Source organism: Eublepharis macularius, chromosome 8, assembly GCF_028583425.1.
Source record: "Eublepharis macularius isolate TG4126 chromosome 8, MPM_Emac_v1.0, whole genome shotgun sequence".
Taxonomy (NCBI): Eukaryota; Metazoa; Chordata; class Lepidosauria; order Squamata; family Eublepharidae; genus Eublepharis; species Eublepharis macularius.
The window spans coordinates 128,504,832-128,575,887 of NC_072797.1; the positions used below are offsets into that span (position 1 = coordinate 128,504,832).

Here is a 71,056-nt window from a genome sequence, read left to right on the forward strand (position 1 = left end):
CTTCATCATCACCATCGATTTAGATACCACCCGTCAGGACAACTTAGAATCATAGAATCATAGAATCATAGAGTTGGAAGGGGCCATACAGACCATCTAGTCCAACCCACTGCCCAGTGCAGGATCAGCCTAAAGCATCTCTGTCAAGTATTCGCCCACTCAGAGCAGTGCACAAAGAGTGGGGCTGAGAGAGCTCCTAGAAGCTGTGACTGAGCCAAGGTCACCCAGCTGGCTTTAAGTGGAAGAGTGCAGATTCAGACCCGGTCCTCCAGATTAGAGCCCCACCACTGTTAACCAGTACCCCAAACTGTCTTAAAAGGAAAGGCAGAACACACGGGCTCTCTAAGTATGTAATTGAAGCCACTCTTATCTCAATTCAATTCAATGTATGTAATAAACAAAAGTATGCAATAACTATGTGTGGAGAATAAATCGATTACATCATATCTATTATTGATTCCGTTTTTGACTGAATGGAAACGGTGAATAGATTTTTTGCATGAAATAGATAATCGGGACTTGATGATATCTGGATTTATGGATTACGAATCATGAACAATAGAAAAAACTTAGAAAACTTATGCTTAACTTAAAATAAGTAAGACTTTGAAAACAATTCATATTTATTGCAGAGAAAATTACAACTCAAATTGTAGCTTAGTTTTAGTTTTTTCTTTCTTTTCCTTGTTTATGTATTGTTAGTGTGTCTTTTTTTTAGAAGGAGGTGTTTTTTTAATCTTCTATGTTTATTGTCTATAGCTTTTATGTTATTGTTTATAGCCTCAATAAGGAAAACTGCTTCTTCAACGACTAACACATACATTTCAAGATGAGCTTTTGTAAGTCAGGGCGGACTTCTGCAGATATCATCATTTCTTTATTATGGAAATCAACCTGAGAATCATTCTTACGTTTTCTTTTCCCCACGTAATGAATCTGCCCCTGAAAGACTCAGGACAGAATCCATCCTTGATCTTAATCCCCGCCCTGCCCGACCTGTCCCATACGGAGGGTTCTCAGTTGGATTTCCACGTCCGAAGAAGTGAGCAGTGACTCACCGAAGCTCACGCTGAAATAAACGTGAGTCTTGAAGGCACCTGTAGACTAGTTATTTTCTGCATGCAACTCCAATAAGTCCACTGGCCAGTCTGCTGGGGCAAATAAACAAGAACTGCGCAGTGTTGCAGCTCAGAGGGACAGGACATGCAAAGACAGGGTTGGAAACTGATTTTTCCTGGAAGTCTTTATGGACCTCCTGTAAGGAGAGCTGCGTGAGGTGGCTCACAAGCGAAATACGACTTCAACTTTAAGACGTCAGGATGACAGGAGGAGACATTTCTAGAATGCTTCGATCTGTCATTATTAGGATGCCTTAAAACTGAGCCCGTCGGCAGGTTGCAAGCCTGTTAATGTGAACAGGCTCAAAACTGAAACCTCTGGAGCTGGCCGGTAACCCCTGGTTTTGGGCAAAGCAAAAGAGGAGATTTTGAAGCACCAAAAGAGTTTCCGTTTGGTAGCCCTCCTGGTCTGCAGTAGAACAGCAGGAGTGAAATCCAGCAGCACCTTAGAGACCCACAAGATTTTCAGGGAGGGAGAACCAGATGGTATCTGAAGATGTGTGCTGTGACTCACGAAAGCTCAGACCCTACCACTGATTTTGTAACTCTTATGGGTGCCACGAGATTTTCCGGGTATCAGCCTTTAAGACACTGGAAAGCTCATATCCTGAAAATCTTGTTGGTCTCTAAGGTGCCCCTGGATTCAAACCCTGCAAAATCTTTAAGGCTTCCTGCTTAATCCTGCACCGATGGATTCCCCCGTGAGCAAGGATGCCTCCCCTCGGCTTCCACAGCAGGAGAGAAGGCAAGTCAGGGCCAGCTGCCCTTGGAAGCTCACTTTAGCTTCAGATACAGATTTGGGGTGGGGTGGGGGTCGAAGAATGGCTGTGATCCTGTGATCCTACAGAGAAGAAGTAGTCTTTGAAAAAGAAAAGGAGAGAGCCAAGCTGGAGCCAGCCCCCAAGCGGCCATGCTGAAATCAACCCCCAACTGCATGATCCTAAGCAGAGTTACTCCAGTCTACCTCCAGTGATTCCACTTAGATGGAGACGCTCAGCTTGCCGAGACAGGGCAGCCAGATCCGATTCGTGGCCGAGTCGGCATTCCAGGCTGTAAAAGTCACTTTGGAGGAGGCCTCATCAACGACAAAGCTCAGTTATCTTCCTTCAGCACCCCATGGGCCTTCTCCTCCTCCTCCTCCTCTGCCCATCGGTGGGCATGGGCGCGATGAGCGCTTAGCCCAGCCCTCCGCCCTCCTCCCTCTGCTCGACATCCTTCTTGCGGGACTCCTTCTGTGCTGAGGCCAAACGACGCCTTCCCCGTGGCGGCAGCTGAGGTGCTCCCTCCTCGCCTCGCCTCCCCTCCCCACGACTGAGGGAATCCCAGCGGTTTCATGCTGCACTGGTCAGGCCGGGCTCCATCGCTCGGCTCCTCTCCGTTCCTCAGCCAGAAAGCCAGTTGGAGGAGCTCTCTAGCCCCGCCTGGAGGCCAAGCCAGCCACAGCAGGTGGAGGTTCCCTCCCTATTGGGCCTGCCCGCAGGTGCCGGCAGAGGCGGAGGCCGGGGCCACCTGGGAGTTCCTACCTGGGAGCTTCAGCCGAGAAGCTGTGAGCAGAGGAGTCAGAAGCTGTGAGCAATTGCTCAGTTGCTCACATTAGCGCTAACACTGGTGCCAAAAGTATTTAAAACCAGGTCTCCTCTGCTGGCATGTTAGCAACAACAGTATCTGCTGTATAATGTTATCAGCAGTAAATGCTCAGTTCATTCCGTGTCATTTTTATAAGCATCCCAAATGATAGACATCATTTCTGTATTAGGCATATCATGTTTGAACTAGCAACAAAGCCCGTTTGGGGGGGCGGGATACAACGGGCTCTAGAAAGGAGAAGGCGGGCAGGCAGGCTTTCGCTCCTCCTCCGTCACTGATCCCAGTGAAGGAGAGCGGTGGGCATTGTCATCTGCTCCACGCCTGATCGGCCTGATCTCGGCCACGTGGAGGGGTGGTGTGCTTTGCTACCTGCTGCATGCCTGCTCCATGCCGGGTAAAGGCAGAGGCATTGTCTCCTGTCCTGTGCCTGACTACGGCTGGGTGAAGGGGGCAGGCATTGCTGCCTGCTCCGAGCCTGATCCCAGCTGGGCATTGCCGCCTGCTCAGTGGCTCATTCTGGTAGCAGGCATTGGCACCTGCTCTGCTCCTTATCCCGGCTGGGTGAAGGGAAGAAGGACATTGCCTCCTGCTCTGCGCCTGATCCCAGCCAGGTGAAGGCACGAGGTGGGCACTGCCACCTGCTCCACCACTAATACCACCTGGATTAAGGCAGGGGAGGACATTGCCACCTGCTCTGCTTCTAATACCAATAATAAACCTACAGCGAATCAGTCTAAGGACCAACAATATTACACCCAGCACCACCAATTTACACAATTTATACAAGTTTATAGTGAAGTAATTTATACAGGTTTATACAAGTTTATAGTAAAATTGAAGGCATTGAGATGGGGGAAGGCACAGGCTTCCTCACTATGGACGTTTCTTCCCTGTATACGATTATTCCACATGAAACGGCAAGAGTGGTAGTGGAGGAGGCTCTGGAGTTTTATACAGATACCCTACCAAGAAATCTTTTACTCCAGTTTTTAGATCTCATACTGGAAAAAAATTATTTCCGAATGGGGACTGAATACTTTTTTCAACTTAGGGGCGTAGCAATGGGCAGCTCTGCTGCCCCTTGCATCGCCAACTTGTTTATGAGCAGATGGGAGAACCAGTTCATTCTGGATCGGTCCAACCCCTTTAGGATGCATATTGTACGATACTATAGATTTATTGACGACTTATACTTCCTATATAAAGATATGGAAGGAGTGGAAAATTTCTGTACATGGGCTAACAGTAGGGACCCGAACGTGAAATTTACATGGAAAATCAACAAACAGGAAATCAATTTTTTAGATGTTATCACCAATAAAAATGTTGAGAGTAAGGTCGGGATTAAGACCTACCATAAGGAAACTGACCGTAACTCATACTTGAACTATCGGTCTTTCCACCCCCAGCCCTTGAAGTCTAATATACCTTTCAGCCAGCTGTTAAGGATTAGAAGGAATTCCACACTACTTGAAGATTTTGTGAGGGACGGTAAAAAGCTTTGTGAACAATTTAGACAAAGGAATTATCCAGTAGGAGTAATTGAAAGGGCATGGAATAGAGCAACTAAAATAGATCGGAAATCATTATTTGCGAAATATACAACTACACAGGAAAATAGGATCACCTTAGCTCTGGATTATACTCCGAAAGCAAATCAGATTAAAAAGATCATTTACCGTCACTGGGGACTTGTAGAAAATATTAAGGGTTGTGAGATGAGACCTAGAATTGCTTTCCGGAGGACAAACAACTTAGGAAACAGCCTGATCAGGGCAGATATCCACCAGGAAAAAATGACACAACAACTACCGATGGGTAATTTTAAGTGTGGTCATTGCCAAATCTGTAAGTTTTTTCAAGAAGAGAAGGTCTTCACCTACAAAGACATAAAACATACCATTCGACATTTTGCTAATTGTAACACTAAAGGGACAATCTATGCCATAGAATGCCCCTGTGGATTATTGTACATAGGGTGTACATTGAGACCTACTAAGGTACGCATTCTGGAACACGTCTCACGTGTTCGGAACAATGTAGTGGAGGCTCCTCTTACTTCCCATTTCAATGAAATGGGACATTCAGAAAATGACATTAAGGTCTCTATCTTGGAAGTCTGTAGGGAACGTAACCAGGATTTAACACAAACTCGGCTGTTACAAAGAGAAGCGTTTTGGATATTCAGGCTCAATTCCATCACACCTTATGGCCTTAACAATGAATTGTTGATGAATTGTTATCTATGAGATATATGTAATGGATTTTTGGACTGTGCTGTAACTTTAAGACACAAAGAAAAGGAGGGGACTGCTGGTTTTTTAAGAGGATGGTTTGAAGGAAAGGACGTGCGTGTAAAGGACACTGCCGCCCACACCGGGATGAATAAATGTATGGCTGATGCTTACTTTTACTTGGTGGTTAAGTGAGTATAACTTCCTCTGTTTAACAAACTTGAAGAATGTTGCTCGCTGCATAGCTGATAAGCCCTATGTTTGGTTTAGAAACAGAAGCTCCTGAAGAAGCAGGCGTGAAATCTGTTCGCAGCCGGCCTCAGATTGAGTGATTGAGAGCGTTCCAGGGGAGAGCGTTCTATGGTGTGTTATCCCAGGAGGAAGCACTCCCCAGCGTTTGTTTCCTCACTGGCAATTACCTCTGCACCGTGCTGGAATGAAATAACAACTAAGATATTTCCACCTTAAGTCATAATAACATAGAAGGATAAACTGACTTCAAACAAAGACTTAAGCCTATGCGGGCTATTATCTCCCGGAAAATATTTCATGAATTGGTTTTTCAAATGGTATCATCTCTTATTCATCCTACCTTGTAAGATTGCTTATGTAATATGTACTGAATCTTGTATGGAGTGTTATGAGCACGTTGCATTTTTGAAACTTTGAAGACACTGTATGAAGCGTTATGAGCACATTGCACTTTTGAAATTTTGAAAATATTATATAAAGAATCAATTTTTGTATCCTGTAGGGTTCTGCCCCCCTTTTTTCCTTCCACCACTAATACCACCTGGCTTAAGGCAGGGGAGGACATTGCCACCTGCTCTGCTTCTAATACCAATAATAAACCTACAGCGAATCAGTCTAAGGACCAACAATATTACACCCAGCACCACCAATTTACACAATTTATACAAGTTTATAGTGTATTAAAGTGCCAAGTGCTCAAGAATGGAATAAGTACAAAAAAGGCAGACGTCCAGCAGACGAGAACGTCTAAAGTCTAAATAGGTAATCCTTCTTGCTCCTCCCGGTGCCGTCTCCGTCCGAAGTACTGGAGACCTCTCCGCTGACGGGAGAACGTAGTGAAGCTGCGGGACTTGCCGCAAGAAGTCGCAGCCCGACGCTCAACAGGGCAGCTTAACTCCTGTTTCGGGTCTTTGGCAAGAGCGTCGTCAGACAGCAAACGTTCCTAATGAAAAAATCAGATGTACAATGCAATCGAAATACAGTCCAAAGGTTACATACCACGGCAAATACAAGTCTTAATTACAGAAGCAAGAGAAACTTGCTCTGCTCAGGCCGGGCGACTCTTCCCAACGGCGGTTGGGCAGGGCGGAGCAGCCTCCCGAGGCCCGTGTCTCCGTCATCCCAGCCCAACCCTGGAGTGGAAGGAAGGGCTATTGCTGCCTCCCTCCTTCCAGGGCGGCAACTAAAGCCCCCCAGCTTTAGCAGCATAGCTGCATGCCGGGAAGGGGCCATATTCCCAAGCAAAGGTTCACCCACCACGGAAGCATATCAAGACACAATTTAAACCACTTGCATTGCCCACCCAAAGCCCCGCTCTTTCCTGATCCGACCCAGATCAAGGAAGTGGAGAGAGGGGGCCCTTTGGTGGGCAATGCAAATGGTTTAAATTACAAAAACAGGATTCAAACGCACCACTGTCCAAAATCCTCCTCCCTTCTGCAGCTTTTCTGAGGACCAGATGTCTACTTTTCCCATCAAGGTATAAATCTGATCTTCTACCTTCTCCCCTCTGTCTTTCCAAGCTCAGAAAGAAAATATTCTTTCAGAATTCTGCCCCTTTTCCTGTGATGTGACCAGAATCTGGCAAAACCCTGTCCTGCGATGTCGTTTGTATGCCTTGCTTCTGTTGTTCGGATGCCTTGCCTCTGTTGTTGCATCACACCATACACACGTAGCTGCAGGATTATGTCAAGTCTTGTCTTCTCCTTTTGGTATTTGCTGCTTAGATGCTCTGTCCTCCTGGATCCTCACAAATCCAATCGCTGTATTCTTCTTGCTTTCTCTGCTTTCTTCTTCTGTTTTCTTCTAGCTTTCTCTGCTTTCTTTGGCCTCTTGTCTCCCGTCCCTTCTTGAGTGAAACAGCTGCAGTCTGCAGATAGCTGAAATAGCTGGCTGTTTGGGAGGCCTTTAAATATTTTGTAGCGTTGTAAAAGCTTGAGGCTACAATTGCTTGAATTTTGCTTATTCTCCGTGATGTCTGGGTTTCACCCCATCTGGATCCGTGCTCCTTCTAAACTTGTAGCAGTGTCTTGGCGCTCAGTCCACGTTCCCTGACTGCTTTTAGGTAGACCACTGCTTAAGGTTACCCATCCATGTTGTGTTACGTGCCATCAAGTCACCTCTGACCTATGGCAACCCTATGAATGAAAGACCTCCAGAACAGAACTTGCTCAGATCCTGCAAATCGGAGGACGTCGGTTTTTTGATGGAGTCAAGCCATCGCGTTTTGGGTCTTACTCTTTTCCTACAGCCCTCCACTCTTCCTGGCCTTATTGATTTTATCAGAGAATTGTGTCTTCTCATGATGTCACCAAAGTACAATAGCCTCAGTTTTGTCATTTTTGCTTCTAGGGAAAATTCAGGCTTGATTTGATCCAGTACCCACTTATTGGTCTTTTTGGCCATCCACGGTATCCACAAAACTCTCCTCCAGCACCCATTTCAAATGAAACATCCGTACATAATGGGATATTGTGGTATCCTTGAGCTATAGCAATCATGAGACCACTTGCAAATGATCGCTCTAGTGCAACAACAGTGCATTATTCAACCACACGTGGCTGTAGTCTAGAATTAATATATAAAAACCTGAGCCACTGGCTCCTTAGGCATTGAGCAAGTAATGGCAGAAGGAAAGTATCTCCCTTGTTCAGACTCTTGTAGTGCACATTGGGCCTTGAATTAAAAAGTGGGGCCCTGTGAGTCTGGTATGCTGGTCTTCCAGCCATGAACAATAAATAACCCCTTGGTGAAACATTGTCTTCTCAGTACACATCTCATCACGCCCATGATTCCTCCTTGCTCAGCTCCATTGTTCTGCAGACGCCTTTTACATGCTACCTCCTTCCAGACTTCCCTCATTATGTTTTTGAATGTTGCATCACAGATGCATGGTCCAAGATATGTGGGGTCCAAAATACAGATGTAAGCTATTATCTTAACTTAGTAGTAGAGAGTGCACTCAAGTCATAGCTGACTTATGGCAACCCCTCGTGGGGTTTTCATGGCAAGAGACTAACAGAGGTGTTTTGCTGTTGCCTGCCTCTCCAATGGTCTTCATTGAAGGTCTCCCATCCATTTACTAACCAAGGTCAGCCCTACTTAGCTTCTGAGATCTGTCGAGATCAGGCTCAGCTGGGCTATCCAGGTCAAGGTATTATCTCAACTTACGTACTGCAAAAATGCACGCAGGCAGGTGTTTGGTGAGGAACAGACTCCTCCTATATTCATCTAGTGTTGATGGTCCCTCCATATCACCCTCTTAAGGACTTCTATCTTCCATATGGGATTCAGTTAATTCTGCACTGTCCCGAGATAGATAGCATCAGTGGTCCTTTAGCACAGGTTAACAAGGTCAAGTACCCTTGTCAAGTACACCCTGGCTTACCAGCTGGGAGCCATAAGAACAAGTGCAGTTGGCTGTTTTCAAATGGGTGCTCCTTGTAGACACAAAAAAGATGCTCCCGGGCTCTTCTGTAACACGTCCTACTCCAATGAAACAGAGGAATGCCAGAAACGGCTTTTTTCTTGGAAGGATGCTTTGGATAAGAAACAAGTGAGTGCCAAGAACTATACTGGCAAGCGTCCGCTGTCTATGGTCACCAAGTTAGGGATCACTAGCCTAGTGAAATGCAATTCCCACTTTGGAAACAAAAAGGCTTAAGTTGCTGCTGCTAAGCATGCTTCACCATACTTGCTCATGCTTAATAATGTTACCAGTGAATTATGGCAAGTGAACATCTCTACGGCTGTATGGGCAGGGCCGGCGCCTCCATTGAGGCAACCCCCGCGATTGCCTCCAGCACCAAAGCGCTGGAGGGGGCACCGGGGGCAGGGGGCATGCCGAGGAGCTGGCGGCAGCAGCTTGCAGATGGCTGACCGGGAAGGATGGGAAGCTGCCCGCGTGCCACCCTGGCCGCCTGCTACGCCTGGCACACAGCTACTGCAGCCTCCCAGCTCTCCTGCACTGCTGCTGCCTCCAACACGCACCCCCAGCTGGGAGCTGCAGCCATGCATGGCATGGCATGGCAGGTGTCCAGGGTGGAGCGTGGAGCAATGGAGCAAGAGGGCTAGGAGGACACACGTGCGCCTTCCCAGCCACCCTCCATGCCTGGCTGGGGTGGCAGCTTCTCAGCCCTCCCACCCAGCCACCTGCCACCCCATAGTCCAGGTGCGCACGTGCTCTCTGTGTGCACTCGCACAAAGGGGCAGTAGCAGTTCTAAAGCTGCCCCTCTGGCCTCAGGCGCCAGAAACTCTGGCACCGGCCCTGTGTATGGGGAAGCCTAAAAGAGGGGCAGCTCCACCAACCATACCTAAGTCCAAGCTGGAGAGCTCCACCTGGGCTGACCCAGAGCTCGGAGATGGAGGCTCGCAGCAGCCAGCCAAAGAAGCCTCTGCTGGGATGGAGGCTGGAGCAGCGGTGGCTCCGTTCTTTTCACACCGTGGGTGTTGGGCCAGAAATCCCCCCCAACCCCAGACCCTCAGGGCTTTGGGAATCTTTTTTTTAAAAAAATCATTTTCATAGTGATATATTCACCTCCTGTTGTAACAATACATGCAGCAGAGTCTCTGCATTCCCAGCTTTCATTTCAATATATATATACTCTCTAGCCTGTTCCATCGATGACAGGATTATGGCTTTTTTCCTTACGTCTCTGCAAGGGATACAATAAAGAGGGACTAGATAAAAAAACAAAACCAGGAAGAGGAGAAAGGAAGATGGGCGAGAGGTTCAATGATGATGAATGTCCAATAGTCGAAAAGTGGGTGGAGGTGGGTGGGACAAACAAAATGAAAAGAGACCTTGCGCACAGGGGAAATAATCAAGTTAAAATTGGCTTCCAGAAAAAGATTGGGGTAAAACAGGGGGGACCAAAGTGAAAACTAAGGGCAAAAAAAGGCTGTGGAAATCTAGGGGATAAATTGAAGCAGTCCTTTTGGTGTGTGGATCAGTTGGCTTCAAAGGAGTTTGCCCTCAGGAAAATACAGTCCATTGACAACCTACCAGATGACACCATCCTAGCAACCATGGACGTGGGGGCTTTATACACCAATAGGAAATACCATCCCGGACAAAACCACAGCACGCCTCGCCACTGAACTTTGTCACTTCGTACTCACTCACAATTACTTCGAATTTGGTGACAACTTATATCTACAGATTAATGGCACAGCCATGGGCACACGCATGGCACCACAATATGCTAACATATTCATGGCGGACTTGGAGCAACGCTTCCTCAGCTCCCATCCACTGGAACCACTACTATACTTAAGATTCCTGGATGACATCTTCATCATTTGGACCCATGGGAAGGAAGCTCTTGAGAGATTTCATCAGGACTTCAATAACTTTCACCCTACTATCAACCTAAGCCTGGACCACTCTACACAACAGGTACACTTCCTGGACACCACTGTACAACTACATAATGCACGAATAAATACCACCTTATACCGGAAACCAACAGACCGATACTCATATCTACATGCCTCCAGCTACCACCCTAAACATCCCACTCGGTCTATTGTCTACAGCCAAGCCTTACGTTACAACCGTATCTGCTCCAATGCTCTCGACCGAGACTCACACTTAAGAGATTTACAACAAGCATTTTTGAGACTACAGTACCCACCAAATGAAGTGAAGAAACAAATCAACAGGGCCAGACTAGTACCCAGAAACAGTCTGCTCCAGGACAAACCTAAAGGAACTAACAACAGAACACCACTGGTTGTCACCTATAGCTCCCAGCTCAAACCCATCCAACGTATCATCAGTGAGCTACAACCCATCCTGGAAAATGATACCTCTCTCTCAGAAGCCCTGGGTGGAAGACCTTTCCTTGCCTACAGACAGCCCCCCCCCAACCTTAAACGACTTCACACTCACAACCATGAATCGGCCAACAGAGTCACCAGCACAGGTACCAGGCCCTGCAACAGACCCAGATGCCAGCTCTGCCCTTATATCTACCCAGGGAATACAATTACAGGACCCAATGGCATCAACTGTCTCTGGTTCTTACAGCTGCTCATCCTCCAATCTGATATATGCCCTCATGTGCCAACAATGTCCTTCTGCTCTGTACATTGGACAAACCAGCCAACCTCTACGCAAAAGAATAAATGGACACAAATCTGACATTAGCAATGGAAACGTCCAGAAACCAGTGGGAGAACACTTCAATCTACCAGGACATTCCATCAAAGACTTAAAGGTCGCTGTGGTTCAACAGAAACCTTTCAAAAACAAAATCCAACGGGAGGCTGCTGAACTGGAATTCATACGCAAATTTGACTCTGTCAAGCTGGGACTGAATAGGGGCTATGAATGGTTATCACATTATCACAGGTAACAGATTTCCTTTACAGAGGCGGGGTCTGGGGGAGCTCAGTGGGACCTGGCGTGGGCTTTCGGGGACCACAGATCTCTTTGTCAGATGCATCTGGCAAGGAGAGCTGTGGTTATCGAAGGCTCATACTGCATTGGAATTGGATGGTCTAGCTGTTTGGCTGCTACAAACTAACAGGGCAAGCTCCTTTGAAGCCAACTGATCCACACACCAAAAGGAGATGTTTACATATACTAGCAAAGGAATGTTTTGGTTGCACCCTCCCCTTTCCCCCCCTAATTGCCTCTTCTCTCTCCTCCCCTTCTCTCCCTCCTCTTCTATATTTGACCAGTCTCTGTATCATGCATCTGACGAAGAGAACTTGATTCTCGAAAGCTTATGCTACAATAAAATTGGTTAGTCTTAAAGGTGCTACTGGACTCTTTTTGATTTTGCTACCACAGACTAACACGGCTAACTCCTCTGCATCTACAGTAAATGTTGTTAGCCTTCAGAGTGTTATTGGTCTCCTGCTCTTTTCTCTTGTTCTAAACAGGTTTGTGTATCAAACATCCATCTACCAAAGTTAGAGACACTTTTCCTGCCTTGCAGATTTCTCTCCAACTCTGTGAATATTTCTGATCCGGTATATTGGCTACAGCATATCTGTGAGGCGGGAAGGAGAGCCACAGGACGGGATTGATTAACGAACTCCAACCCCAAACTCATCCCCTGACTCTGTAGGATGAGCGCGCCCCGATTCAATGCAACACCCCTTCCGTGCCCCTTTCAATGCCTCTGGGGGCCTCCCCTTTCTTTGTCATCAGCACGTGAACCAAACAGAACAATAATGCTGAGGACCTTTCCTTTCAATTGAGGGCTCTGTGTTACAGAATCGGCGGTGGGAGGAAGTGAGCCCAGAATGCGAGCCAAGACTCTCCAGGCAGTCGGGTGTGTTGTATGTGCACACATGCATGTGTGCGTTAGAGAGACAGAAAGAAATTCACCAGGAGAGGAAATAAAAGCCGGCTCTAGAAACACCCTGGTTATTTCAGTGTTGAAAGGGAGAAGGTTTTCTCCCTCATCTCTGCAGGTTTCAGCAGGTTTGCAGGGCTCATCCCCAGCCCTTTCCCCCTCGTGCCCAAGCAGCCGGCACAGGACCCACTCCCAAACTCTGTGTAATAGAACGGGGTTAGGAAAGCACGAAGGGAACATTAAACTGAATAGGGGGGCAGCAAAAGAAGGAGGAGGCTTGAGAACAAGGGGGGGGCTGTCATCAGGGGAAACTTCAGATGACTTTGGGAGGAGACTCCATCCCCTCCCAAACCTCTCATTTATGTTCCTGGGGATTCGGATTTTCCCTCTGTGACCGCGATATTTATTCATGGGGAATCTATTCAACACTCTGTCTCTATTGACTCCTGTGGTAAAAGAGGGATTCCGGAGGATCTTCATATGATGGCCGATCCAAAGTGCATGGCTGTTGCTTGCACGAAGGAACTTGTGTTGTAAATAAGGTCCGGCTCGCAAACTCCATTCCATGAAGTAGAACAAGTCTTTCCTTTTGTCTGGAGGCACAAAACAGCGTAAACAGCAAAGCTTCAGCCAGGAGCTCTGAGGTGCTCTTATGGGCCCCGGAAGGCCCTGGGCGCCACGGAACCTCCCAGAGGCTTTGTGACGGGACAGAAGAAGGCGTCCGAGGGTATTCTGCACTTGGAAAGTTCCTACTGAAAGAGGAATATACATTTAATACGCAAATAGCTGTGGGGTGCTTCATATTTTGACCGGAACCTGTCTCCTCTAAGTGCTGGCTTTTAATGCGCAAAACCTCTCCTGAAGGCCAAGCAACGTCTGATGTCATCAATGCCATTATCCCCCTGGGAATGACAGGGCAGGCCCAGAGGCGGTTGCTAAGAGACGGGCTCCAGCCTCCTCTCTGGTAGCCCCCCTCCCCGGCAGTGGTTCATGTGACCGCACCCAGAGAGGTAGGGAAACCTCCCAGCTGAGGGACCCCCGTCAGAGGGAGGGGCCTGTGTGGAGTAGCAAAAAGGGTCGCTGGCCTTCTTCCAGGCCCCGTGCCAAGTGCTGGCTTATGAAGTCCTCCATTCTAAGCAGAGCCCGGAGACACGGGGGAGCCCCTGGGATCTGTCCTGGGCCCTGTCTTGCTTAACACCTCTTTAAATGGCTTGGGGGAGGGAATGGAGGGAGCGATCCGTAAAATGTGCAGACAAAACTAGATCGGGAGGGGGAGCTAATCCAGCAGGAGATTCAGGAAGATCTGGACAGGCGGGAAAGCTGGGCTAAGACTAACCAAATGAATTTCAACCAAGAGAAATGTCCAGTTGTGCATGTAGGTAGAAAGAATTAAATGCAGCATTCTTGAAGGGACGAGCCTTGTCTCGGCAGCAGAGCATGAGAAAAGGACCGAGGGGCCTTAGCAGACCATCCCCTGAAAGCAAGTCAGCAGAGAGAGGAGGCAGCTCAGGAGGAGATGCAGTTGGGGGGGGGGGCAGCATCACACCCCTGCGGTCCAGATCACGGTGGAGTCACAGTTTCCCTTCACGCGGCTCTGCTTAGTCTTGAGTGTTGTGTTATGTTTGGGGCCCCACCGTTGCAGAAGGCTGTTGAGAAGCCAGCAGGGGTCCGAAGGAAGCGAACAAGATGGCCGGGGAGTTCTGGAGCTCAAGTCCTATCGGGGAAGGTTGAAGGAGCTGGGTCTGTTTCTCCTGGGGAGGAGAGGACCGGAGGTGAAACGACAGCCCTCTTCAAGTATTTAAAGGGCTGTCACACAGGGAACGGAGCCAAGTTCTTTTCTCTTGAACCAGAGGATTGGACCGGAACCAGTGGGCGAAAATGAAAGCAAAACAGTGTCTGGCTAACCATTAGGAAGCACTTCCAGAGAGCTGGAGTAGTTCCTCAGTGGAACAGGCTCCCTCGGGAAGTGGCGAGCTCTCCTCCGCCAGAGGGTTTCAAACAGGGACTAGGTGGCCCTCCGTCAGCCATGCTGATTCTGTTCCTTCTCTTTCGGGTTCTGTATGCCTTCTGGGCTGCAGTTTAGCGACTGCGGCTCACTAGCCATTCTTCTCCGCTTGGGACTAATAGCCTTTCTTGCTCTTTGGTCTTCTTCCAGATGGCTTATTCCAGGAGTAAGCACCTCTTGATGTAAGTGAGATTTCCTCTCATTTCATCTGTTTGCCTCTCCCCTCCTCCCTTCCTCCTCCCTCCCTCCCTTCCTTTCTCCCCCAGCCAGGGAGGGCTCTCAGCAAAGGGATGCTCAGGCCCCCACGAGGCTACCTGGGACTCCTCGCCAGACATTGTGCCCTGGAAGGGGCTTCTCCTCCTCCCGCCTGTCCACAAGGGGCCCCCAGCTCTCCATCCCAGGCAACCCCCAGGTTTTCTAGGCAGGGAAGAAAAGCTGTGCTTGTGATGCTCCTCTGCACACACAGAGGCCCCATTGCCGTCAGGCAAGCCATGAGACATGGGGGGCTCATCTGCCTTCGTTGCACACCTGCCTTCATTCCTGGCAGTCGGCCATTGGAAAGCTGGATTTGTTTCAGAGTTTTCAGTGCCCCATCAGACCGTGAGCTGCAGAAAGCAGTTGCTGCAGCAGAAAGGCTGATGTGACGTGGGAGAGGGAGGGCTGAAATCCCTCTTCAGACACCAATTCCCCTTCGGCATGCCCCTTCTCAGCAATCGCGGGAGGACTCACACCGGCCTACCTTTCAGGGCTGTTGTTAGGGACTCTGACTGGGAAGCACTTAGGGTTGAATGCTCACCAGCCTCTCACATCGGCTGGGTACCATTGGACCAGTCATATACTCGCACCCTAAGCTACCTCACAAAGTTGTGAGCACAAATTGGAGAAGATGTATGCCACTTTGGATCCCCAGCCCCCGGGTAGAAAAGTGGGGTATAAACCAAGTCAATCGATCAATAAGGATTGTATCGAACCACGATCAAGAATGCCTCACGGCCTCTGCATCAAATTGGTATGGAGGAAGAGGCAGAAGAGAGGAGGCGAGGCAGCAGGCGACAGCAGGACACGCTGCAAGCAGGCCTGGGCGGTGAGGGGGGGAGAACAGCAGAGCAGAAGTAGACACCGGGCTTCCCCCTCCCCAGCCAAGCAGAGGGGAGAGCTGCCCTCCCCGTTCAGAGAAAGGTCACCCAGAAACCCCCAGGAAAGCCCAGAGTTGAGGGTTCCCTGAGGTGCCCATCACACAATCCTTCCAGGGGACCACCAGTGCCTGCCAGGACCAGAGTTTCCAGCACCTCTAAACCACAGCAAGCGCCCAAAGAGAGCGAGGAGGCTGCCAGGCCCACTTCTCACCTTCTTGCTCTCTCCTAGGCTTCGCCGACGAGTGGCGCGATGGTGTGGGGGGGGGAGTAAAATCTTCCCCCTGCCCACCAATGAGGAGCCGCCGCAGCCTCAGGCAGCGCCTGGTGAGGAGATGCTGCGGGCCCTGGGGAGTGTGTCGGGGGACGAGGCTGATCCGTCAGTCCTGGCCGGGGGGGGCGTTGCTTCCCTGTGGCCTCCCCACCTGCTCTAGAAAGCTCAGGCTCCCACCCTGCCCAGCACCAGCCCCCCCCCCCTCCGGGACCCTTCCAGCTCTCCTGGGTGTACATTGCAGAGCCCTGGCGGTGCTGGGGGCTACACCAGGCAGAGAGAGAGAGAGAGAGAGAGAGAGAGATCAGAGTGGGCCCTCCCTGGAGCTCTTAGGAGCCTCGCTCAGCTGGCTGATGCTGCAGGATGTGGGGCCAATGCTGAAGCCAGATAGAAACCTCCCTGCTGCAGAGGCTCCCGGCCCAGGCCATAGCATGCAATCCTCGGGCTGACGGACCCGTTCGAGGAGAAGGAAGAGGCCAAAGGCAGCAGAAAGAGGGCACCGGGCCCCAAAATTCCAGATCCACCGGAAGTCTTCTTCCCCAGACTTTGCCTGGCTTCTGGGGAAGGGGAGGTCTCCCTTGCCTAAGCAGGCCCAAGAAAGCCCGGAGGGGCTGTCACCCCCACCCCACCCCCAGCCCGTGTCCCCCTGCTGTGTCGAGAGGGGCAAAGGGGAGTGAAATCCCTGGACTCACCCCCAAGGGTAGCCTGCTCTACTGTCCTCAAAACAGCAGGGGGAGCCCGTGAGGTCAGCAAAGAGGATCCCACCCCCCACCCCCGCTGATCGATCCGGACCCCTGAGGAGACTGTGTGACTGCTCTAAGCTGTGTGGAAGCCCATGGAGAGGGGTGACGGGGAAGACAGCTTGGAAGGTGGAAGGAAGCACCACTCTTCCCGGTCTCACTGTCTCCTCCATCTCTTTCTTCCCAACTTCTAAAAGCCTGTACATCAGGAAGGCAAAGGGCCCTCAAGAAGGCCATCCGGGACCACATGAGAGGGCGTGGCCAGGTAACCCCCCCCCCCCCGGCATCCGTATCCCTCCAGAAGGCCCAGGGCAATTTCCATTCCCTGGCTGAGCCTCCAGGGACCCCCAATACCACCCCTCTGCTCCCACTCCCTTTGGTGTCCTGCAACCCCTCCGTCAAAGAGCAGAAGACCCCAAACCCCACGGAAAGGCCGCTTGGCAGCCAGGTCAGGCCAGACGCACAGGGGCCCTGTCTGCCCATCTGGCTGCTGGGTGCAGGGTACTGGCAGAAGAAGAGGGCGTTTTGGAGCCCCAAATCCTGCTCCCTTTGGTGAAGAAAGCTTCTTTGCTGGCTTCCGGAGTGCTTCTGCCTCCGAAGGGTGCGGTCTGCTCCCCGTGTCCCCCTAGGTAATACACAGAGGCCTCCAAGGTGGCCAGAAGGGATATTTGGCCAGGGAGCAAACCCGGCTGGCTCAGCCTGCTGTTCTTCCCTGGGCCAGGAAGGCAAGGAGTGGTAGGAGGCACGCCCCCCCACCCCCCCGCTTCTTCAGAGGCCTGTTTGGGATGGGGGATCAACCACTCTCAAGCGAGAGGGACTCCTTCAGAGAATCTCGATGGAAACGTGAGGACACCCTGGGCCCATCACCTCAGCGTGGGCCCCGGGATGGTCCCTGCCCTGCTAACAGCCTGACTCTTGCTACTTCCAGGGAGTGAGCAGTGAGTTCTTGGCCAATATCATCTGCCTGGCGGAGCAGGGGAAGCGGCAGGGGAAATACCATCTCCCCTGCCCGAAGGAAGAGGTGGTGGAGAAGATCAAAGTGAGTGGAATCCAAGAGCCGCTTCCAGTGGGAACAGGGCGGTGGGAGATCGGAGGGGAGGAGGGGACAGATGGGGGCAAGGCCGGCTTGTGGCTGGAGCAGAGAGAAGCGGGAGGGAAGACGTTGTGACTCTTCCTGGGGGCTGACTAGGAGGCCAAAGGAGCCCAGGAAAAGGGCCTGGCCACCCTCCCGTGGAAGGAGCGAGAGAGAGAGCGGGGCGAGGGCCACTGGCACAGGTGGGGCGGGGCTGCTGTCTCCCCAGAGTGGCAACCTGCCTCTCAGATGGAGAAGGCAACCGACATGTGGTGGAGGCTCGTGCCCACCTCTCCCAGAGTCTTGCTGCACACGGGGCAGGTGGGGGTGCGTGCTTTTCCCACCAGGCCTTTATCCGCCTGGTGGACTTCCAAGTGAGCTTCTCAGCTCCCGTGGACAGCCTGCTGAGATGGGAAGCTGCCTGATGGTGAGGCGGCTATGTGGAGGGCCTCCTTCTCAGGGACGGGAGGCCCGAGAGTCCAGGAGAGAGACTGTGGGGTGGGGGGGCAGGCCGCCTCTCTGGGACGGACTCTCCTCTCCCGGACATCCTTGCCTGCCGGCCATTGGCTGGGATTCAGCATTCCGTCCGCTGTTTTCTGGCTTTTTGTATTCTGAGTGATCTTGGGGTTGTGATTTGAGCGGGAGGCATTTGAGTCCCGCAATGCATTCCCTTCCAAGAGACTAATTCCTGCTCTGAGGATTTGTGCGCAGTGCTAAGGAAGGCCCAAGAGCCAAGACCCACTCCTGTGGGGTGGAGAGAGCGGGAGACAGGAGTGCTCGTGGGGCTGCTAGGGGCTACGGGCAGCTGTGTTTGCCTCTTCGTCTCTCCTAGGACATCATGATGTCAGACTTCTTCACCACCTCGCCCCTGCTCCTCCAGTGCCTTAAGGCCATCACCAGCCTCAGGTATGCCTCTCTTGGGGGAATGATTCTTCCTGGCCAGCAAGGGCTCAGGAGACATTTGAGCACCCTGAGGAAGGCCGGCCCTTGGATCCAAATGCCGCCTTTGGCTTCTCTGCCAGACTGGCCTCTTGTGGGTGGGCTTTGCTGCCGGTCCCCCTCAGTCAGCGTGTGGACCTGGGGCTTTGGCTAGGCGTTGGGTTGGATGGGGGGGGCAGGCCCAGAGAGTTCGTTCCCTCCCATGCACGGCAGAGTCCAATCATTTCTCCTCTTCCTTGCCAGCCACTTCCTGCCCGCCCTCTCGTGGGACCTGGAAAGGTCCATAGTGGCCTGGGCTTTCCGGGTCATCATCGGAGAAAGCCCAGGCCACCAGGATGCAGCCAGCCAGGTATGTTCCTGCCGGAGTGGCTTTCTTGGAGGAGGGGTTGTCCTCTGTTGGGGAACCCAGGGCTGCCGCAACCAGAATCCCCAACCAGCAGGAGCCCTCCAGGGACCGCCCAAGGGGCAAGCGAGCGATCCAGGTCTGGTAGCGACTGTCCCCAGCCTCTCTGCTCACCCCCAGGACTTCGAGATGAAGAGCCAAGCCTCCAGCCTCAGGGCATTAAACAGACAGCTCCAGAGGCAGGCCACTTCTTGTCTGTTGGGAGCCTTGGATCCAAAAGGCCTGCCAAGGAATTCTTTTGCTTCTCAGATCTGAAAGGGGGTGGTGGTGGTTGGGAAAGAGGCCTCAGCTGCAGTGCCTCCACCCGCCATGAGCCCAATTCCAACGGAGGGTTGTTTGGACAGGGAAGCAAGCAAGTGACTTTGCTGCCCCCCTCTTTCCTTTCAGACCCTCCATCGCGAGGCAGAGGAGGCCCTGCTGGAAATGCTGCAGGGACTGTACAGGGGGCTGCCCTCTGTTCTGCATCTGGTGGGACTACTTGACGTAAGTGTGTAAGAGAAGAGGGGACGGAGCAAGCGGGGAAGAGACGATCCCCGGGGGCCAGGAGAGGCCGTCCCCTCCACTTCCCCACTGGCCACGCTGGAACTCCCCACCTCATGAGGTCCCCCGGCCGTTGCCCCGGAGAGGTTCCTGGGAGCGTCTCCTGTTGTGCCTGGAATCTAAGCACGGTGAAGCCACGTGTGGACTGGGCCTGTGTGGGGTGTAGCTGGGAGAATGGACCTTTGGCGCTGACCCATCCTCCAGTTTCTCTGGGCAAGGCACAGGAACTTGTCCGGGAAGAAGTGGTGCCTTCCTTTCTTCCCCCTGTCCTGAGGTCACAATCCCAGAATGGATGCAGGCAGATAACTCACAGGAGGAGATTTCTCTGCAGAGGAGCAAAGTCCTGGGTGGGCACAGCGGTGGGCACAGAGCTGGGGGCCTGATTCCGAAGCGTTGCTTCTTTCCACAGCATCTGTCCTACTGGATGCAGAACAGGCGGGCAGGGGTGAGATCAACAGCCCTCTCCCTGTACAGCTCCCTGCTGTCCTATGCCTGCCGCCTCCTGGCTTTTCATGTAAGTGTCTGTCTGGGGTTTGGGGGGAGCGGGGGGAGGGGGAAGGCTTGGTCTCACTTGCCAAGGTCCTTGTCTCTGTGGGGGCTCCCTTGGCCTGGCTCTCAGCCCATGCCCCAGCCGAGCGCTTTGCTGCCCTCTCCTTGGCTGGAGCACAGAATCCCAAAAGGAGCCCTTCCGCTGGGCATCCTAATCCGCATTCGGGGTGGGGGCAGAGCTCCAGGAGACGCCATGTGCAGACTTTGGAGCAGAGGATGAGGCTCTGAGGGAGGGGGGGATGCGAAGGGTGAGGGGTCAGTGCAGAGGAACCAGCAAGAGCCGACTGAGCCAGTGCAGGTCAGCAGGCAAAATGAGGCTTCAGACTTTTTGGCGGTGAGAATCCAGTCCACCCCAAAGGGGTTGCCCTAGAAAGAAAGGGTGTTCTTGAGGACTTAAGAAATCCACCCTCTGCTGGGAAAGGCCTGGCAGGCATTCTCTTTAGCTTTCTAAGGGGAGGACGGAGAGAGAGGCTGAGAAGGGAGGGGGTGATGACAACCAAGTGGCTATCCCTGAGAATCGCATTCTGGGTCCCAAAAGAGAGGCACCACCCGCCGCAGAGCAGAGAATGCAGAGAGCAGACAGAGGCCCCTGCCTTGCCCCTGGACCGCCTCGACAGGACGAGGGTGCTCAGTGCTAAGAACTGGGGCCCCATTCAGACCCTCAAAGGACCACGAGGTGGGACGTCAGAGTCGAGCCCAGGGTTCTTTGTGGGTTGGAAAAGACGCCTCTTCTTTTCCCTCCCTCTAGGACTTCTTCGAGCCCGACATCGGCCACCTTCTGGCCCCGCTGGCCCTCTCCCTGGTGGATCCCGAACCCAGGATTCGGGAGCAAGCCAGGGAGTCCGTGGGCCAGCTTTATGACAGCTTGCTGGGCCAGAAGGGTAAGTCAACCGGGATGGAGGAGGCCAGCTGACCTTTGAGATCGCTCAACCAACTGTGCTTGCAGTTTCCCTTCATGCCCATGGATTTCATGGCCCTTATGCAAGGATGCATCTTCTGAAAATGTGGCTCTTTCCATGCACAGTAGCAGAGCCAGGACCCTCCCCGACACGCTTCCTCCCAAGACCCCACCCCTTGAGCCCACACGGAAGGGGAACCTTCACCCGCCCCTCGCAGCCCTTGCATTTCTCGAGTCTTGCCTCAGAGCTCTGTGACAGCAACTCAGGAGGGAGTCAGGGAGAAAGGGGGGCTGGAGGGGAGGGGGCTCAGATGGGGGGGGGAGAGAGAGAGAGACAGAGACCCAGAGGAGAAGGACGGGAAGCTGTGCCGGTCAGGGCAGCCGAGGCTGAACGTGAGCTTTCTTCCTGCCAGGGCTGGGCCGGAGGGGGCGCCGCCTGAGGTGGAAGGCAGAGGACGGGCAGGCCTGGAGGTCCCAGTACCAGAATGTCATCTCTATGGGAAAGGTAAGGAGAACGTTGTGGCGGTGCTGGCAGGGGTCTTTTTCCAAGACAGCTCTCTTGAGAAGGGAGGGTCCCGGGCGAATGGGGTCCTTCTGCCCTTCCCCTCCAGTAAGCCTGACAGTCACGGCCAGGAATTCTTTAGCCAGCGGTGCCAATAGACACAGGCCTCCCCTCGCTTGCAGTCAGGACTCCCCCTTTCCACGCTTCTTCCCCTTCCGATGACACCTGGCTTTCCATTTCCCTCGCCCTCCGGAGCGTAGCGGGATGAGAGGAGGAGCTTCTGGTCTCTCTGCTGAAAGGGGGCTAGGCAGAGGTGGGGGGGCCAAGCCGGGGGGGGGGCTCCGCAGGGTCAGGTGTCCAGGCCACTCCCCTTGTGTCCGGGAGAGAGTGAGCCGCCGCTGAGGGGGACTTCTCTTTGCAGCACTTCCAGGCCTGCCTGAGTGAGGAGCAGCTCTCACAATGCCTCCTGGCCTGCTGGGACTTCATCGTCTGCCTGGGCCCGGACTGGGTGAGGGAGGGAGCCGCCTTCGTGGTCCTCTCCCTCCTCGGCCAGGCCCAGGCAGTTTTGGACGACGAGGAGGAGGTGAGCAAGTAGGCCCACCTGGCGAGGGACCTTCAGGGTGGGTGGGCGAGTGGAAGCAGCCCCCTCCCGATGTGATGGGGAAAGAAGCATTGGGGTGATCTGGGGTCTTTTTGGTTCACATCTACAGGAAAGAGAACTCAGGGCGGGACTTGCGTTAGTCGCTATCGACTATCGTAACACCAGCAACGTCCCCCCTGAACTCCAACTCCTCCTCTGACCAGCAGGTAAGGCCATTTCCCAGCAGAATGGGTGGGGGGGTTATGAAGACAGCCACCTCCCGAGAAGCAGGGAACGAGCCCAAAGGACTGCTGCTCCCCTGCAAGGCCCCCCCCTTGAATTTTTCCTTGGTCCATGGGAGCCCCCAAGCTCCCTTCCCTCTCTTCAGCCCGATATCTGAAACTGACCCTTGACACAACAGACCTGTCCCAGGCCAAAGAGGGACCCGCTTTGGTTTCTGTGAGAAAAAGGGTCCTCGGTGTCGCCTGCCCTTGAGCAAGCGGTCTCCTGGTGCTGCCTGGCCCCCTTAGCAGAGGCCTCTTTGTCTTCGCCCTCTGGGAGGTGGGAAGGAAGAAAGAAGCCAGCCTCTCCTGGGAAAGGAGACCCGGAGAGCGATCCCGACTTCGGCATGCAAAGCTGAGGCTCAGCTACTGAGGAGGGTTGCCAATAGGACTGGAGGAAACAGCTTTCTCCTCCAAGCAGTCGGTCACCTGAGTCCTGGCCCTTTGCCTCTCTCCCCTTGAAAACAAGGAAAGCCAGAGAAAGTGCCTCTCTCGGGCAGGGTCCTGCATGGATCTGAGACTGAGGACTATTTTTGGTGCTGTTGTTACTGTAAAAAGAAGCTTCCCCAACCACGAAACCCCAAGAAAGGGAACAAAGAAGGGAACCATGGGGGAAAGAAGAGGGAAGGGCTGCTGCTTCCCTTTGACTGTGGAGTAAGGCTTAGTTTGCCAGACCGGCAATGGAGAAGCACATGGGGTGACCTTGGGCCAGTCACACCCTCTCTCTCTGTGCCCTCCCTCACTGCGTTCTTGTGATGAGGGTAAAGAAGGAGGAAAGGGCCATGATTGCTGCCCCAGCTTCAAGCCCAGGTTTTCTCCTGGAGGAGCTCTGGGAGCTGCTCTTCCCAAAGACCCTTCCCTGCGGGCCAGCCACTGCTGACCTGGATGAACCCAGTCCGCTTGGGGTTTGTCCTGAGAGACAAGTGGTGGGGGAGGGGGCAATCCCTCATTCATTCCTCGACCGGCCAACGGCCTGGCACCATTTCCTCTGACTGTAGGCATCTTCACAGGGGCGTGGTTCCCTGAAGGAACATGGCATGCCGAAGGTTGGACCAGTGGACTAAAATCTTCCCTTTCTGCTTTCTTTCGCAGGCCAGGCAAGGCAGTGCAGAGAAGCCATTTCAAGCGCTTGTGGTATGGGAATAGCTTCAGTGTGCCATCCGCTGTCATTGCCCACGAAAACACGCATGCTTTAGAGAAGCCACACAGGAGTTCCGACTGCAGGAAAATGTTTCAGTAACCAATCCCAGGTCCCAAGAGGGCACACAAGAAACAAACCCTGTAGGTCTTTTGCCTGTGGCAAAAGGACCATTCAAGGTCCTTCCTTTAAAAAGCTCCTTCTCGGGCACATTAGACCCCACGCGGGAGAGAATCCATCCCAAATGCAGGGATTGCAGGGAAACCTTCACCCACTATAAATTCAGAGAATCCACACAGCCATAAAGCTGTCCCGACTGTGGGAAGCCAGAAATCATACACCCTTAATTGTCCACAAGAATAAATAGAGTTGGGGTGTTTTTTAACATTTTCTTTAAAAGAAAAGATTAGATATAACAATAAAAATGCATAATAAACCTTATTCAGGCAGTAATTGAAATTAATTTGAGACTTATACTAACTTAAATAATACCTCTGTAACTAAATTCTAACAAACAGGCACTACATTTAAAATTGAATTCAGTTGATAAAACTTAGTTGTATAGTAAATCTCCTTCCTCTCCTTACTTATTCCAAAGGTAGTATCAACTATTTCACTAATCCTTTCCTGTGTGCCATCCCTTTCTCTTGATGCTAAGTTCCCTTAATTAATATTAGTTCTGGGCTAAGTAATCAAAGAAATCTCTCCATTTCCCCCCACGTCCCATTCTTGAGCTCTTGGGGACACAAGCAGTTGATTGGGCCCTTGCGTCGTATTCATGCACCTTCTCTGTCCCCTCTGACACTTCAGGAGAGGCATCTCGCTGCATCGCGCACTCTAGCCGCTGTCGCATGTAGCGAACGAGGTCTCCTGGCTCTTTTCTGCGATTATTTCGTAGGATATTTAATGACATGTTTTTTGGATTCCACGCAAATCGCCGTTTTCAAAATCTTCTGCATTTCCTTGTGCATTTTCTTTATCCAATATTTTTGCTCTTTCTTACAAGTCCACCACATGTGGTAAGACGTTGCATCCATGCACTGACATTTCCAGCATTGGCAGTTAGTAATTTGTGCAACGTCTTTAGGAGTAATATACCATCTAAACACATTTTATACCCCTTTTCTCTTAGTAATGGATGGGCTGAAAATTTTATATCCATGGTCCACAGATCTTCCCGTAGGTTCATCATAATAGTTTCTCCCAATTTTTCCATCCATTTTATCATACAGGTTTTGACTTGCTCCGTTTCTGTGTTGTATTACAATCATATTTTATAAATTTTCCCTAGGAGATTTCAGATCTCCAGATATTCATAGTTCCCATTCAGTTTCCTCCCTTAATTAACAGCCTTGTTTCTTACATTGCTCTTTGAGCCTCGACTCGTTTGGCGATACATCAGTCCGGGAATATATGTATGTTGAGCTTGACTTCCTTGCCCGATATTTCCTTTCTCATCAGTCGTTGACTCATAGCTGGACTGATGGATTCTGCTTCTGGTGGCTGCATCATAGAATGCATTTCCGGGCGACATCAAGGGGGAAATTGGCGGGCTCCTTCTGTTTCTACATTGAAACCATGTTTTAAGGAGTCCATCTCTTAGTATGGACTTAGTCCCATCCTGTTTTTGAATAGATTTCAGTGATTTCTTGAGCCGTAGATAGTTGTGGATCCCTTCCTTGGCACTCTCTGTCTCCAGTTGGATACGTCTACTACGTGGATTCATCATAATCCAGTCAGACATCCAAACCAGGGCTGCCCCTTGGTGATATAACTTAAAGTTTGGCACAGCCAGTTCTCCTCATTTTTTCTCATCCTGTAATATTTTAAACCTCACCCTTGGTTTCTTCCTCCTCCATCTCGTTACCTTAACCAGCTTCACCCTTAACAGGAGGATCCTGAATCCCCTGGAATCGCCTGGAGACTCCCAGCATCACCCACCAATCCTGCATTGGCAGCCCTTGAGCCCCCTGTGAGTGGCACACACAGGAGCAGCCAATCACAGACTGCCGATCCATCTGCTGCCCCCTCCAAATCCACTCCCACCCCCAACGGGGATTTACCAGACAGAGAGGAAAAAACGCCACAACGGTGGGCCTCTAACAGAGGCACACGGCCCAATAGCTCCCCTCCCTGTTCAGAGGGGATACCCACCCCTGTGCCAGACCAGGTGCCCACTCCTTCCCTGGCAAGGACCAGGCGGGCACTAAAAGTGCCCACTCCAAGCCACAGCCCCACTCCAAGACACACTCTGCCACCCCCAGAAAAGTAAAAAATAGCAAGCTAGCAGACCAAACAGCAGTCTTGCTGTTTCAATGCTTCAGTAAAGTCCAATAGGACTTTAAAGCCCCCAAAGATTTAAAACAGTTATTCTTGCTGGCGATGAAGGATGTGCGATTTCTGGCTTCCCATAATCTGACAGTGATGGCGGCTCTCTGCAGAGTGGATTCTCAGGGCTGAGTTCAGATCGGAGTGGTGACTGAGGCTTTCCATCTGGCCATTTGGGATGGCTTTTCTCTAGGGTTGCCAAGTGCCCTGCGGCTCAGAGCAGGGGAGGGGAGAAGGAGGGTGCAGCGGAAGTACTCGCCTTGCATGCGCGCAGAGAGCATGTGTGCTTCCGAATGCTTCTGCGTCATGCTGGGAACGATGTCTTTCCCAGCACGACGGAGAAACGACAGGTCACACCAGGGGACGATCTGTTAAAAATAGGCCCCTGATCAAGTCTGGGAGGCTGATTTTTATCAAATCATCTCCTGGCGTGACAAAGCCTTTCCCCATCACGGTGGGAATGATGTCGTTCCCAGCGGGACGGGGAAATGACCGGTCACACTGGGGCCAATTAGTAAAGTAGGACCCCCAATTTAGTCTGAAGAGCCTATGTTGATCAACTTCGCCCCAGTGGGACCCCACGCTTCAGCGTTGAGCTGGAAATAACATCATTTCTGGCACAACGCTGAAGCAATGGGTCACGCCGGAGCCAATTGGGTAAAAATGGGCCTCCAATCTCATTCTGGAGGCCTACTTTTATCAAATTGGCCCCAGTGGGACCCCACACTTCTGCACTGCGCAGAGAGTGATGTCATGTCTGCGCACTGCAGAAGCAACAGGTTATCCCGCGGCCAATTCGGAAAAAACAGGGCCCTGATAGACTCTCGGGTGCCTATTGTTATCAAACAGGCCGTGGGGCAACCTTGCACTGCCGAGTCACGCTGGGCATGACATCATGCCCAGCGCGACGTGGAAATGTTCCGGAGAGCCCTGGGAGGTGCTCCGGGGGCCTGTGAGCTGTTTTGTGTGCCTCTCCCTCCACCGCTCAGGTGAGAGGTGGCAGGGGACGGAGGCTGGAAGGGGAAAATCCTGAGTCCGAGTGGCGGAATGGTAACTCTATATTTCTCTACCCGGTGGGCGGTCAAGTGCTGAATGAGGACGGAGCTCAGGTTGAAAGTTTTCCCAAAGGCAAAAGACTTCCACGGGGTCCCCTTAGGTCCTATCCAAAGTGGGGTTTGTTACTGAAACATTTTCCCGCAGCCAGAACTCTTTTGTGGCTTTTCTGAAGCATGAGTGTCTTCGTGGGCAATCCCAGCAGACTGCAGACTGAGCATTTCACATACCACAAGCACCTGAAAGCGAGCCTCTCTGGGAGCCATCGAGAGCGGCTCCTCACTCCTGCGCTGAGAGACCAGCTGCTCAGCTCTGCCTTCACTCCTCGGCGCCCTCCGTCGGGCTCCACCAGAGAGGCGGCAGTAGGACAACCATTTCCAGCAGGCGCAGGCAGCAACCTCCACCTCAGCGCTGCCTCCTCTGCCTTGAGGCACTTTACCAACATCTGCCTCTATCAAACAGCGCTGCCCTGCGGAGAATTGTCTCCATTCTGGGCAGAGCCAGCCTGGCAGAGAGAGACCAGCATCTCAGCGCAGCCTCCTCTGTGCTTCAGGCACTTGACCATCAGCTGCCTTCTTCAAACTGTGCTAAGGCGAGGAGAATTGTCTCCAGCCTGGGCAGAGAGAGACCAGCATCTCAACTATTCCACCTCTGTGCCTGGAGCACTTTACCAACAGCTGCCTTCTTCAAACTGAGCTGCCGTGAGGAGAATTGTCTCCAGCCTGGGCAGAGAGAGACCAGCATGTCAACTATGCCTCCTCTGTGACTGGAGCAATTTAACAACAGCTGCGCTGCCGTTTGGAGAATTCTCTCTAGCCTGAGCAGAGAGAGACCAGCATCTCAACCCAGCCTCCTCCATGCCTGGAGCACTTTACCAACAGCTGCCTTCTTCAAACGGTGCTGCCGTGAGGCGAATTGTCTCCAGTCTGGGCAGAGAGAGACCAGCATCTCAACCCAGCCTCCTCCATGCCTGGAGCAGTTTACCAACAGCTGCCTTCTTCGAACTGCGCTGCCGTGAGGAGAATAGTCTCCATCTTGGGCACAGAAAGCCAACATCTCCGCCCAGCATCCTCTGTGCCTGGAGCACTTTACCAACAGCTGCCTTCTTCAAACTGTGCTAAGGCGAGGAGAATTGTCTCCAGCCTGGGCAGAGAGAGACCAGCATGTCAACTATGCCTCCTCTGTGACTGGAGCAATTTAACAACAGCTGCGCTGCCGTTTGGAGAATTCTCTCTAGCCTGAGCAGAGAGAGACCAGCATCTCAACCCAGCCTCCTCCATGCCTGGAGCACTTTACCAACAGCTGCCTTCTTCAAACGGTGCTGCCGTGAGGAGAATAGTCTCCAGTCTGGGCAGAGAGGGACCAGCATCTCAGCCCAGCCTCCTCCATGCCTGGACCACTTTACCAACAGCTGCCTTCTTCAAACGGTGCTGCCGTGAGGCGAATTGTCTCCAGTCTGGGCAGAGAGGGACCAGCATCTCAACCCAGCCTCCTCCATGCCTGGAGCACTTTACCAACAGCTGCCTTCTTCAAACGGTGCTGCCGTGAGGAGAATAGTCTCCATCTTGGGCACAGAAAGCCAACATCTCCGCCCAGCATCCTCTGTGCCTGGAGCACTTTACCAACAGCTGCCTTCTTCAAACTGCGCTGCCGTGAGGAGAATGGTCTCCAGCCTGGGCAGAGAGAGACCAGCATCACAGCCCAGCCTCCTCCATGCCTGGAGCACTTTACCAACAGCTGCCTTCTTCAAACGGTGCTGCCGTGAGGAGAATAGTCTCCATCTTGGGCACAGAAAGCCAACATCTCCGCCCAGCATCCTCTGTGCCTGGAGCACCTTACCAACAGCTGCCTTCTTCAAACGGTGCTGCCGTGAGGCGAATTGTCTCCAGTCTGGGCAGAGAGAGACCAGCATCTCAACCCAGCCTCCTCCATGCCTGGAGCAGTTTACCAACAGCTGCCTTCTTCGAACTGCGCTGCCGTGAGGAGAATAGTCTCCATCTTGGGCACAGAAAGCCAACATCTCCGCCCAGCATCCTCTGTGCCTGGAGCACCTTACCAACAGCTGCCTTCTTCAAACGGTGCTGCCGTGAGGCGAATTGTCTCCAGTCTGGGCAGAGAGAGACCAGCATCTCAGCCCGCCGTACTCTGCCTGGAGCACTTTACCAAGAGCTGCCTTCTTCAAACTGCGCTGCCGTGAGGAGAATGGTCTCCAGCCTGGGCCAAGAAAGACCAGCATCACAGCCCAGCATCCTCTGTGCCTGGAGCACTTTACCAAGAGCTGCCTTCTTCAAACTGTGCTGCCGTGAGGAGAATAGTCTCCAGCCTACACAGAGAGAGACCAGCATCTCCTCTGCCTCCTCTGTGGCTGGAGCACTTTACCAAGAGCTGCTTTCTTCAGACTGCGCTGCCGTGAGGAGAATTGCCGTGACTTGACCAACATCTGCCACTACTAAATTGTGCTGCCATAAGGAGAATTGTCTCCAGCCTGGGCAGAGAGAGACCAGCATCTCTGCCCAATGTCTTCTGTGCCTGAAGCACTTGCCTCCTTCAAATTGCACTGCCCTGCAAAGAAAGATATCCAGCACAAGCAAAGAGAGGCCATGAGCTCAGGCCAGCGTCCTCTGTGCCTGAAGAACCTTACCAGAAACAAGAAATGAAGGCTATCCCCACAAATAGTACCAACAGAAAAGAGAGAGAAATTTCTCGTGGGAAACAAACCAAGAATTAATATACTTTTTATATGATATTATAAGGTAATTTCAAAGGCAATTGCACGAAAATTATACAAACTGTTTATATATAGCCAATAAAGATGTCCAGAGAGTCTATCATCTGTGTGTATTCCTCAATGTGTATTCCTTAATCGCAGTAATATCACGGTATGCAGATGAGTCTTCACAAAGTCTTCTCATATAAATTCAGCCAAACAGCTTCTCATATGCATTCAGCTTGGAATATAATCACAAAAGTCTTCTCATATAAATTCAGCTAAACAGCTTATCATATACATTGCCACGCCCAATCTGGGGCCGGCTACAAACAGATTTCGTCCCCTTCTTCAGGGGCGTGGTTTATAGCTGTAAAAAACAACATTCTTACTTTAATATACAATAACCAACATTAAAGTATTATTGCAATCCCCCAAGCGGAACTGACCTGTTGTATTCACACAGCATAGGGTATTTGAATCAATAATTATTGTGGAAACGTGTGTCTCCAGTATCACAGTCACAGCAGCTGTATCTTCTCCTGCTTGTGGCCAAACCCTTCAACTGCAGTTTAAATCACATACTCATTATCCAATCTCAAAACTTTAAAGCAACATAACTGATTATAAAAAACAATTCAATGATAGTTCCGTATTGAGGCCGTGCGGTCTGATCGTCTGCAGAAAGACAATCCAAAATGCTTCCCTCCTCAGTAGCTTAATTTGATTTGCATGTCCCTTAGTTACAACCTCCAGTACCGCTACTTTAAAGGAATTTTCTTCATGACGATGCTCGATAAAATGTTGTACCAGGGGTGCTTCCATTACTCTGTGCCTAATTCTAGACATATGTTCAAAGATCCTAGTTTTCAATGGTCTTATCGTACAACCCACATAAAAAAGAGCACAGGGACATTCAAGTAAGTATATCACACCCGATGTGTAACATGATGCAAAGTGTTTAACTGTCAGTTTCCGTTCCTTAACAAAAATCTCCTTCCCCTCTAGCATAAATTTACACAAAGTACATCGGCCACATTTAAAATTTCCCACAGGTAATGATGTTTCCTGAAGTTGAGTGCGCATCATAGCATGAACTAAATCATCCCTTAGGCTCCTGGATCTTCGTAAACCACATAACGGTGGTTGTTCACATCCCGCAATCTCCTCAATGAGGGGCCAATGGCGAGCTACGATTCTTTTAATTTTATATGTTAAGGGTGTGTAGTCCAATGCCCATCTAATTCTTTGATCTGGTAGGGCTTCCCGAGTCTGAAATAGTACAGATCTATCTATAGCTCTAGCCTTAGAAAAGGCTTGAGATATAATTTTAGATGGGTAACCTCTATTAGTAAACATTCGTTCCATCTGCCTACCATCCCTGTCGAAATCAGTTATTGTGGTGGAATTCCGTCTGATACGCAAAAATTGGCCATATGGTATATTTTGTCTAAGGTGCCGGGGATGGAAGGAACCAAATTCCAAATATGAATTCCGATCTGTCTCTTTACTGTAGGTTCTAACCTGTATCTTTTGAAAGGCATCCCGATATGTAACTACATCCAAAAAATTGATTTGGTTGGGGTCTGACCGCCAGGTGAATTTAACATTCGCATCCCGTTCATTAAGCCATTTACAAAAATCCGGTATCTGGGCAGCTCCCTGAAATAAAAAATATAAATCATCCAGATATCTACAAAAGAAAACAATATTACCCCTGAAAGGGTTGATGTCTTGTAAAATGTGAAATCTCTCCCAACGGGCCATAAATAAATTTGCGATGCTGGGTGCCACCGGGGACCCCATAGCAACGCCTTTTTTCTGGAAGAAAAATTGATCATCAAAACAAAAATAGTTTTTTTCCAAAACTAAATCGAGAAATTGTAGTAGGCAAGAGGATGGGATAGTGTTTTCTGTAGTTGTAAGAACTTCTTCTACTACCTCTCGGGCTTCCTGATGAGGAATGATGGTGTATAAAGAGTTAACGTCCATCGTTAAAAATACTGTGTCCTCCGACAGGGTGATGTTCTCAACTTTTTTAATGAAATCACGTGTATCATGCAATAGACCTTCAATTTTAGTAATAGCCGGTTGTAAAAAAGAGTCCAATAAGATTGCCAATGGTTCCAAAATTGAGCCGCAACCAGATATAATTGGCCTACCTGGCGGGGGCGTTGTTTTCTTGTGAATTTTTGGAAGTACATAGAATAATGGGATTCTAGGTGAAGTAACCTGTAAAGCATAATAGAGGGTATCTGTAATTTCCCCCATCTCCCTTGCCTCATCCAAGACAATCTTAATTAGGTCTTTAATATGATTAGTTGGATCCGAAGAGATCCGTGTGTAAAAGGTGGTATCCCTAAGCTGTCTGTGAACCTCATTAACATACATATCTTTATCCATGATCACAATACCCCCGCCCTTGTCGGCAGGCTTAATGACAATGTTAGCGTCGGAACGTAAGGTTTCAAGAGCCCGTCTCTCTAACCGAGACAAGTTGTGCCAAGTACTGTAAGGTTCATTTTCTAATTGAGAAAGGTCCCTAAGGATCATATATTCAAACGTGTCAATACGGTGATCTGAGACCGGCGGCACAAAAGATGACGGACCCTTTAATTTCCTAAGTAGTAAAGACTCTCCCTGAACCGGGGTAGTCGGCTGAGATTGGAAGAAATATCTAAGTTTAATAAGCCGAACCAACTTAAATAGGTCTACTCGTGTCTGAAGTGGTTGGTATTTGGGGGTTGGGACAAATCCCAATCCCTTATTGAGAACAGCTATTTCTAATGAATTCAGCTCACGGGAAGACAAATTGAAAATTAAACTTTCATCCGCGTTCTTTGGAATGATTTCTTTTTGCCTCTTTCTAAAAAAGATGGTCGTTGGTTAGGGTAAATTATTCTAGTTCTAAGATTCCTGCTGCTAGGACCCTCATCACCCGAGCTGTCAGACACCCCCGATGTCTCCAAATCTGAAAAAGTGCTAACAGGATTAGCCCAAGATACCTTACGTGGTCCTCTAGTATTAGTCCTGGACTGATCCCACCAAAAATAAACCCTACTATTAGCATAATCCAAATTATCACGTTTATATTTCTTAATTTTAAGTTCCTTGGTGCGAGTTTCAAATTGTTGTACCTGTTGAGCTATTTGTTTAAGGCGAGCATCAAATTCAATAGTGGGCATCGTGTCTTTGATAGAGGTTTCCATGGTTTGAATTTCCTCTACCAATGCCTGACTCTCCTTCCTGCAACGTTTAATAACCAAAAGCATAAGGTCAAAGCTACATTTGTTTAAAATTGACGCCCAATCTGATTTGAATGATTCATCATCGGCAAACATCCCTGGAGGTTTTTGAATTCTTAAACCACGTGGGATAAGTTGAGACGTATGATAATCAAATAACGTGGAAGCATGCAAATCAAATTTAACTTGTTTAGATTTCAAAAAACATAATGTATCCCAATCATTTACCCTAACCAACGACCATCTTTTTTAGAAAGAGGCAAAAAGAAATCATTCCAAAGAACGCGGATGAAAGTTTAATTTTCAATTTGTCTTCCCGTGAGCTGAATTCATTAGAAATAGCTGTTCTCAATAAGGGATTGGGATTTGTCCCAACCCCCAAATACCAACCACTTCAGACACGAGTAGACCTATTTAAGTTGGTTCGGCTTATTAAACTTAGATATTTCTTCCAATCTCAGCCGACTACCCCGGTTCAGGGAGAGTCTTTACTACTTAGGAAATTAAAGGGTCCGTCATCTTTTGTGCCGCCGGTCTCAGATCACCGTATTGACACGTTTGAATATATGATCCTTAGGGACCTTTCTCAATTAGAAAATGAACCTTACAGTACTTGGCACAACTTGTCTCGGTTAGAGAGACGGGCTCTTGAAACCTTACGTTCCGACGCTAACATTGTCATTAAGCCTGCCGACAAGGGCGGGGGTATTGTGATCATGGATAAAGATATGTATGTTAATGAGGTTCACAGACAGCTTAGGGATACCACCTTTTACACACGGATCTCTTCGGATCCAACTAATCATATTAAAGACCTAATTAAGATTGTCTTGGATGAGGCAAGGGAGATGGGGGAATTACAGATACCCTCTATTATGCTTTACAGGTTACTTCACCTAGAATCCCATTATTCTATGTACTTCCAAAAATTCACAAGAAAACAACGCCCCCGCCAGGTAGGCCAATTATATCTGGTTGCGGCTCAATTTTGGAACCATTGGCAATCTTATTGGACTCTTTTTTACAACCGGCTATTACTAAAATTGAAGGTCTATTGCATGATACACGTGATTTCATTAAAAAAGTTGAGAACATCACCCTGTCGGAGGACACAGTATTTTTAACGATGGACGTTAACTCTTTATACACCATCATTCCTCATCAGGAAGCCCGAGAGGTAGTAGAAGAAGTTCTTACAACTACAGAAAACACTATCCCATCCTCTTGCCTACTACAATTTCTCGATTTAGTTTTGGAAAAAAACTATTTTTGTTTTGATGATCAATTTTTCTTCCAGAAAAAAGGCGTTGCTATGGGGTCCCCGGTGGCACCCAGCATCGCAAATTTATTTATGGCCCGTTGGGAGAGATTTCACATTTTACAAGACATCAACCCTTTCAGGGGTAATATTGTTTTCTTTTGTAGATATCTGGATGATTTATATTTTTTATTTCAGGGAGCTGCCCAGATACCGGATTTTTGTAAATGGCTTAATGAACGGGATGCGAATGTTAAATTCACCTGGCGGTCAGACCCCAACCAAATCAATTTTTTGGATGTAGTTACATATCGGGATGCCTTTCAAAAGATACAGGTTAGAACCTACAGTAAAGAGACAGATCGGAATTCATATTTGGAATTTGGTTCCTTCCATCCCCGGCACCTTAGACAAAATATACCATATGGCCAATTTTTGCGTATCAGACGGAATTCCACCACAATAACTGATTTCGACAGGGATGGTAGGCAGATGGAACGAATGTTTACTAATAGAGGTTACCCATCTAAAATTATATCTCAAGCCTTTTCTAAGGCTAGAGCTATAGATAGATCTGTACTATTTCAGACTCGGGAAGCCCTACCAGATCAAAGAATTAGATGGGCATTGGACTACACACCCTTAACATATAAAATTAAAAGAATCGTAGCTCGCCATTGGCCCCTCATTGAGGAGATTGCGGGATGTGAACAACCACCGTTATGTGGTTTACGAAGATCCAGGAGCCTAAGGGATGATTTAGTTCATGCTATGATGCGCACTCAACTTCAGGAAACATCATTACCTGTGGGAAATTTTAAATGTGGCCGATGTACTTTGTGTAAATTTATGCTAGAGGGGAAGGAGATTTTTGTTAAGGAACGGAAACTGACAGTTAAACACTTTGCATCATGTTACACATCGGGTGTGATATACTTACTTGAATGTCCCTGTGCTCTTTTTTATGTGGGTTGTACGATAAGACCATTGAAAACTAGGATCTTTGAACATATGTCTAGAATTAGGCACAGAGTAATGGAAGCACCCCTGGTACAACATTTTATCGAGCATCGTCATGAAGAAAATTCCTTTAAAGTAGCGGTACTGGAGGTTGTAACTAAGGGACATGCAAATCAAATTAAGCTACTGAGGAGGGAAGCATTTTGGATTGTCTTTCTGCAGACGATCAGACCGCACGGCCTCAATACGGAACTATCATTGAATTGTTTTTTATAATCAGTTATGTTGCTTTAAAGTTTTGAGATTGGATAATGAGTATGTGATTTAAACTGCAGTTGAAGGGTTTGGCCACAAGCAGGAGAAGATACAGCTGCTGTGACTGTGATACTGGAGACACACGTTTCCACAATAATTATTGATTCAAATACCCTATGCTGTGTGAATACAACAGGTCAGTTCCGCTTGGGGGATTGCAATAATACTTTAATGTTGGTTATTGTATATTAAAGTAAGAATGTTGTTTTTTACAGCTATAAACCACGCCCCTGAAGAAGGGGACGAAATCTGTTTGTAGCCGGCCCCAGATTGGGCGTGGCAATGTATATGATAAGCTGTTTAGCTGAATTTATATGAGAAGACTTTTGTGATTATATTCCAAGCTGAATGCATATGAGAAGCTGTTTGGCTGAATTTATATGAGAAGACTTTGTGAAGACTCATCTGCATACCGTGATATTACTGCGATTAAGGAATACACATTGAGGAATACACACAGATGATAGACTCTCTGGACATCTTTATTGGCTATATATAAACAGTTTGTATAATTTTCGTGCAATTGCCTTTGAAATTACCTTATAATATCATATAAAAAGTATATTAATTCTTGGTTTGTTTCCCACGAGAAATTTCTCTCTCTTTTCTGTTGGTACTATTTGTGGGGATAGCCTTCATTTCTTGTTTCTAGTTCTCATTATGGCTTCCTTTAAGGATGTTTTGGCTTTTTCAGCAGAGGAACAACAGGAGATTTTGTCCGGTATGACTTCTATCTTTAAAGAGACAGACAATCCACCCAAGGATGATTGGGATACATTATGTTTTTTGAAATCTAAACAAGTTAAATTTGATTTGCATGCTTCCACGTTATTTGATTATCATACGTCTCAACTTATCCCACGTGGTTTAAGAATTCAAAAACCTCCAGGGATGTTTGCCGATGATGAATCATTCAAATCAGATTGGGCGTCAATTTTAAACAAATGTAGCTTTGACCTTATGCTTTTGGTTATTAAACGTTGCAGGAAGGAGAGTCAGGCATTGGTAGAGGAAATTCAAACCATGGAAACCTCTATCAAAGACACGATGCCCACTATTGAATTTGATGCTCGCCTTAAACAAATAGCTCAACAGGTACAACAATTTGAAACTCGCACCAAGGAACTTAAAATTAAGAAATATAAACGTGATAATTTGGATTATGCTAATAGTAGGGTTTATTTTTGGTGGGATCAGTCCAGGACTAATACTAGAGGACCACGTAAGGTATCTTGGGCTAATCCTGTTAGCACTTTTTCAGATTTGGAGACATCGGGGGTGTCTGACAGCTCGGGTGATGAGGGTCCTAGCAGCAGGAATCTTAGAACTAGAATAATTTACCCTAACCAACGACCATCTTTTTTAGAAAGAGGCAAAAAGAAATCATTCCAAAGAACGCGGATGAAAGTTTAATTTTCAATTTGTCTTCCCGTGAGCTGAATTCATTAGAAATAGCTGTTCTCAATAAGGGATTGGGATTTGTCCCAACCCCCAAATACCAACCACTTCAGACACGAGTAGACCTATTTAAGTTGGTTCGGCTTATTAAACTTAGATATTTCTTCCAATCTCAGCCGACTACCCCGGTTCAGGGAGAGTCTTTACTACTTAGGAAATTAAAGGGTCCGTCATCTTTTGTGCCGCCGGTCTCAGATCACCGTATTGACACGTTTGAATATATGATCCTTAGGGACCTTTCTCAATTAGAAAATGAACCTTACAGTACTTGGCACAACTTGTCTCGGTTAGAGAGACGGGCTCTTGAAACCTTACGTTCCGACGCTAACATTGTCATTAAGCCTGCCGACAAGGGCGGGGGTATTGTGATCATGGATAAAGATATGTATGTTAATGAGGTTCACAGACAGCTTAGGGATACCACCTTTTACACACGGATCTCTTCGGATCCAACTAATCATATTAAAGACCTAATTAAGATTGTCTTGGATGAGGCAAGGGAGATGGGGGAAATTACAGATACCCTCTATTATGCTTTACAGGTTACTTCACCTAGAATCCCATTATTCTATGTACTTCCAAAAATTCACAAGAAAACAACGCCCCCGCCAGGTAGGCCAATTATATCTGGTTGCGGCTCAATTTTGGAACCATTGGCAATCTTATTGGACTCTTTTTTACAACCGGCTATTACTAAAATTGAAGGTCTATTGCATGATACACGTGATTTCATTAAAAAAGTTGAGAACATCACCCTGTCGGAGGACACAGTATTTTTAACGATGGACGTTAACTCTTTATACACCATCATTCCTCATCAGGAAGCCCGAGAGGTAGTAGAAGAAGTTCTTACAACTACAGAAAACACTATCCCATCCTCTTGCCTACTACAATTTCTCGATTTAGTTTTGGAAAAAAACTATTTTTGTTTTGATGATCAATTTTTCTTCCAGAAAAAAGGCGTTGCTATGGGGTCCCCGGTGGCACCCAGCATCGCAAATTTATTTATGGCCCGTTGGGAGAGATTTCACATTTTACAAGACATCAACCCTTTCAGGGGTAATATTGTTTTCTTTTGTAGATATCTGGATGATTTATATTTTTTATTTCAGGGAGCTGCCCAGATACCGGATTTTTGTAAATGGCTTAATGAACGGGATGCGAATGTTAAATTCACCTGGCGGTCAGACCCCAACCAAATCAATTTTTTGGATGTAGTTACATATCGGGATGCCTTTCAAAAGATACAGGTTAGAACCTACAGTAAAGAGACAGATCGGAATTCATATTTGGAATTTGGTTCCTTCCATCCCCGGCACCTTAGACAAAATATACCATATGGCCAATTTTTGCGTATCAGACGGAATTCCACCACAATAACTGATTTCGACAGGGATGGTAGGCAGATGGAACGAATGTTTACTAATAGAGGTTACCCATCTAAAATTATATCTCAAGCCTTTTCTAAGGCTAGAGCTATAGATAGATCTGTACTATTTCAGACTCGGGAAGCCCTACCAGATCAAAGAATTAGATGGGCATTGGACTACACACCCTTAACATATAAAATTAAAAGAATCGTAGCTCGCCATTGGCCCCTCATTGAGGAGATTGCGGGATGTGAACAACCACCGTTATGTGGTTTACGAAGATCCAGGAGCCTAAGGGATGATTTAGTTCATGCTATGATGCGCACTCAACTTCAGGAAACATCATTACCTGTGGGAAATTTTAAATGTGGCCGATGTACTTTGTGTAAATTTATGCTAGAGGGGAAGGAGATTTTTGTTAAGGAACGGAAACTGACAGTTAAACACTTTGCATCATGTTACACATCGGGTGTGATATACTTACTTGAATGTCCCTGTGCTCTTTTTTATGTGGGTTGTACGATAAGACCATTGAAAACTAGGATCTTTGAACATATGTCTAGAATTAGGCACAGAATAATGGAAGCACCCCTGGTACAACATTTTATCGAGCATCGTCATGAAGAAAATTCCTTTAAAGTAGCGGTACTGGAGGTTGTAACTAAGGGACATGCAAATCAAATTAAGCTACTGAGGAGGGAAGCATTTTGGATTGTCTTTCTGCAGACGATCAGACCGCACGGCCTCAATACGGAACTATCATTGAATTGTTTTTTATAATCAGTTATGTTGCTTTAAAGTTTTGAGATTGGATAATGAGTATGTGATTTAAACTGCAGTTGAAGGGTTTGGCCACAAGCAGGAGAAGATACAGCTGCTGTGACTGTGATACTGGAGACACACGTTTCCACAATAATTATTGATTCAAATACCCTATGCTGTGTGAATACAACAGGTCAGTTCCGCTTGGGGGATTGCAATAATACTTTAATGTTGGTTATTGTATATTAAAGTAAGAATGTTGTTTTTTACAGCTATAAACCACGCCCCTGAAGAAGGGGACGAAATCTGTTTGTAGCCGGCCCCAGATTGGGCGTGGCAATGTATATGATAAGCTGTTTAGCTGAATTTATATGAGAAGACTTTTGTGATTATATTCCAAGCTGAATGCATATGAGAAGCTGTTTGGCTGAATTTATATGAGAAGACTTTGTGAAGACTCATCTGCATACCGTGATATTACTGCGATTAAGGAATACACATTGAGGAATACACACAGATGATAGACTCTCTGGACATCTTTATTGGCTATATATAAACAGTTTGTATAATTTTCGTGCAATTGCCTTTGAAATTACCTTATAATATCATATAAAAAGTATATTAATTCTTGGTTTGTTTCCCACGAGAAATTTCTCTCTCTTTTCTGTTGTGAAGAACCTTACCAACAGCTGCCTCCTTCAAACTGTGCTGTCCGGCAGAGAATTGTCTCTACCCTGGGCAGAGAGAGACCAGCATCTCCACCCATCATCTTCAGTGCCTGGAGCACTTTACTAACCCCTGCCTCATTTAAACTGTGGTACCGTGAGGAGAATAGTCTCCAGCTTGGACAGAGAGAGGCCAGCATCTCTGCCCAGCGTCCTCTGTGCCTAGAGCACTTTACCAACCCCTGCCTCCTTCAAACTGTGGTGCTGTGGGGAGAATTGTCTCCAGCCGGGGCAGAGAGAGACCAGCATCTCCGCCCAGCATCCTCTGTGCCTGGAGCACTTTTCCAACCCATGCCTCCTGCAATCTCTGGTACTGTGAAGAGAATTGTCTCCAGCTTGGGCAGAGAGAGACCAGCATCTCCGCCCAGCATCCTTGGTGCCTGGAGCACTTTACCAACCCCTGCCACCTGCAAACTGTGGTACCGTGAGGAGAATTGTCTTCAGCCTGGGCAGAGAGAGACCAGCATCTCCGCCCAGCAGCCTCTGTGCCTGGAGCACTTTACCAACCCCTGCCTCCTTCAAACTGTGGTGCTGTGGGGAGAATTGTCTTCAGCCTGGGCAGAGAGAGACCAGCATCTCCGCCCAGCATCCTCTGTGCCTGGAACACATTACCAACCCCTGCCTCCTTCAATCTCTGGTACTGTGAAGAGAATTGTCTCCAGCCTGGACAGGGAGAGACCAGCATCTCCACCCAGCATCCTTGGTGCCTGGAGCACTTTACCAACCCCTGCCCTCTTCAAACTGTGCTGCCATGAGGAGAATTGTCTCCAGCCTGGGCAGAGAGGGACCAGCATCTCTGCCCAGCATCCTCCATGCCTGGACCACTTTACCAACCCCTGCCTCCTTCAAACTGTGCTGCCATGAGGAGAATTGTCTCCTGCCTCGACAGAGAGAGACCAGCATCTCTGCCCAGCATCCTCTGTGCCTGGAGCGCTTTACGAACCCCTGCCTCCTTCAAACTGTGGTACTGTGAAGAGAATTGTCTCCAGCCTGGGCAGAGAGAGACCAGCATCTCCGCCCAGCATCCTCTGTGCCTGGAGCGCTTTACCAACCCCTGCCTCCTTCAAACTGTGGTACTGTGAAGAGAATTGTCTCCAGCCTGGGCAGAGAGAGACCAGCATCTCCGCCCAGCATCCTCTGTGCCTGGAGCGCTTTACCAACCCCTGCCTCCTTCAAACTGTGGTACTGTGAAGAGAATTGTCTCCAGCCTGGGCAGAGAGAGACCAGCATGTCCGCCCAGCATCCTCCGAGCCTGGATCACTTTAACAACCCCTGCCTCCTTTAAACTGTGGTACTGTGAAGAGAATTGTCTCCAGCCTGGGCAGAGAGAGACCAGCATGTCTGCCCAGCATCCTCAGAGCCTGGATCACTTTAACAACCCCTGCCTCCTTCAAATTGTGGTACTGTGAAGAGAATTGTCTCCAGCCTGGACAGAGAGAGACCAGCATCTAAACTCTTTCTCCTCTATGCCTGGAGGACTTTACCAACACCTGCCTCTATTAAACTGTGCTGTCCTGCAGTTAATTGTCTTCAGCTTGGGCAGAGAGAGAAAAGCAGCACATCTCACGGTCTTCTGTGCCTTGGCAATTTATCAACACCTGCCTCCTTCCACCAGAGCTGCCCTGCAGAGAATTGTCCCCCGCCTGGGCAGAGGGAGATCAGCACCTTCATCCAAGGGAGTCAAAGAGAAATGGGCAGGGAGAGGGAAAGTTCGTTTGTGCACCTTAGCTGCAGTTCGCAGAAAGGGATTCCCACGTCTAAGCAGCTGCCTGCTGATGGAGCCCCTTCTGTAGAGCTCTGGAGAAAGAGGCCTCCTTCCTTCAGCCAGGAGATGAGGATGGGCATGGAATCCGGGGGTCCTTCGGGAAGCAAAAGCAGATCAATATACGAAAACACCAGAGTCAGGCCACTGGCCCGTCCTGCCCAGCATGAAGGACTCCAAAGGCGAGGGGAAAGGTCATTCCAACCCTGAACTCTGGCCCCTTCCCATCACTACGCCGTATTCCTTGGAGACCTTCCAGAAAGCAGAGCTCTAATATCTGCAGCAATAAAGCATCTGTGGGCCCAGCATGGATTGAAATGGGTATCTGAAGCATAATACAAAACTGAGCAGTAATGCAAGAATAGGAAGCCATGAGTTCAATCCCTGCACATCCCGTTAACAGGAGTCCTGAAACCAGGCCTAAGGAAGGCCTTGGCCTGAAAGCCTGGTGGGATCCTCCCCACCAGAGCAGGTACTGCTGGGGACGGTGGGCCAACACCTTTGAAAAGCTTGTATCATCATCATCATCTTCATCATCACCATCGATTTAGATACCACCCGTCAGGACAACTTAGAATCATAGAATCATAGAATCATAGAGTTGGAAGGGGCCATACAGACCATCTAGTCCAACCCACTGCCCAGTGCAGGATCAGCCTAAAGCATCTCTGTCAAGTATTCGCCCACTCAGAGCAGTGCACAAAGAGTGGGGCTGAGAGAGCTCCTAGAAGCTGTGACTGAGCCAAGGTCACCCAGCTGGCTTTAAGTGGAAGAGTGCAGATTCAGACCCGGTCCTCCAGATTAGAGCCCCACCACTGTTAACCAGTACCCCAAACTGTCTTAAAAGGAAAGGCAGAACACACAGGCTCTCTAAGTATGTAATTGAAGCCACTCTTATCTCAATTCAATTCAATGTATGTAATAAACAAAAGTATGCAATAACTATGTGTGGAGAATAAATCGATTACATCATATCTATTATTGATTCCGTTTTTGACTGAATGGAAACGGTGAATAGATTTTTTGCATGAAATAGATAATCGGGACTTGATGATATCTGGATTTATGGATTACGAATCATGAACAATAGAAAAAACTTAGAAAACTTATGCTTAACTTAAAATAAGTAAGACTTTGAAAACAATTCATATTTATTGCAGAGAAAATTACAACTCAAATTGTAGCTTAGTTTTAGTTTTTTCTTTCTTTTCCTTGTTTATGTATTGTTAGTGTGTCTTTTTTTTAGAAGGAGGTGTTTTTTTAATCTTCTATGTTTATTGTCTATAGCTTTTATGTTATTGTTTATAGCCTCAATAAGGAAAACTGCTTCTTCAACGACTAACACATACATTTCAAGATGAGCTTTTGTAAGTCAGGGCGGACTTCTGCAGATATCATCATTTCTTTATTATGGAAATCAACCTGAGAATCATTCTTACGTTTTCTTTTCCCCACGTAATGAATCTGCCCCTGAAAGACTCAGGACAGAATCCATCCTTGATCTTAATCCCCGCCCTGCCCGACCTGTCCCATACGGAGGGTTCTCAGTTGGATTTCCACGTCCGAAGAAGTGAGCAGTGACTCACCGAAGCTCACGCTGAAATAAACGTGAGTCTTGAAGGCACCTGTAGACTAGTTATTTTCTGCATGCAACTCCAATAAGTCCACTGGCCAGTCTGCTGGGGCAAATAAACAAGAACTGCGCAGTGTTGCAGCTCAGAGGGACAGGACATGCAAAGACAGGGTTGGAAACTGATTTTTCCTGGAAGTCTTTATGGACCTCCTGTAAGGAGAGCTGCGTGAGGTGGCTCACAAGCGAAATACGACTTCAACTTTAAGACGTCAGGATGACAGGAGGAGACATTTCTAGAATGCTTCGATCTGTCATTATTAGGATGCCTTAAAACTGAGCCCGTCGGCAGGTTGCAAGCCTGTTAATGTGAACAGGCTCAAAACTGAAACCTCTGGAGCTGGCCGGTAACCCCTGGTTTTGGGCAAAGCAAAAGAGGAGATTTTGAAGCACCAAAAGAGTTTCCGTTTGGTAGCCCTCCTGGTCTGCAGTAGAACAGCAGGAGTGAAATCCAGCAGCACCTTAGAGACCCACAAGATTTTCAGGGAGGGAGAACCAGATGGTATCTGAAGATGTGTGCTGTGACTCACGAAAGCTCAGACCCTACCACTGATTTTGTAACTCTTATGGGTGCCACGAGATTTTCCGGGTATCAGCCTTTAAGACACTGGAAAGCTCATATCCTGAAAATCTTGTTGGTCTCTAAGGTGCCCCTGGATTCAAACCCTGCAAAATCTTTAAGGCTTCCTGCTTAATCCTGCACTTATGGATTCCCCCGTGAGCAAGGATGCCTCCCCTCGGCTTCCACAGCAGGAGAGAAGGCAAGTCAGGGCCAGCTGCCCTTGGAAGCTCACTTTAGCTTCAGATACAGATTTGGGGTGGGGTGGGGGTCGAAGAATGGCTGTGATCCTGTGATCCTACAGAGAAGAAGTAGTCTTTGAAAAAGAAAAGGAGAGAGCCAAGCTGGAGCCAGCCCCCAAGCGGCCATGCTGAAATCAACCCCCAACTGCATGATCCTAAGCAGAGTTACTCCAGTCTACCTCCAGTGATTCCACTTAGATGGAGACGCTCAGCTTGCCGAGACAGGGCAGCCAGATCCGATTCGTGGCCGAGTCGGCATTCCAGGCTGTAAAAGTCACTTTGGAGGAGGCCTCATCAACGACAAAGCTCAGTTATCTTCCTTCAGCACCCCATGGGCCTTCTCCTCCTCCTCCTCCTCTGCCCATCGGTGGGCATGGGCGCGATGAGCGCTTAGCCCAGCCCTCCGCCCTCCTCCCTCTGCTCGACATCCTTCTTGCGGGACTCCTTCTGTGCTGAGGCCAAACGACGCCTTCCCCGTGGCGGCAGCTGAGGTGCTCCCTCCTCGCCTCGCCTCCCCTCCCCACGACTGAGGGAATCCCAGCGGTTTCATGCTGCACTGGTCAGGCCGGGCTCCATCGCTCGGCTCCTCTCCGTTCCTCAGCCAGAAAGCCAGTTGGAGGAGCTCTCTAGCCCCGCCTGGAGGCCAAGCCAGCCACAGCAGGTGGAGGTTCCCTCCCTATTGGGCCTGCCCGCAGGTGCCGGCAGAGGCGGAGGCCGGGGCCACCTGGGAGTTCCTACCTGGGAGCTTCAGCCGAGAAGCTGTGAGCAGAGGAGTCAGAAGCTGTGAGCAATTGCTCAGTTGCTCACATTAGCGCTAACACTGGTGCCAAAAGTATTTAAAACCAGGTCTCCTCTGCTGGCATGTTAGCAACAACAGTATCTGCTGTATAATGTTATCAGCAGTAAATGCTCAGTTCATTCCGTGTCATTTTTATAAGCATCCCAAATGATAGACATCATTTCTGTATTAGGCATATCATGTTTGAACTAGCAACAAAGCCCGTTTGGGGGGGCGGGATACAACGGGCTCTAGAAAGGAGAAGGCGGGCAGGCAGGCTTTCGCTCCTCCTCCGTCACTGATCCCAGTGAAGGAGAGCGGTGGGCATTGTCATCTGCTCCACGCCTGATCGGCCTGATCTCGGCCACGTGGAGGGGTGGTGTGCTTTGCTACCTGCTGCATGCCTGCTCCATGCCGGGTAAAGGCAGAGGCATTGTCTCCTGTCCTGTGCCTGACTACGGCTGGGTGAAGGGGGCAGGCATTGCTGCCTGCTCCGAGCCTGATCCCAGCTGGGCATTGCCGCCTGCTCAGTGGCTCATTCTGGTAGCAGGCATTGGCACCTGCTCTGCTCCTTATCCCGGCTGGGTGAAGGGAAGAAGGACATTGCCTCCTGCTCTGCGCCTGATCCCAGCCAGGTGAAGGCACGAGGTGGGCACTGCCACCTGCTCCACCACTAATACCACCTGGATTAAGGCAGGGGAGGACATTGCCACCTGCTCTGCTTCTAATACCAATAATAAACCTACAGCGAATCAGTCTAAGGACCAACAATATTACACCCAGCACCACCAATTTACACAATTTATACAAGTTTATAGTGAAGTAATTTATACAGGTTTATACAAGTTTATAGTAAAATTGAAGGCATTGAGATGGGGGAAGGCACAGGCTTCCTCACTATGGACGTTTCTTCCCTGTATACGATTATTCCACATGAAACGGCAAGAGTGGTAGTGGAGGAGGCTCTGGAGTTTTATACAGATACCCTACCAAGAAATCTTTTACTCCAGTTTTTAGATCTCATACTGGAAAAAAATTATTTCCGAATGGGGACTGAATACTTTTTTCAACTTAGGGGCGTAGCAATGGGCAGCTCTGCTGCCCCTTGCATCGCCAACTTGTTTATGAGCAGATGGGAGAACCAGTTCATTCTGGATCGGTCCAACCCCTTTAGGATGCATATTGTACGATACTATAGATTTATTGACGACTTATACTTCCTATATAAAGATATGGAAGGAGTGGAAAATTTCTGTACATGGGCTAACAGTAGGGACCCGAACGTGAAATTTACATGGAAAATCAACAAACAGGAAATCAATTTTTTAGATGTTATCACCAATAAAAATGTTGAGAGTAAGGTCGGGATTAAGACCTACCATAAGGAAACTGACCGTAACTCATACTTGAACTATCGGTCTTTCCACCCCCAGCCCTTGAAGTCTAATATACCTTTCAGCCAGCTGTTAAGGATTAGAAGGAATTCCACACTACTTGAAGATTTTGTGAGGGACGGTAAAAAGCTTTGTGAACAATTTAGACAAAGGAATTATCCAGTAGGAGTAATTGAAAGGGCATGGAATAGAGCAACTAAAATAGATCGGAAATCATTATTTGCGAAATATACAACTACACAGGAAAATAGGATCACCTTAGCTCTGGATTATACTCCGAAAGCAAATCAGATTAAAAAGATCATTTACCGTCACTGGGGACTTGTAGAAAATATTAAGGGTTGTGAGATGAGACCTAGAATTGCTTTCCGGAGGACAAACAACTTAGGAAACAGCCTGATCAGGGCAGATATCCACCAGGAAAAAATGACACAACAACTACCGATGGGTAATTTTAAGTGTGGTCATTGCCAAATCTGTAAGTTTTTTCAAGAAGAGAAGGTCTTCACCTACAAAGACATAAAACATACCATTCGACATTTTGCTAATTGTAACACTAAAGGGACAATCTATGCCATAGAATGCCCCTGTGGATTATTGTACATAGGGTGTACATTGAGACCTACTAAGGTACGCATTCTGGAACACGTCTCACGTGTTCGGAACAATGTAGTGGAGGCTCCTCTTACTTCCCATTTCAATGAAATGGGACATTCAGAAAATGACATTAAGGTCTCTATCTTGGAAGTCTGTAGGGAACGTAACCAGGATTTAACACAAACTCGGCTGTTACAAAGAGAAGCGTTTTGGATATTCAGGCTCAATTCCATCACACCTTATGGCCTTAACAATGAATTGTTGATGAATTGTTATCTATGAGATATATGTAATGGATTTTTGGACTGTGCTGTAACTTTAAGACACAAAGAAAAGGAGGGGACTGCTGGTTTTTTAAGAGGATGGTTTGAAGGAAAGGACGTGCGTGTAAAGGACACTGCCGCCCACACCGGGATGAATAAATGTATGGCTGATGCTTACTTTTACTTGGTGGTTAAGTGAGTATAACTTCCTCTGTTTAACAAACTTGAAGAATGTTGCTCGCTGCATAGCTGATAAGCCCTATGTTTGGTTTAGAAACAGAAGCTCCTGAAGAAGCAGGCGTGAAATCTGTTCGCAGCCGGCCTCAGATTGAGTGATTGAGAGCGTTCCAGGGGAGAGCGTTCTATGGTGTGTTATCCCAGGAGGAAGCACTCCCCAGCGTTTGTTTCCTCACTGGCAATTACCTCTGCACCGTGCTGGAATGAAATAACAACTAAGATATTTCCACCTTAAGTCATAATAACATAGAAGGATAAACTGACTTCAAACAAAGACTTAAGCCTATGCGGGCTATTATCTCCCGGAAAATATTTCATGAATTGGTTTTTCAAATGGTATCATCTCTTATTCATCCTACCTTGTAAGATTGCTTATGTAATATGTACTGAATCTTGTATGGAGTGTTATGAGCACGTTGCATTTTTGAAACTTTGAAGACACTGTATGAAGCGTTATGAGCACATTGCACTTTTGAAATTTTGAAAATATTATATAAAGAATCAATTTTTGTATCCTGTAGGGTTCTGCCCCCCTTTTTTCCTTCCACCACTAATACCACCTGGCTTAAGGCAGGGGAGGACATTGCCACCTGCTCTGCTTCTAATACCAATAATAAACCTACAGCGAATCAGTCTAAGGACCAACAATATTACACCCAGCACCACCAATTTACACAATTTATACAAGTTTATAGTGTATTAAAGTGCCAAGTGCTCAAGAATGGAATAAGTACAAAAAAGGCAGACGTCCAGCAGACGAGAACGTCTAAAGTCTAAATAGGTAATCCTTCTTGCTCCTCCCGGTGCCGTCTCCGTCCGAAGTACTGGAGACCTCTCCGCTGACGGGAGAACGTAGTGAAGCTGCGGGACTTGCCGCAAGAAGTCGCAGCCCGACGCTCAACAGGGCAGCTTAACTCCTGTTTCGGGTCTTTGGCAAGAGCGTCGTCAGACAGCAAACGTTCCTAATGAAAAAATCAGATGTACAATGCAATCGAAATACAGTCCAAAGGTTACATACCACGGCAAATACAAGTCTTAATTACAGAAGCAAGAGAAACTTGCTCTGCTCAGGCCGGGCGACTCTTCCCAACGGCGGTTGGGCAGGGCGGAGCAGCCTCCCGAGGCCCGTGTCTCCGTCATCCCAGCCCAACCCTGGAGTGGAAGGAAGGGCTATTGCTGCCTCCCTCCTTCCAGGGCGGCAACTAAAGCCCCCCAGCTTTAGCAGCATAGCTGCATGCCGGGAAGGGGCCATATTCCCAAGCAAAGGTTCACCCACCACGGAAGCATATCAAGACACAATTTAAACCACTTGCATTGCCCACCCAAAGCCCCGCTCTTTCCTGATCCGACCCAGATCAAGGAAGTGGAGAGAGGGGGCCCTTTGGTGGGCAATGCAAATGGTTTAAATTACAAAAACAGGATTCAAACGCACCACTGTCCAAAATCCTCCTCCCTTCTGCAGCTTTTCTGAGGACCAGATGTCTACTTTTCCCATCAAGGTATAAATCTGATCTTCTACCTTCTCCCCTCTGTCTTTCCAAGCTCAGAAAGAAAATATTCTTTCAGAATTCTGCCCCTTTTCCTGTGATGTGACCAGAATCTGGCAAAACCCTGTCCTGCGATGTCGTTTGTATGCCTTGCTTCTGTTGTTCGGATGCCTTGCCTCTGTTGTTGCATCACACCATACACACGTAGCTGCAGGATTATGTCAAGTCTTGTCTTCTCCTTTTGGTATTTGCTGCTTAGATGCTCTGTCCTCCTGGATCCTCACAAATCCAATCGCTGTATTCTTCTTGCTTTCTCTGCTTTCTTCTTCTGTTTTCTTCTAGCTTTCTCTGCTTTCTTTGGCCTCTTGTCTCCCGTCCCTTCTTGAGTGAAACAGCTGCAGTCTGCAGATAGCTGAAATAGCTGGCTGTTTGGGAGGCCTTTAAATATTTTGTAGCGTTGTAAAAGCTTGAGGCTACAATTGCTTGAATTTTGCTTATTCTCCGTGATGTCTGGGTTTCACCCCATCTGGATCCGTGCTCCTTCTAAACTTGTAGCAGTGTCTTGGCGCTCAGTCCACGTTCCCTGACTGCTTTTAGGTAGACCACTGCTTAAGGTTACCCATCCATGTTGTGTTACGTGCCATCAAGTCACCTCTGACCTATGGCAACCCTATGAATGAAAGACCTCCAGAACAGAACTTGCTCAGATCCTGCAAATCGGAGGACGTCGGTTTTTTGATGGAGTCAAGCCATCGCGTTTTGGGTCTTACTCTTTTCCTACAGCCCTCCACTCTTCCTGGCCTTATTGATTTTATCAGAGAATTGTGTCTTCTCATGATGTCACCAAAGTACAATAGCCTCAGTTTTGTCATTTTTGCTTCTAGGGAAAATTCAGGCTTGATTTGATCCAGTACCCACTTATTGGTCTTTTTGGCCATCCACGGTATCCACAAAACTCTCCTCCAGCACCCATTTCAAATGAAACATCCGTACATAATGGGATATTGTGGTATCCTTGAGCTATAGCAATCATGAGACCACTTGCAAATGATCGCTCTAGTGCAACAACAGTGCATTATTCAACCACACGTGGCTGTAGTCTAGAATTAATATATAAAAACCTGAGCCACTGGCTCCTTAGGCATTGAGCAAGTAATGGCAGAAGGAAAGTATCTCCCTTGTTCAGACTCTTGTAGTGCACATTGGGCCTTGAATTAAAAAGTGGGGCCCTGTGAGTCTGGTATGCTGGTCTTCCAGCCATGAACAATAAATAACCCCTTGGTGAAACATTGTCTTCTCAGTACACATCTCATCACGCCCATGATTCCTCCTTGCTCAGCTCCATTGTTCTGCAGACGCCTTTTACATGCTACCTCCTTCCAGACTTCCCTCATTATGTTTTTGAATGTTGCATCACAGATGCATGGTCCAAGATATGTGGGGTCCAAAATACAGATGTAAGCTATTATCTTAACTTAGTAGTAGAGAGTGCACTCAAGTCATAGCTGACTTATGGCAACCCCTCGTGGGGTTTTCATGGCAAGAGACTAACAGAGGTGTTTTGCTGTTGCCTGCCTCTCCAATGGTCTTCATTGAAGGTCTCCCATCCATTTACTAACCAAGGTCAGCCCTACTTAGCTTCTGAGATCTGTCGAGATCAGGCTCAGCTGGGCTATCCAGGTCAAGGTATTATCTCAACTTACGTACTGCAAAAATGCACGCAGGCAGGTGTTTGGTGAGGAACAGACTCCTCCTATATTCATCTAGTGTTGATGGTCCCTCCATATCACCCTCTTAAGGACTTCTATCTTCCATATGGGATTCAGTTAATTCTGCACTGTCCCGAGATAGATAGCATCAGTGGTCCTTTAGCACAGGTTAACAAGGTCAAGTACCCTTGTCAAGTACACCCTGGCTTACCAGCTGGGAGCCATAAGAACAAGTGCAGTTGGCTGTTTTCAAATGGGTGCTCCTTGTAGACACAAAAAAGATGCTCCCGGGCTCTTCTGTAACACGTCCTACTCCAATGAAACAGAGGAATGCCAGAAACGGCTTTTTTCTTGGAAGGATGCTTTGGATAAGAAACAAGTGAGTGCCAAGAACTATACTGGCAAGCGTCCGCTGTCTATGGTCACCAAGTTAGGGATCACTAGCCTAGTGAAATGCAATTCCCACTTTGGAAACAAAAAGGCTTAAGTTGCTGCTGCTAAGCATGCTTCACCATACTTGCTCATGCTTAATAATGTTACCAGTGAATTATGGCAAGTGAACATCTCTACGGCTGTATGGGCAGGGCCGGCGCCTCCATTGAGGCAACCCCCGCGATTGCCTCCAGCACCAAAGCGCTGGAGGGGGCACCGGGGGCAGGGGGCATGCCGAGGAGCTGGCGGCAGCAGCTTGCAGATGGCTGACCGGGAAGGATGGGAAGCTGCCCGCGTGCCACCCTGGCCGCCTGCTACGCCTGGCACACAGCTACTGCAGCCTCCCAGCTCTCCTGCACTGCTGCTGCCTCCAACACGCACCCCCAGCTGGGAGCTGCAGCCATGCATGGCATGGCATGGCAGGTGTCCAGGGTGGAGCGTGGAGCAATGGAGCAAGAGGGCTAGGAGGACACACGTGCGCCTTCCCAGCCACCCTCCATGCCTGGCTGGGGTGGCAGCTTCTCAGCCCTCCCACCCAGCCACCTGCCACCCCATAGTCCAGGTGCGCACGTGCTCTCTGTGTGCACTCGCACAAAGGGGCAGTAGCAGTTCTAAAGCTGCCCCTCTGGCCTCAGGCGCCAGAAACTCTGGCACCGGCCCTGTGTATGGGGAAGCCTAAAAGAGGGGCAGCTCCACCAACCATACCTAAGTCCAAGCTGGAGAGCTCCACCTGGGCTGACCCAGAGCTCGGAGATGGAGGCTCGCAGCAGCCAGCCAAAGAAGCCTCTGCTGGGATGGAGGCTGGAGCAGCGGTGGCTCCGTTCTTTTCACACCGTGGGTGTTGGGCCAGAAATCCCCCCCAACCCCAGACCCTCAGGGCTTTGGGAATCTTTTTTTTAAAAAAATCATTTTCATAGTGATATATTCTCCTCCTGTTGTAACAATACATGCAGCAGAGTCTCTGCATTCCCAGCTTTCATTTCAATATATATATACTCTCTAGCCTGTTCCATCGATGACAGGATTATGGCTTTTTTCCTTACGTCTCTGCAAGGGATACAATAAAGAGGGACTAGATAAAAAAACAAAACCAGGAAGAGGAGAAAGGAAGATGGGCGAGAGGTTCAATGATGATGAATGTCCAATAGTCGAAAAGTGGGTGGAGGTGGGTGGGACAAACAAAATGAAAAGAGACCTTGCGCACAGGGGAAATAATCAAGTTAAAATTGGCTTCCAGAAAAAGATTGGGGTAAAACAGGGGGGACCAAAGTGAAAACTAAGGGCAAAAAAAGGCTGTGGAAATCTAGGGGATAAATTGAAGCAGTCCTTTTGGTGTGTGGATCAGTTGGCTTCAAAGGAGTTTGCCCTCAGGAAAATACAGTCCATTGACAACCTACCAGATGACACCATCCTAGCAACCATGGACGTGGGGGCTTTATACACCAATAGGAAATACCATCCCGGACAAAACCACAGCACGCCTCGCCACTGAACTTTGTCACTTCGTACTCACTCACAATTACTTCGAATTTGGTGACAACTTATATCTACAGATTAATGGCACAGCCATGGGCACACGCATGGCACCACAATATGCTAACATATTCATGGCGGACTTGGAGCAACGCTTCCTCAGCTCCCATCCACTGGAACCACTACTATACTTAAGATTCCTGGATGACATCTTCATCATTTGGACCCATGGGAAGGAAGCTCTTGAGAGATTTCATCAGGACTTCAATAACTTTCACCCTACTATCAACCTAAGCCTGGACCACTCTACACAACAGGTACACTTCCTGGACACCACTGTACAACTACATAATGCACGAATAAATACCACCTTATACCGGAAACCAACAGACCGATACTCATATCTACATGCCTCCAGCTACCACCCTAAACATCCCACTCGGTCTATTGTCTACAGCCAAGCCTTACGTTACAACCGTATCTGCTCCAATGCTCTCGACCGAGACTCACACTTAAGAGATTTACAACAAGCATTTTTGAGACTACAGTACCCACCAAATGAAGTGAAGAAACAAATCAACAGGGCCAGACTAGTACCCAGAAACAGTCTGCTCCAGGACAAACCTAAAGGAACTAACAACAGAACACCACTGGTTGTCACCTATAGCTCCCAGCTCAAACCCATCCAACGTATCATCAGTGAGCTACAACCCATCCTGGAAAATGATACCTCTCTCTCAGAAGCCCTGGGTGGAAGACCTTTCCTTGCCTACAGACAGCCCCCCCCCAACCTTAAACGACTTCACACTCACAACCATGAATCGGCCAACAGAGTCACCAGCACAGGTACCAGGCCCTGCAACAGACCCAGATGCCAGCTCTGCCCTTATATCTACCCAGGGAATACAATTACAGGACCCAATGGCATCAACTGTCTCTGGTTCTTACAGCTGCTCATCCTCCAATCTGATATATGCCCTCATGTGCCAACAATGTCCTTCTGCTCTGTACATTGGACAAACCAGCCAACCTCTACGCAAAAGAATAAATGGACACAAATCTGACATTAGCAATGGAAACGTCCAGAAACCAGTGGGAGAACACTTCAATCTACCAGGACATTCCATCAAAGACTTAAAGGTCGCTGTGGTTCAACAGAAACCTTTCAAAAACAAAATCCAACGGGAGGCTGCTGAACTGGAATTCATACGCAAATTTGACTCTGTCAAGCTGGGACTGAATAGGGGCTATGAATGGTTATCACATTATCACAGGTAACAGATTTCCTTTACAGAGGCGGGGTCTGGGGGAGCTCAGTGGGACCTGGCGTGGGCTTTCGGGGACCACAGATCTCTTTGTCAGATGCATCTGGCAAGGAGAGCTGTGGTTATCGAAGGCTCATACTGCATTGGAATTGGATGGTCTAGCTGTTTGGCTGCTACAAACTAACAGGGCAAGCTCCTTTGAAGCCAACTGATCCACACACCAAAAGGAGATGTTTACATATACTAGCAAAGGAATGTTTTGGTTGCACCCTCCCCTTTCCCCCCCTAATTGCCTCTTCTCTCTCCTCCCCTTCTCTCCCTCCTCTTCTATATTTGACCAGTCTCTGTATCATGCATCTGACGAAGAGAACTTGATTCTCGAAAGCTTATGCTACAATAAAATTGGTTAGTCTTAAAGGTGCTACTGGACTCTTTTTGATTTTGCTACCACAGACTAACACGGCTAACTCCTCTGCATCTACAGTAAATGTTGTTAGCCTTCAGAGTGTTATTGGTCTCCTGCTCTTTTCTCTTGTTCTAAACAGGTTTGTGTATCAAACATCCATCTACCAAAGTTAGAGACACTTTTCCTGCCTTGCAGATTTCTCTCCAACTCTGTGAATATTTCTGATCCGGTATATTGGCTACAGCATATCTGTGAGGCGGGAAGGAGAGCCACAGGACGGGATTGATTAACGAACTCCAACCCCAAACTCATCCCCTGACTCTGTAGGATGAGCGCGCCCCGATTCAATGCAACACCCCTTCCGTGCCCCTTTCAATGCCTCTGGGGGCCTCCCCTTTCTTTGTCATCAGCACGTGAACCAAACAGAACAATAATGCTGAGGACCTTTCCTTTCAATTGAGGGCTCTGTGTTACAGAATCGGCGGTGGGAGGAAGTGAGCCCAGAATGCGAGCCAAGACTCTCCAGGCAGTCGGGTGTGTTGTATGTGCACACATGCATGTGTGCGTTAGAGAGACAGAAAGAAATTCACCAGGAGAGGAAATAAAAGCCGGCTCTAGAAACACCCTGGTTATTTCAGTGTTGAAAGGGAGAAGGTTTTCTCCCTCATCTCTGCAGGTTTCAGCAGGTTTGCAGGGCTCATCCCCAGCCCTTTCCCCCTCGTGCCCAAGCAGCCGGCACAGGACCCACTCCCAAACTCTGTGTAATAGAACGGGGTTAGGAAAGCACGAAGGGAACATTAAACTGAATAGGGGGGCAGCAAAAGAAGGAGGAGGCTTGAGAACAAGGGGGGGGCTGTCATCAGGGGAAACTTCAGATGACTTTGGGAGGAGACTCCATCCCCTCCCAAACCTCTCATTTATGTTCCTGGGGATTCGGATTTTCCCTCTGTGACCGCGATATTTATTCATGGGGAATCTATTCAACACTCTGTCTCTATTGACTCCTGTGGTAAAAGAGGGATTCCGGAGGATCTTCATATGATGGCCGATCCAAAGTGCATGGCTGTTGCTTGCACGAAGGAACTTGTGTTGTAAATAAGGTCCGGCTCGCAAACTCCATTCCATGAAGTAGAACAAGTCTTTCCTTTTGTCTGGAGGCACAAAACAGCGTAAACAGCAAAGCTTCAGCCAGGAGCTCTGAGGTGCTCTTATGGGCCCCGGAAGGCCCTGGGCGCCACGGAACCTCCCAGAGGCTTTGTGACGGGACAGAAGAAGGCGTCCGAGGGTATTCTGCACTTGGAAAGTTCCTACTGAAAGAGGAATATACATTTAATACGCAAATAGCTGTGGGGTGCTTCATATTTTGACCGGAACCTGTCTCCTCTAAGTGCTGGCTTTTAATGCGCAAAACCTCTCCTGAAGGCCAAGCAACGTCTGATGTCATCAATGCCATTATCCCCCTGGGAATGACAGGGCAGGCCCAGAGGCGGTTGCTAAGAGACAGGCTCCAGCCTCCTCTCTGGTAGCCCCCCTCCCCGGCAGTGGTTCATGTGACCGCACCCAGAGAGGTAGGGAAACCTCCCAGCTGAGGGACCCCCGTCAGAGGGAGGGGCCTGTGTGGAGTAGCAAAAAGGGTCGCTGGCCTTCTTCCAGGCCCCGTGCCAAGTGCTGGCTTATGAAGTCCTCCATTCTAAGCAGAGCCCGGAGACACGGGGGAGCCCCTGGGATCTGTCCTGGGCCCTGTCTTGCTTAACACCTCTTTAAATGGCTTGGGGGAGGGAATGGAGGGAGCGATCCGTAAAATGTGCAGACAAAACTAGATCGGGAGGGGGAGCTAATCCAGCAGGAGATTCAGGAAGATCTGGACAGGCGGGAAAGCTGGGCTAAGACTAACCAAATGAATTTCAACCAAGAGAAATGTCCAGTTGTGCATGTAGGTAGAAAGAATTAAATGCAGCATTCTTGAAGGGACGAGCCTTGTCTCGGCAGCAGAGCATGAGAAAAGGACCGAGGGGCCTTAGCAGACCATCCCCTGAAAGCAAGTCAGCAGAGAGAGGAGGCAGCTCAGGAGGAGATGCAGTTGGGGGGGGGGCAGCATCACACCCCTGCGGTCCAGATCACGGTGGAGTCACAGTTTCCCTTCACGCGGCTCTGCTTAGTCTTGAGTGTTGTGTTATGTTTGGGGCCCCACCGTTGCAGAAGGCTGTTGAGAAGCCAGCAGGGGTCCGAAGGAAGCGAACAAGATGGCCGGGGAGTTCTGGAGCTCAAGTCCTATCGGGGAAGGTTGAAGGAGCTGGGTCTGTTTCTCCTGGGGAGGAGAGGACCGGAGGTGAAACGACAGCCCTCTTCAAGTATTTAAAGGGCTGTCACACAGGGAACGGAGCCAAGTTCTTTTCTCTTGAACCAGAGGATTGGACCGGAACCAGTGGGCGAAAATGAAAGCAAAACAGTGTCTGGCTAACCATTAGGAAGCACTTCCAGAGAGCTGGAGTAGTTCCTCAGTGGAACAGGCTCCCTCGGGAAGTGGCGAGCTCTCCTCCGCCAGAGGGTTTCAAACAGGGACTAGGTGGCCCTCCGTCAGCCATGCTGATTCTGTTCCTTCTCTTTCGGGTTCTGTATGCCTTCTGGGCTGCAGTTTAGCGACTGCGGCTCACTAGCCATTCTTCTCCGCTTGGGACTAATAGCCTTTCTTGCTCTTTGGTCTTCTTCCAGATGGCTTATTCCAGGAGTAAGCACCTCTTGATGTAAGTGAGATTTCCTCTCATTTCATCTGTTTGCCTCTCCCCTCCTCCCTTCCTCCTCCCTCCCTCCCTTCCTTTCTCCCCCAGCCAGGGAGGGCTCTCAGCAAAGGGATGCTCAGGCCCCCACGAGGCTACCTGGGACTCCTCGCCAGACATTGTGCCCTGGAAGGGGCTTCTCCTCCTCCCGCCTGTCCACAAGGGGCCCCCAGCTCTCCATCCCAGGCAACCCCCAGGTTTTCTAGGCAGGGAAGAAAAGCTGTGCTTGTGATGCTCCTCTGCACACACAGAGGCCCCATTGCCGTCAGGCAAGCCATGAGACATGGGGGGCTCATCTGCCTTCGTTGCACACCTGCCTTCATTCCTGGCAGTCGGCCATTGGAAAGCTGGATTTGTTTCAGAGTTTTCAGTGCCCCATCAGACCGTGAGCTGCAGAAAGCAGTTGCTGCAGCAGAAAGGCTGATGTGACGTGGGAGAGGGAGGGCTGAAATCCCTCTTCAGACACCAATTCCCCTTCGGCATGCCCCTTCTCAGCAATCGCGGGAGGACTCACACCGGCCTACCTTTCAGGGCTGTTGTTAGGGACTCTGACTGGGAAGCACTTAGGGTTGAATGCTCACCAGGCTCTCACATCGGCTGGGTACCATTGGGCCAGTCATATACTCGCACCCTAAGCTACCTCACAAAGTTGTGAGCACAAATTGGAGAAGATGTATGCCACTTTGGATCCCCAGCCCCCGGGTAGAAAAGTGGGGTATAAACCAAGTCAATCGATCAATAAGGATTGTATCGAACCACGATCAAGAATGCCTCACGGCCTCTGCATCAAATTGGTATGGAGGAAGAGGCAGAAGAGAGGAGGCGAGGCAGCAGGCGACAGCAGGACACGCTGCAAGCAGGCCTGGGCGGTGAGGGGGGGAGAACAGCAGAGCAGAAGTAGACACCGGGCTTCCCCCTCCCCAGCCAAGCAGAGGGGAGAGCTGCCCTCCCCGTTCAGAGAAAGGTCACCCAGAAACCCCCAGGAAAGCCCAGAGTTGAGGGTTCCCTGAGGTGCCCATCACACAATCCTTCCAGGGGACCACCAGTGCCTGCCAGGACCAGAGTTTCCAGCACCTCTAAACCACAGCAAGCGCCCAAAGAGAGCGAGGAGGCTGCCAGGCCCACTTCTCACCTTCTTGCTCTCTCCTAGGCTTCGCCGACGAGTGGCGCGATGGTGTGGGGGGGGGAGTAAAATCTTCCCCCTGCCCACCAATGAAGAGCCGCCGCAGCCTCAGGCAGCGCCTGGTGAGGAGATGCTGCGGGCCCTGGGGAGTGTGTCGGGGGACGAGGCTGATCCGTCAGTCCTGGCCGGGGGGGGCGTTGCTTCCCTGTGGCCTCCCCACCTGCTCTAGAAAGCTCAGGCTCCCACCCTGCCCAGCACCAGTCCCCCCCCTCCGGGACCCTTCCAGCTCTCCTGGGTGTACATTGCAGAGCCCTGGCGGTGCTGGGGGCTACACCAGGCAGAGAGAGAGAGAGAGAGAGAGAGAGAGAGATCAGAGTGGGCCCTCCCTGGAGCTCTTAGGAGCCTCGCTCAGCTGGCTGATGCTGCAGGATGTGGGGCCAATGCTGAAGCCAGATAGAAACCTCCCTGCTGCAGAGGCTCCCGGCCCAGGCCATAGCATGCAATCCTCGGGCTGACGGACCCGTTCGAGGAGAAGGAAGAGGCCAAAGGCAGCAGAAAGAGGGCACCGGGCCCCAAAATTCCAGATCCACCGGAAGTCTTCTTCCCCAGACTTTGCCTGGCTTCTGGGGAAGGGGAGGTCTCCCTTGCCTAAGCAGGCCCAAGAAAGCCCGGAGGGGCTGTCACCCCCACCCCACCCCCAGCCCGTGTCCCCCTGCTGTGTCGAGAGGGGCAAAGGGGAGTGAAATCCCTGGACTCACCCCCAAGGGTAGCCTGCTCTACTGTCCTCAAAACAGCAGGGGGAGCCCGTGAGGTCAGCAAAGAGGATCCCACCCCCCACCCCCGCTGATCGATCCGGACCCCTGAGGAGACTGTGTGACTGCTCTAAGCTGTGTGGAAGCCCATGGAGAGGGGTGACGGGGAAGACAGCTTGGAAGGTGGAAGGAAGCACCACTCTTCCCGGTCTCACTGTCTCCTCCATCTCTTTCTTCCCAACTTCTAAAAGCCTGTACATCAGGAAGGCAAAGGGCCCTCAAGAAGGCCATCCGGGACCACATGAGAGGGCGTGGCCAGGTAACCCCCCCCCCCCCGGCATCCGTATCCCTCCAGAAGGCCCAGGGCAATTTCCATTCCCTGGCTGAGCCTCCAGGGACCCCCAATACCACCCCTCTGCTCCCACTCCCTTTGGTGTCCTGCAACCCCTCCGTCAAAGAGCAGAAGACCCCAAACCCCACGGAAAGGCCGCTTGGCAGCCAGGTCAGGCCAGACGCACAGGGGCCCTGTCTGCCCATCTGGCTGCTGGGTGCAGGGTACTGGCAGAAGAAGAGGGCGTTTTGGAGCCCCAAATCCTGCTCCCTTTGGTGAAGAAAGCTTCTTTGCTGGCTTCCGGAGTGCTTCTGCCTCCGAAGGGTGCGGTCTGCTCCCCGTGTCCCCCTAGGTAATACACAGAGGCCTCCAAGGTGGCCAGAAGGGATATTTGGCCAGGGAGCAAACCCGGCTGGCTCAGCCTGCTGCTCTTCCCTGGGCCAGGAAGGCAAGGAGTGGTAGGAGGCACGCCCCCCCCCCCCCCGCTTCTTCAGAGGCCTGTTTGGGATGGGGGATCAACCACTCTCAAGCGAGAGGGACTCCTTCAGAGAATCTCGATGGAAACGTGAGGACACCCTGGGCCCATCACCTCAGCGTGGGCCCCGGGGTGGTCCCTGCCCTGCTAACAGCCTGACTCTTGCTACTTCCAGGGAGTGAGCAGTGAGTTCTTGGCCAATGTGATCTGCCTGGCGGAGCAGGGGAAGCGGCAGGGGAAATACCATCTCCCCTGCCCGAAGGAAGAGGTGGTGGAGAAGATCAAAGTGAGTGGAATCCAAGAGCCGCTTCCAGTGGGAACAGGGCGGTGGGAGATCGGAGGGGAGGAGGGGACAGATGGGGGCAAGGCCGGCTTGTGGCTGGAGCAGAGAGAAGCGGGAGGGAAGACGTTGTGACTCTTCCTGGGGGCCAACCAGGAGGCCAAAGGAGCCCAGGAAAAGGGCCTGGCCACCCTCCCGTGGAAGGAGCGAGAGAGAGAGCAGGGCGAGGGCCACTGGCACAGGTGGGGCAGGGCTGCTGTCTCCCCAGAGTGGCAACCTGCCTCTCAGATGGAGAAGGCAACCGACATGCGGTGGAGGCTCGTGCCCACCTCTCCCAGAGTCTTGCTGCACACGGGGCAGGTGGGGGTGCGTGCTTTTCACACCAGGCCTTTATCCGCCTGGTGGACTTCAGAGTGAGCTTCTCAGCTCCCATGGACAGCCTGCTGAGATGGGAAGCTGCCTGATGGTGAGGCGGCTATGCGGAGGGCCTCCTTCTCAGGGACGGGAGGCCCCAGAGTCCAGGAGAGAGACTGTGGGGTGGGGGGGCAGGCCGCCTCTCTGGGACGGACTCTCCTCTCCCGGACATCCTTGCCTGCCGGCCATTGGCTGGGATTCAGCATTCCGTCCGCTGTTTCCTGGCTTTTTGTATTCTGAGTGATCTTGGGGTTGTGATTTGAGCGGGAGGCATTTGAGTCCCGCAATGCATTCCCTTCCAAGAGACTAATTCCTGCTCTGAGGATTTGTGCGCAGTGCTAAGGAAGGCCCAAGAGCCAAGACCCACTCCTGTGGGGTGGAGAGAGCGGGAGACAGGAGTGCTCGTGGGGCTGCTAGGGGCTACGGGCAGCTGTGTTTGCCTCTTTGTCTCTCCTAGGACATCATGATGTCAGACTTCTTCACCACCTCGCCCCTGCTCCTCCAGTGCCTTAAGGCCATCACCAGCCTCAGGTATGCCTCTCTTGGGGGAATGATTCTTCCTGGCCAGCAAGGGCTCAGGAGACATTTGAGCACCCTGAGGAAGGCCGGCCCTTGGATCCAAATGCCGCCTTTGGCTTCTCTGCCCGACTGGCCTCTTGTGGGTGGGCTTTGCTGCCGGTCCCCCTCAGTCAGCGTGTGGACCTGGGGCTTTGGCTAGGCGTTGGGTTGGATGGGGGGGGCAGGCCCAGAGAGTTCGTTCCCTCCCATGCACGGCAGAGTCCAATCATTTCTCCTCTTCCTTGCCAGCCACTTCCTGCCCGCCCTCTCGTGGGACCTGGAAAGGTCCATAGTGGCCTGGGCTTTCCGGGTCATCATCGGAGAAAGCCCAGGCCACCAGGATGCAGCCAGCCAGGTATGTTCCTGCCGGAGTGGCTTTCTTGGAGGAGGGGTTGTCCTCTGTTGGGGAACCCAGGGCTGCCGCAACCAGAATCCCCAACCAGCAGGAGCCCTCCAGGGACCGCCCAAGGGGCAAGCGAGCGATCCAGGTCTGGTAGCGACTGTCCCCAGCCTCTCTGCTCACCCCCAGGACTTCGAGATGAAGAGCCAAGCCTCCAGCCTCAGGGCACTAAACAGACAGCTCCAGAGGCAGGCCACTTCTTGTCTGTTGGGAGCCTTGGATCCAAAAGGCCTGCCAAGGAATTCTTTTGCTTCTCAGATCTGAAAGGGGGTGGTGGTGGTTGGGAAAGAGGCCTCAGCTGCAGTGCCTCCACCCGCCATGAGCCCAATTCCAACGGAGGGTTGTTTGGACAGGGAAGCAAGCAAGTGACTTTGCTGCCCCCCTCTTTCCTTTCAGACCCTCCATCGCGAGGCAGAGGAGGCCCTGCTGGAAATGCTGCAGGGACTGTACAGGGGGCTGCCCTCTGTTCTGCATCTGGTGGGACTACTTGACGTAAGTGTGTAAGAGAAGAGGGGACGGAGCAAGCGGGGAAGAGACGATCCCCGGGGGCCAGGAGAGGCCGTCCCCTCCACTTCCCCACTGGCCACGCTGGAACTCCCCACCTCATGAGGTCCCCCGGCCGTTGCCCCGGAGAGGTTCCTGGGAGCGTCTCCTGTTGTGCCTGGAATCTAAGCACGGTGAAGCCACGTGTGGACTGGGCCTGTGTGGGGTGTAGCTGGGAGAATGGACCTTTGGCGCTGACCCATCCTCCAGTTTCTCTGGGCAAGGCACAGGAACTTGTCCGGGAAGAAGTGGTGCCTTCCTTTCTTCCCCCTGTCCTGAGGTCACAATCCCAGAATGGATGCAGGCAGATAACTCACAGGAGGAGATTTCTCTGCAGAGGAGCAAAGTCCTGGGTGGGCACAGCGGTGGGCACAGAGCTGGGGGCCTGATTCCGAAGCGTTGCTTCTTTCCACAGCATCTGTCCTACTGGATGCAGAACAGGCGGGCAGGGGTGAGATCAACAGCCCTCTCCCTGTACAGCTCCCTGCTGTCCTATGCCTGCCGCCTCCTGGCTTTTCATGTAAGTGTCTGTCTGGGGTTTGGGGGGAGCGGGGGGAGGGGGAAGGCTTGGTCTCACTTGCCAAGGTCCTTGTCTCTGTGGGGGCTCCCTTGGCCTGGCTCTCAGCCCATGCCCCAGCCGAGCGCTTTGCTGCCCTCTCCTTGGCTGGAGCACAGAATCCCAAAAGGAGCCCTTCCGCTGGGCATCCTAATCCGCATTCGGGGTGGGGGCAGAGCTCCAGGAGACGCCATGTGCAGACTTTGGAGCAGAGGATGAGGCTCTGAGGGAGGGGGGGATGCGAAGGGTGAGGGGTCAGTGCAGAGGAACCAGCAAGAGCCGACTGAGCCAGTGCAGGTCAGCAGGCAAAATGAGGCTTCAGACTTTTTGGCGGTGAGAATCCAGTCCACCCCAAAGGGGTTGCCCTAGAAAGAAAGGGTGTTCTTGAGGACTTAAGAAATCCACCCTCTGCTGGGAAAGGCCTGGCAGGCATTCTCTTTAGCTTTCTAAGGGGAGGACGGAGAGAGAGGCTGAGAAGGGAGGGGGTGATGACAACCAAGTGGCTATCCCTGAGAATCGCATTCTGGGTCCCAAAAGAGAGGCACCACCCGCCGCAGAGCAGAGAATGCAGAGAGCAGACAGAGGCCCCTGCCTTGCCCCTGGACCGCCTCGACAGGACGAGGGTGCTCAGTGCTAAGAACTGGGGCCCCATTCAGACCCTCAAAGGACCACGAGGTGGGACGTCAGAGTCGAGCCCAGGGTTCTTTGTGGGTTGGAAAAGACGCCTCTTCTTTTCCCTCCCTCTAGGACTTCTTCGAGCCCGACATCGGCCACCTTCTGGCCCCGCTGGCCCTCTCCCTGGTGGATCCCGAACCCAGGATTCGGGAGCAAGCCAGGGAGTCCGTGGGCCAGCTTTATGACAGCTTGCTGGGCCAGAAGGGTAAGTCAACCGGGATGGAGGAGGCCAGCTGACCTTTGAGATCGCTCAACCAACTGTGCTTGCAGTTTCCCTTCATGCCCATGGATTTCATGGCCCTTATGCAAGGATGCATCTTCTGAAAATGTGGCTCTTTCCATGCACAGTAGCAGAGCCAGGACCCTCCCCGACACGCTTCCTCCCAAGACCCCACCCCTTGAGCCCACACGGAAGGGGAACCTTCACCCGCCCCTCGCAGCCCTTGCATTTCTCGAGTCTTGCCTCAGAGCTCTGTGACAGCAACTCAGGAGGGAGTCAGGGAGAAAGGGGGGCTGGAGGGGAGGGGGCTCAGATGGGGGGGGGGGAGAGAGAGAGAGACAGAGACCCAGAGGAGAAGGACGGGAAGCTGTGCCGGTCAGGGCAGCCGAGGCTGAACGTGAGCTTTCTTCCTGCCAGGGCTGGGCCGGAGGGGGCGCCGCCTGAGGTGGAAGGCAGAGGACGGGCAGGCCTGGAGGTCCCAGTACCAGAATGTCATCTCTATGGGAAAGGTAAGGAGAACGTTGTGGCGGTGCTGGCAGGGGTCTTTTTCCAAGACAGCTCTCTTGAGAAGGGAGGGTCCCGGGCGAATGGGGTCCTTCTGCCCTTCCCCTCCGGTAAGCCTGACAGACACGGCCAGGAATTCTTTAGCCAGCGGTGCCAATAGACACAGGCCTCCCCTCGCTTGCAGTCAGGACTCCCCCTTTCCACGCTTCTTCCCCTTCCGATGACACCTGGCTTTCCATTTCCCTCGCCCTCCGGAGCGTAGCGGGATGAGAGGAGGAGCTTCTGGTCTCTCTGCTGAAAGGGGGCTAGGCAGAGGTGGGGGGGCCAAGCCGGGGGGGGGGGCTCCGCAGGGTCAGGTGTCCAGGCCACTCCCCTTGTGTCCGGGAGAGAGTGAGCCGCCGCTGAGGGGGACTTCTCTTTGCAGCACTTCCAGGCCTGCCTGAGTGAGGAGCAGCTCTCACAATGCCTCCTGGCCTGCTGGGACTTCATCGTCTGCCTGGGCCCGGACTGGGTGAGGGAGGGAGCCGCCTTCGTGGTCCTCTCCCTCCTCGGCCAGGCCCAGGCAGTTTTGGACGACGAGGAGGAGGTGAGCAAGTAGGCCCACCTGGCGAGGGACCTTCAGGGTGGGTGGGCGAGTGGAAGCAGCCCCCTCCCGATGTGATGGGGAAAGAAGCATTGGGGTGATCTGGGGTCTTTTTGGTTCACATCTACAGGAAAGAGAACTCAGGGCGGGACTTGCGTTAGTCGCTATCGACTATCGTAACACCAGCAACGTCCCCCCTGAACTCCAACTCCTCCTCTGACCAGCAGGTAAGGCCATTTCCCAGCAGAATGGGTGGGGGGGTTATGAAGACAGCCACCTCCCGAGAAGCAGGGAACGAGCCCAAAGGACTGCTGCTCCCCTGCAAGGCCCCCCCCTTGAATTTTTCCTTGGTCCATGGGAGCCCCCAAGCTCCCTTCCCTCTCTTCAGCCCGATATCTGAAACTGACCCTTGACACAACAGACCTGTCCCAGGCCAAAGAGGGACCCGCTTTGGTTTCTGTGAGAAAAAGGGTCCTCGGTGTCGCCTGCCCTTGAGCAAGCGGTCTCCTGGTGCTGCCTGGCCCCCTTAGCAGAGGCCTCTTTGTCTTCGCCCTCTGGGAGGTGGGAAGGAAGAAAGAAGCCAGCCTCTCCTGGGAAAGGAGACCCGGAGAGCGATCCCGACTTCGGCATGCAAAGCTGAGGCTCAGCTACTGAGGAGGGTTGCCAATAGGACTGGAGGAAACAGCTTTCTCCTCCAAGCAGTCGGTCACCTGAGTCCTGGCCCTTTGCCTCTCTCCCCTTGAAAACAAGGAAAGCCAGAGAAAGTGCCTCTCTCGGGCAGGGTCCTGCATGGATCTGAGACTGAGGACTATTTTTGGTGCTGTTGTTACTGTAAAAAGAAGCTTCCCCAACCACGAAACCCCAAGAAAGGGAACAAAGAAGGGAACCATGGGGGAAAGAAGAGGGAAGGGCTGCTGCTTCCCTTTGACTGTGGAGTAAGGCTTAGTTTGCCAGACCGGCAATGGAGAAGCACATGGGGTGACCTTGGGCCAGTCACACCCTCTCTCTCTGTGCCCTCCCTCACTGCGTTCTTGTGATGAGGGTAAAGAAGGAGGAAAGGGCCATGATTGCTGCCCCAGCTTCAAGCCCAGGTTTTCTCCTGGAGGAGCTCTGGGAGCTGCTCTTCCCAAAGACCCTTCCCTGCGGGCCAGCCACTGCTGACCTGGATGAACCCAGTCCGCTTGGGGTTTGTCCTGAGAGACAAGTGGTGGGGGAGGGGGCAATCCCTCATTCATTCCTCGACCGGCCAACGGCCTGGCACCATTTCCTCTGACTGTAGGCATCTTCACAGGGGCGTGGTTCCCTGAAGGAACATGGCATGCCGAAGGTTGGACCAGTGGACTAAAATCTTCCCTTTCTGCTTTCTTTCGCAGGCCAGGCAAGGCAGTGCAGAGAAGCCATTTCAAGCGCTTGTGGTATGGGAATAGCTTCAGTGTGCCATCCGCTGTCATTGCCCACGAAAACACGCATGCTTTAGAGAAGCCACACAGGAGTTCCGACTGCAGGAAAATGTTTCAGTAACCAATCCCAGGTCCCAAGAGGGCACACAAGAAACAAACCCTGTAGGTCTTTTGCCTGTGGCAAAAGGACCATTCAAGGTCCTTCCTTTAAAAAGCTCCTTCTCGGGCACATTAGACCCCACGCGGGAGAGAATCCATCCCAAATGCAGGGATTGCAGGGAAACCTTCACCCACTATAAATTCAGAGAATCCACACAGCCATAAAGCTGTCCCGACTGTGGGAAGCCAGAAATCATACACCCTTAATTGTCCACAAGAATAAATAGAGTTGGGGTGTTTTTTAACATTTTCTTTAAAAGAAAAGATTAGATATAACAATAAAAATGCATAATAAACCTTATTCAGGCAGTAATTGAAATTAATTTGAGACTTATACTAACTTAAATAATACCTCTGTAACTAAATTCTAACAAACAGGCACTACATTTAAAATTGAATTCAGTTGATAAAACTTAGTTGTATAGTAAATCTCCTTCCTCTCCTTACTTATTCCAAAGGTAGTATCAACTATTTCACTAATCCTTTCCTGTGTGCCATCCCTTTCTCTTGATGCTAAGTTCCCTTAATTAATATTAGTTCTGGGCTAAGTAATCAAAGAAATCTCTCCATTTCCCCCCACGTCCCATTCTTGAGCTCTTGGGGACACAAGCAGTTGATTGGGCCCTTGCGTCGTATTCATGCACCTTCTCTGTCCCCTCTGACACTTCAGGAGAGGCATCTCGCTGCATCGCGCACTCTAGCCGCTGTCGCATGTAGCGAACGAGGTCTCCTGGCTCTTTTCTGCGATTATTTCGTAGGATATTTAATGACATGTTTTTTGGATTCCACGCAAATCGCCGTTTTCAAAATCTTCTGCATTTCCTTGTGCATTTTCTTTATCCAATATTTTTGCTCTTTCTTACAAGTCCACCACATGTGGTAAGACGTTGCATCCATGCACTGACATTTCCAGCATTGGCAGTTAGTAATTTGTGCAACGTCTTTAGGAGTAATATACCATCTAAACACATTTTATACCCCTTTTCTCTTAGTAATGGATGGGCTGAAAATTTTATATCCATGGTCCACAGATCTTCCCGTAGGTTCATCATAATAGTTTCTCCCAATTTTTCCATCCATTTTATCATACAGGTTTTGACTTGCTCCGTTTCTGTGTTGTATTACAATCATATTTTATAAATTTTCCCTAGGAGATTTCAGATCTCCAGATATTCATAGTTCCCATTCAGTTTCCTCCCTTAATTAACAGCCTTGTTTCTTACATTGCTCTTTGAGCCTCGACTCGTTTGGCGATACATCAGTCCGGGAATATATGTATGTTGAGCTTGACTTCCTTGCCCGATATTTCCTTTCTCATCAGTCGTTGACTCATAGCTGGACTGATGGATTCTGCTTCTGGTGGCTGCATCATAGAATGCATTTCCGGGCGACATCAAGGGGGAAATTGGCGGGCTCCTTCTGTTTCTACATTGAAACCATGTTTTAAGGAGTCCATCTCTTAGTATGGACTTAGTCCCATCCTGTTTTTGAATAGATTTCAGTGATTTCTTGAGCCGTAGATAGTTGTGGATCCCTTCCTTGGCACTCTCTGTCTCCAGTTGGATACGTCTACTACGTGGATTCATCATAATCCAGTCAGACATCCAAACCAGGGCTGCCCCTTGGTGATATAACTTAAAGTTTGGCACAGCCAGTTCTCCTCATTTTTTCTCATCCTGTAATATTTTAAACCTCACCCTTGGTTTCTTCCTCCTCCATCTCGTTACCTTAACCAGCTTCACCCTTAACAGGAGGATCCTGAATCCCCTGGAATCGCCTGGAGACTCCCAGCATCACCCACCAATCCTGCATTGGCAGCCCTTGAGCCCCCTGTGAGTGGCACACACAGGAGCAGCCAATCACAGACTGCCGATCCATCTGCTGCCCCCTCCAAATCCACTCCCACCCCCAACGGGGATTTACCAGACAGAGAGGAAAAAACGCCACAACGGTGGGCCTCTAACAGAGGCACACGGCCCAATAGCTCCCCTCCCTGTTCAGAGGGGATACCCACCCCTGTGCCAGACCAGGTGCCCACTCCTTCCCTGGCAAGGACCAGGCGGGCACTAAAAGTGCCCACTCCAAGCCACAGCCCCACTCCAAGACACACTCTGCCACCCCCAGAAAAGTAAAAAATAGCAAGCTAGCAGACCAAACAGCAGTCTTGCTGTTTCAATGCTTCAGTAAAGTCCAATAGGACTTTAAAGCCCCCAAAGATTTAAAACAGTTATTCTTGCTGGCGATGAAGGATGTGCGATTTCTGGCTTCCCATAATCTGACAGTGATGGCGGCTCTCTGCAGAGTGGATTCTCAGGGCTGAGTTCAGATCGGAGTGGTGACTGAGGCTTTCCATCTGGCCATTTGGGATGGCTTTTCTCTAGGGTTGCCAAGTGCCCTGCGGCTCAGAGCAGGGGAGGGGAGAAGGAGGGTGCAGCGGAAGTACTCGCCTTGCATGCGCGCAGAGAGCATGTGTGCTTCCGAATGCTTCTGCGTCATGCTGGGAACGATGTCTTTCCCAGCACGACGGAGAAACGACAGGTCACACCAGGGGACGATCTGTTAAAAATAGGCCCCTGATCAAGTCTGGGAGGCTGATTTTTATCAAATCATCTCCTGGCGTGACAAAGCCTTTCCCCATCACGGTGGGAATGATGTCGTTCCCAGCGGGACGGGGAAATGACCGGTCACACTGGGGCCAATTAGTAAAGTAGGACCCCCAATTTAGTCTGAAGAGCCTATGTTGATCAACTTCGCCCCAGTGGGACCCCACGCTTCAGCGTTGAGCTGGAAATAACATCATTTCTGGCACAACGCTGAAGCAATGGGTCACGCCGGAGCCAATTGGGTAAAAATGGGCCTCCAATCTCATTCTGGAGGCCTACTTTTATCGAATTGGCCCCAGTGGGACCCCACACTTCTGCACTGCGCAGAGAGTGATGTCATGTCTGCGCACTGCAGAAGCAACAGGTTATCCCGCGGCCAATTCGGAAAAAACAGGGCCCTGATAGACTCTCGGGTGCCTATTGTTATCAAACAGGCCGTGGGGCAACCTTGCACTGCCGAGTCACGCTGGGCATGACATCATGCCCAGCGCGACGTGGAAATGTTCCGGAGAGCCCTGGGAGGTGCTCCGGGGGCCTGTGAGCTGTTTTGTGTGCCTCTCCCTCCACCGCTCAGGTGAGAGGTGGCAGGGGACGGAGGCTGGAAGGGGAAAATCCTGAGTCCGAGTGGCGGAATGGTAACTCTATATTTCTCTACCCGGTGGGCGGTCAAGTGCTGAATGAGGACGGAGCTCAGGTTGAAAGTTTTCCCAAAGGCAAAAGACTTCCACGGGGTCCCCTTAGGTCCTATCCAAAGTGGGGTTTGTTACTGAAACATTTTCCCGCAGCCAGAACTCTTTTGTGGCTTTTCTGAAGCATGAGTGTCTTCGTGGGCAATCCCAGCAGACTGCAGACTGAGCATTTCACATACCACAAGCACCTGAAAGCGAGCCTCTCTGGGAGCCATCGAGAGCGGCTCCTCACTCCTGCGCTGAGAGACCAGCTGCTCAGCTCTGCCTTCACTCCTCGGCGCCCTCCGTCGGGCTCCACCAGAGAGGCGGCAGTAGGACAACCATTTCCAGCAGGCGCAGGCAGCAACCTCCACCTCAGCGCTGCCTCCTCTGCCTTGAGGCACTTTACCAACATCTGCCTCTATCAAACAGCGCTGCCCTGCGGAGAATTGTCTCCATTCTGGGCAGAGCCAGCCTGGCAGAGAGAGACCAGCATCTCAGCGCAGCCTCCTCTGTGCTTCAGGCACTTGACCATCAGCTGCCTTCTTCAAACTGTGCTAAGGCGAGGAGAATTGTCTCCAGCCTGGGCAGAGAGAGACCAGCATCTCAACTATTCCACCTCTGTGCCTGGAGCACTTTACCAACAGCTGCCTTCTTCAAACTGAGCTGCCGTGAGGAGAATTGTCTCCAGCCTGGGCAGAGAGAGACCAGCATGTCAACTATGCCTCCTCTGTGACTGGAGCAATTTAACAACAGCTGCGCTGCCGTTTGGAGAATTCTCTCTAGCCTGAGCAGAGAGAGACCAGCATCTCAACCCAGCCTCCTCCATGCCTGGAGCACTTTACCAACAGCTGCCTTCTTCAAACGGTGCTGCCGTGAGGCGAATTGTCTCCAGTCTGGGCAGAGAGAGACCAGCATCTCAACCCAGCCTCCTCCATGCCTGGAGCAGTTTACCAACAGCTGCCTTCTTCGAACTGCGCTGCCGTGAGGAGAATAGTCTCCATCTTGGGCACAGAAAGCCAACATCTCCGCCCAGCATCCTCTGTGCCTGGAGCACTTTACCAACAGCTGCCTTCTTCAAACTGTGCTAAGGCGAGGAGAATTGTCTCCAGCCTGGGCAGAGAGAGACCAGCATGTCAACTATGCCTCCTCTGTGACTGGAGCAATTTAACAACAGCTGCGCTGCCGTTTGGAGAATTCTCTCTAGCCTGAGCAGAGAGAGACCAGCATCTCAACCCAGCCTCCTCCATGCCTGGAGCACTTTACCAACAGCTGCCTTCTTCAAACGGTGCTGCCGTGAGGAGAATAGTCTCCAGTCTGGGCAGAGAGGGACCAGCATCTCAGCCCAGCCTCCTCCATGCCTGGACCACTTTACCAACAGCTGCCTTCTTCAAACTGTGCTAAGGCGAGGAGAATTGTCTCCAGCCTGGGCAGAGAGAGACCAGCATGTCAACTATGCCTCCTCTGTGACTGGAGCAATTTAACAACAGCTGCGCTGCCGTTTGGAGAATTCTCTCTAGCCTGAGCAGAGAGAGACCAGCATCTCAACCCAGCCTCCTCCATGCCTGGAGCACTTTACCAACAGCTGCCTTCTTCAAACGGTGCTGCCGTGAGGAGAATAGTCTCCATCTTGGGCACAGAAAGCCAACATCTCCGCCCAGCATCCTCTGTGCCTGGAGCACTTTACCAACAGCTGCCTTCTTCAAACTGCGCTGCCGTGAGGAGAATGGTCTCCAGCCTGGGCAGAGAGAGACCAGCATCACAGCCCAGCCTCCTCCATGCCTGGAGCACTTTACCAACAGCTGCCTTCTTCAAACGGTGCTGCCGTGAGGAGAATAGTCTCCATCTTGGGCACAGAAAGCCAACATCTCCGCCCAGCATCCTCTGTGCCTGGAGCACTTTACCAACAGCTGCCTTCTTCAAACTGCGCTGCCGTGAGGAGAATGGTCTCCAGCCTGGGCAGAGAGAGACCAGCATCACAGCCCAGCCTCCTCCATGCCTGGAGCACTTTACCAACAGCTGCCTTCTTCAAACGGTGCTGCCGTGAGGAGAATAGTCTCCATCTTG

At 50.4% G+C, this 71,056-nt stretch overlaps 3 long non-coding RNA genes across 6 annotated transcripts; 2 read left to right on the forward strand and 1 right to left on the reverse strand.

Moving 5' to 3' along the window:
* Positions 1-29,653: 29,653 nt before the first annotated feature.
* Positions 29,654-30,726, reverse strand: LOC129335062 (uncharacterized). Of its 2 annotated transcripts, none has more exons than XR_008597567.1 (2): positions 30,091-30,726; positions 29,654-29,882 (listed from the first exon to the last, which is right to left on the reverse strand). It is a non-coding gene; the product is annotated as an uncharacterized LOC129335062 (long non-coding RNA). The 2 variants fall into 2 exon arrangements; XR_008597566.1 differs by having other exon boundaries at positions 29,654-30,011.
* A 4,193-nt stretch (positions 30,727-34,919) lies between these two features.
* On the forward strand, positions 34,920-35,992 carry LOC129335049 (uncharacterized). 2 transcript variants are annotated; one of them, XR_008597563.1, is made up of 2 exons: positions 34,920-35,555; positions 35,635-35,992. It is a non-coding gene; the product is annotated as an uncharacterized LOC129335049 (long non-coding RNA). The 2 variants fall into 2 exon arrangements; XR_008597564.1 differs by having other exon boundaries at positions 35,764-35,992.
* A 3,096-nt stretch (positions 35,993-39,088) lies between these two features.
* Positions 39,089-39,639, forward strand: LOC129335225 (uncharacterized). Of its 2 annotated transcripts, none has more exons than XR_008597576.1 (2): positions 39,089-39,202; positions 39,282-39,639. It is a non-coding gene; the product is annotated as an uncharacterized LOC129335225 (long non-coding RNA). The 2 variants fall into 2 exon arrangements; XR_008597577.1 differs by having other exon boundaries at positions 39,411-39,639.
* Positions 39,640-71,056: the final 31,417 nt, after the last annotated feature.